Raw genomic sequence first — 72,089 nt, forward strand, 5'->3', positions numbered from 1 at the left:
TCACTGAAAACAAGAAATGAAGAGCTCAAAGTGTCTGAAATAAAAACAAGTTCTTAAAAGAAAGTGTGATAGTCTATAACTAGGGTCATGGGTCACACCATTTAAAGATAGTAGAAGCACTACTGCAAAGAGTGCAAGACAAGGTCCAGAAGAATGATCCATTTCTTTCGGAAGATCAGAGCACTCTTGTAGGCTGAAAAAAACAGACAGAATGCCCTTGTTTTATATCACATTAGGAAACGTTCTTGTAACTCTGGAAAACCACGACTAAACCCAAAAAATGGCTGTAAACAGAATGCAATATCTTGTCTTCCTTATTTACCAAAAGTGTCATAGTCACTGTATTCTGAGCTATACATAGGCAAAAAGTAAGACTGCAAGGTTCTAAAATCTGAGCTTGATGAGAGGCTTCTCTAACTAAAAGGGATAAAGAATAGAACATAACAACTGCACAAATGAACTACGATTATATATAATGTTATATATATATAATATAGCACTAAAATCCCTGCTGTTGCCTCTGAGGGACATGAGCTTTGCTACGAAGCTACAAACTACTTGGGATCAATGCAAGTGAAAAGAAGAAAGAGGCCTCCCAGCTCTGGTGGTCCTTGCAGTCCACCTGGGCTTTGAAACAGCCAGGCACACATCCTTCACCCGAAAGAGGAACAGTAGCCCCCTCACAATGGAATGCAGTAGAACCATTAATTTTTAGAGTCCCTGCAGAAGCTATGTGTACGCATCCTCACACCTACAAATGAGTGATGGTTCACTCTGTGAGAATTTCTCCCCACACAGCGAAAAGATTACAGTAAAACTATAATCCCAAATCCCTTATGCTAAGTTCTTCTACTTGCAAGAAGCACCTCCTGTAAGTGTTCCCTTTCTCGGCTATTGCCAGAACAAAGCACATCTCCGTTAAATAAATTTATCTTTAGAAATTCAACCAGTCTACATTCTTCTTCTCTCCCAAAAAACACTGGAAAGAGACTTCTGGAACTGTTTCAAGCACAAAATGCGGGACAGTTGTTATAGAATTAAAAGTGAAAAAAAATCCCTGTGCAATTATATGGCTAAACTAATACTTGTTCAACATGAATTATGAGATCAAACGAGTCAGTGGAGACCAGCAGAAATCAAGCAGAAGTCATCCAACATCTTAATGATCAGACAGACCCTGCAGGAATTCAGCACAATGCAAACATAAGTGCTACTGGACAAACACCTTAGTAGACTATCCTGTAGAGATGCTCTCTAAATGTGTGCTGGTTGGCATTGTAAAAAACATAAAGCTGCTTTGAGTAAGCAGCTGGAATTCCTCCTGTAGCACACCATAACCAACTGGAGTCAGTCTGCTCTATAATATCTTCAATTTTCTGGATATAGAAGAAGAAAGTAAGGTGCAGTGGGGAAATAAGAAAAGGTAAGCGTACAGAACCCAACAGGGATGTGTTTTAATAGCCTTTGCATTTTTATGTCAACTTATCTAGGTTGTACAGGCCTCTCATATTGCCTCCCTGAAGCTCTAGCTACTTAAATATCAGAACACAATCTCCCTTTTTTCTGGCTTTCAAGGATATTTGGCCTATGATTTTCCTTCCAATCTTAAAAGCAAAATAGAGACACCTAACTTAGAGTGTGTATGAATAAAGGAAGTTCCATTCTCAAGATATTTTTAAACTATACCTTAGCCAATGCTAAATGATTTTCCAGAGTGACAAAATAAGTTGTTATATTTTCCATATGTGGAAAAATAAAAAGCAAAAGTAAAAATCTGCACATGCATGCAGAAGTTATCACTGTTTAAGTCAGAATTATCTCTTTATCATCACAGTTTTTCATTTATTTAAATAAAACCCTAATATAATTCCAATTAAGCCTGAGTAGAAAGCATCAAACAGTTAGTAATATTTACAAATATGTCTTCCCTGAAGAAAAAACTTAGTGAATTACTATTAAATAAGCAAGCTAATCAAATGATCCAAGTTATAAATACTAAGTTTAAATGACAAGCTCTGCATTCAACATTGAGAAAATGTAGAAAATTAATAGAGCAATTGAGTGCTATTAAGAAAAAATTTGTCCATTATTTATCTATTGGTCCTAAGTATCATTGTTCAATCAGCTATTCAAAAGTCATACCAAAATTTTAAGTGCCCACCACCATTAGGGAAATATAGAAAAAAATGGGTAATAGACCCCAGGGTACAATATGTTTCTGACAATGGATTTTAAAACGTGAGTCAAAAATTAATGAGGCAGAAATGAAAGCAGATTGAGTAAAGTTTAAAATAGCTTGAAGTGAAAAGATTTTCATTGTGAATTATTTTCACGGTTTACTGAAATAAAAATTCAAGAAAATAAAGACTGAGGTAATGATTGCTTGGAACCAATTATTAAAAGAGGTGCCTCTGCCTGAATTAGGGTGCAAGCAAGACCATAGGCCAAAGTCAATAGTATAGATCTTATTTAACTTATTTATTTAACTCTTATATATGCATATACACTCCTGAATTGCACCATTTACTGTCTAATGCTGTGGCTTTACATTGTTTCTTCCACAGCTTTGGGTTATGCCCCAGGGTCCTGTCGTGGTCGCCGCTGGCTGTGGCGGTGCCAGAGCATGAGGTGCCATGACCGTCCTAAAAGCGTCTCCTTAGCGAAGCAGCTCGGCAGGACCAGCACACACTCACACACGTGTACACGCGCACACACACGGATAGCTCCAGTAAATGGGTCGATGGCAAAGAACCAGGAAGGGCCTCCGTGTGGGGTTCCACGGGAGTGGTTTATTGCAGCCACACCATTAGGGGTTCCAGGGATGAAAACCAAGAACAATGGACAATTTAAGTTAAACTCCAGCTTTAAGTACAGGAGTGGATTGAGCATCAGGGACCAATGATCTGAGGGCATGGGGGCGGTACACAGGCAGGACTAGGGAATGGGAGCCAATGGAGAAGCTCTGAGGGAGTGGCGAGGGCAAGGGCCAATGGGGGGAACCTGGAGTGGAGAACCTTCTAGGGCATGGGACACATAAGGTAAGAAAGGGGCGGGGAGGCCAGCAGGGCCAACCAGGGAAGCAGAACTGGGGTACATTAACATAGCAGAAGAGAGCATCCTGGGGGAAGTCTTTTCACCCTAACCTGGAGAGGAGCTCTGATTTTAGCTACTGTCCCACCAGCGGACTCTCTTTGTCCCTTGTTCTGTAGGTTCACTGGCCTCCACAGGGTCCACCCAAATTGAAGATTGAACTAAGCATCTGCATCCTGACTAATGGCTAAATCTTCTTCTGTAGATGCATTCCTTGCTTCTTTGGAAAAAAAAAAAAAAATTCTCTGTATAAATGATTACCTTTTTTGTCCATGTTGTAATACTTTTCTGATGAGTTAGGCCTCTTTTTGTGTCTTATTAAGATGCCCTGTAAGATTATGGGTATGCAAACTGTCAGATTGGATTGGGTGATACTATGGTAAAGTCAGTTTTCACTCAAATATTGTTCAGTGACTATTTTATTAGTCTGGGTATATTGTCCTAGATGTCAGTGAGTCTTTGGTTTCCTACTGGGAGCTAATTCTCCCCAGCTTGAAAGCCTTCCCTTAAACCTGAAACACTGATTTCACATTTCTGCATGTTTTCTACCTTACCAAAATGTTACTGATGTACAATAGGGCAGAAGTCACTATCTCTGTGGTGGATCTTAAACTCCCTAAGAATATTGAATAGAGTCAGGAGTACATGGAGAAAGAGAGCCGTGAAGATTTAGTCTAAAGGTAAGTCTTACTTTCGTGTCTGACACTGTATGGAAGAGTGGCATAGATATTCCAGATGGAGTAGAATAAAATTAAATAGCTCAGCTCTGAAGAGTGGAGATATGGGGGAATAAATGGAAAGAAGGGAATGGTGAGGAGCAGGGAGAAAATTACCCATTTTGCATATAAATGATGTAATTACCCCCTCAGCTTCTCAGGCAGAAGTTGACATCCCTAATTAGAATAATTTTATGATCTTCTGGGGACAGATATACAAAAACATAAAGAGAAAGAAAAAATAACAAATACAACTAACATCATCGGCTGCTTTTACAACATAATTTTGCAAGAGAACTGATGATGTACATCCAGTCTCAGCTTTATAACAAATTACCATGTTTGTATTTTATTTCAGATGATTCACAGGGCTTGATATAAAAGGCAGAGGCTGAATGAAACCTTTTCAGAGAAGAAAATGATGAAACCACAATACAAAGGCAGGGAATTGAAAGCCTACTGTAATGTGTTTCATTGTTTTCTTCTGATTAATACTGTAAAATGAAAGCCACTGTGTTTAACCTGTGCTGATGGTACAGTTGCTGTAATTAAGCATGAGAACTTACAAGTTGTGCATGCTGATTGTTTCATACAAAGCACCTGGCAGATCTGCCAGTACATGCACTATTAAATCTACAACAGACATGTCCAGCCACCGAAGTCTGCCATTGTTACTTGTTTAATTGATCTACAGTATTCTACCACATCTTCACTTCCTAATTGCTGGGCAAAAAAAGCAGGTATTTAGCCTTTTCCAGATGGTGAGGTAGTGAGGGGACGTGTTGTTTTAGTCATGTGGGAAGGAAGGGGTTGTGCTACAAAGGAAGATGAATCCCAGTGAGTGTAGCAAATCTGGAAAATTCCATTATCATATGGCTCATCTTATCACTCTTATCATCTGACTGACTGATTTAATGTTGCCAAGAGACTTGACAGACCAACTTGTTAGCATTAGATACTGCACACAGTCGTTATTGGTAAATCAATCCACTAATTTTACTCCAACAGGTTAATATTCCAGTAGTCAGGATTTGGCTAAAGGATATATTTGTGTACAGGCACTTCTTTTTTTTTCCTCACTTAGCTGATTCTCTTTTGCATTTCCTAAGTGTGATTTCATGGTAAGGAGACAAGCTAGAAGCCAAGAGAATAAAATTATCCTTGGGCATAAATGCAGAAAATCAGGCTTGAAATCTCAGAGGAACTGATGTTCTTGTCCTATAACCATTACTTACAGGAGTGACTAAGTTTTGAATAATTTAGAAAAATTAAAATCTTTCTAGAGTTATTTTCATGTCCAGTTCTGACTGATTAATTAATAAAAGCTAACAAAGATTTTAAGCCCCAGAAAAGCTTTGGGTTTTGTTCTGCTCCGAGGATGGTCACAGTGTCAAGTCCATTAGTTCTGAGCTGATTCATCCTGCCCAAATTAATATGATTCACTCATAGATCACAGAATCTGGAATAACCAATGTGGTTGTTGAACTAATTAAATATTATCTATTGCACCACTTGCTTAGTTCTTCAGATCCATTTACATAGGTGGAAAGGGGAAATATATTCCAGTTATTTCATCTGACAAATAACTCTCAAGTGTCATAAAGATGAGTCCTTTCCTTCCCAAATCCTGTGTTTGTTCTACACAACAAAGAAGGACCAGATAAAATGACAGCAGTAGTTCAGAGCATCTCTCAAGGGGTGGCTTTGTGCAGAGCTCCACAGCAGGCACTGGTGGGGCAGTCAGTAGGCTGTAAGGGTCTTCTGTGTTATCCCCGCGTGAGTCATGGCTGCTCTGCACAGTGCACCTCCCAAATTCATGGTTATTGAGGCTGGGAATAAAAATGATTTCACAGAAAACCGGAGTGATCAGTGAATGTTTCTGAGTGAGAAGGTCTTTTGCAGAATACCCTTCTGTGCAGGACTGTGAGGGAGCTCAGCAAAGGTGTCAGGCAGCTGAAACAAAATAGCATGTGTACAGGCAAATAATGGCCTTTGGCTGTTGTGATGTGAATGAGAGAACAACACAGGTCTACTGTTTTCTCTGTGAGAAAAAAAAAGAAAATCAAAGGCAGAAGAGTGTAATACATTGCACAGATTATCCATAGCACCAGTACAGTGTGTAAAAAAGCTGGCAGAGAGGAACTTTGGGGGATATCATGGATGTGATGATCCTGAAAACATATATGCATAAGGGATTGATTCTTGAAAATAGACTGAGACACTGAAAACCATGTGGAATGATCCATCCTTCAATTTCTCCTGTCTGTGAGGGAAGGGTGCTCAGTGTTTACCTTCTTGCTAGAGCTCCTTTCAGTCAGAGAATCTAGATTTATTTGCAGAAGGTTTAACTCAAAAACAAATATATGGCTGTCTAGCTTCTCCTTTTGTAAAAATGTGCATGCACCCTGCCAGAAGTAGTATGCAGTCTGTATCAGATAGAAATTTTGTTTATTTCTGGACTGTAGGGTGCATATAAATGAATCTGTCTCTATTGCTATTTCACAAGAGGTGTGCATTGCTGTCCACAGACCAGCATTTATCTTTCTGGTTCGTGCCAGTGTGTGGATAATACATCACTAGAGCAGTGGTGCTACTTATAATGTATGACACCAACAAATCATAAAACTGTTGCCACTTCTGTAATGTATTATTAAAAACACGGAACTAAACAGAAAGATCAATATGGTACAGGTCCTTAATTTTTTTAAGTGGGTTAGAAGGTTTTAGATTAAAGGAAATGGGCTCCAGAGAGTTTACTTAAGAGTCTCAGTACATAACAGAAATGAATGAGAATAACTGTGATTTCATATATGACCCAGTTTTTAATAAAATAGATTCAGTCTTTCTAAGTTTCCTGTCCTATCTGTACTCAGTTGTGATGCAGCCAGCTTCCTACCACATTCCTACAGGGTATCTTCCACAAAATACCATCTTCTAACATGTTCAATAATCATAGAATTTGAATGAGAAATTATTTTGATTTTGTGTTTCTAATTTTATTTCGGTTTTGCATCTCCTTCTAAAGTGCTTGGACAGTTTTTTCACCTTTTGCTCAGAAAGGTGAAACAGCAAAAGAGGCTGCCAGGTATTCGCATACATGAACTTTAAGATCTTGCAAAACATTATTAAAACTAACAGTTGTCACTTCTGGCTTCTGCATATCTCACATAAAGAAAAGCAATCCCTCAGCAAGCCAGAAAACCTTTCTAATGTTCAGATGGTCCTGACCCTAAATATCTTAATAGAATGAAAAGTCAGTATTAATATCAATTTTATTTTTATTGAGGAGTTGCAAGTGGTCTTTTTACATTCTTCTCTTTTGTTATGGTTTTGGTGCAGACACCGGTCTTGTCTTCTCTACTTGAGTATTGCATTCATCTATCTCATTTAGACATTGTTTTCTGCTATTTATTAACCTTTCTTGGGTAACGTACCCATTTTTTCCCTGCCTTGATATTATTTCCTTGGCTTCTCGAATATATTTTATATAGTTTTATATCCCCTTAATCTCTTTTTACCTAATATATGTAAATTGAGTTCCCTTCCTTGTTCTTCCTCTGTAATATCTTCTAATCCTTGAATCATTTTGGTTGCCCAAATTACCAGCATAGGTATTTTCTGGGCCCTTGGAGCATAAAAATAATTTGAGAGGCCCCTGTCTAACACATTGTGCTGCTGTGAACGTACCTGTTATGCCTGGCCTTAAGCAAAGGAATTGCAATTCTTCTTGCACAGAGTGGGCCATTCTATTTATTGTTTATTTTTATCAGGTTTTGTACTATTCACAGTCCGGGACACTGAGCATTAGATACTGTATTTCCCAGCCCAAAGAGATTCAAGTGGAAGATTTCAATTGCATGTGAGAACCTCCTAACAGAGTCCCACAGAGAGGGCTTCACATTAAAACCTCCACAGTATTTCAGTTCCTTTAGAATACATAATTAAGACACATAATTTTAAGTGATAAATGTGTTCATATTTATAATGTATTTTGTCCTAGAAATAAAGTTTCAATTGGTGCAGTTCTGGGATGGTGAGAGAGGAAGCAAATAGTCTGGACTGTGCAACATCCAAAACCACTGCATTTTATGAAGGTCATGGCAATTCACATCTCTTAGCCCCAGATAATACAGAGGTGTTCATCCAGATCATCCTGATGCAAATATAGCTAATTTTTTCTAAGCCAGAACAAGTTTATAACATGGGTTCTCTAGCCAGTGATATATAATAACTGCCTTCTCTCTATAGAGAGACACCAAATCTACCAAAAATGTTTTCCTCTGTCTTCAGGTCTGAGTCTAAACAAATCTCTACATGTGATCAAAGTACTACTGATGCCAAAGAGAAATATGGTTGCGCTGATAGGCAACTGAAGATGCACATCTGTCTTCCAACTTCCTCTTCTCTCTCAATGTTGTCATTGTAAATGAATTAGCACAAATGATATGCTTGATGTAGAATTTCTCCAAAAATTGCCTATGGGTTTTTGGGCAGAGAACAGAATTCTATATTGCTGTAGTATGGAAGAGAGTTACTTAATAGAGTGAAAAATAATGTGTTAGGGTTGATTATGCTGTTGAATATGTAAAAATGTGAATATAAATATGAATATAAATATAAATGAGCAGTGTGATTGACACTTTCATTTCCAAGTTTCCTGTGTATATACAGAAGTACATATACTCTAGTATTTTTTATGTTTGTGTACTTGAGAGTACCAACAGCTCTAGGAAAACATACCCTTTGGAAGGGTATGTTCCTTTTGGAACTGTGAAAACACACAACAGAATGCTGTCCCTACTTAGAAAACCTGTAATTTACCTGGCATCAAACTCTGACTTTATGTTCACTGTTGGCAAGGAGTCAAGAGCAGAGGGACAGTCTTCTATGATAGTAAAGAAATGTTAACATTTCAGTGTTGTTTAATGCAAAGTTTCTCTGTAACATCATGTATCTGTCTCTCTACACTATCTTAGTCCTCATCATCCCCTTTTTCTACACTTATAAAGAGCCTTTCTCATGGCTGTGAAGCAATGACCCACAGTTGCTACAAGTAAAACTCGCATTCTGAGAATTCTCAGGTTTGAGATATATAATGAGTACAGTGTAGAAGTTAACTTTGGTAATATAATGAGCATTCAAAATCATAGCTTCCTAAGATAAATACAAATACGTATGTATTGTATCTGGAAATACTGAATGTAGTGAAAGCTGGATGTTGCAATTATTGGACAAGGTACGAAGACAGACAAATGCATCTCAACAGACAATCATAAGTCGAAAGTGTAATATAATTTCTTTTTTTTGGAGCTGTGTTAGAGGTAAAAAGCTAGATGGGAGCCATTAGCTTTTAATGATTTATAATGCTTTTAAAAGCTTCCATACAATGAGGAGAGAAAAGACGAATTGTACTGGTCCTAGTTCAGAGAGAAAACATATCCTCTGATGTGTATATGTGTAAACTTTTTACAACACAAATAGAGATTTAAGGAGAAGAATCATGCAGCAATTATGTAAGGTGCACAGTTAAATCCTGAGCTTTTCTTTCAGAAAAATATCAGTAAATACCAATATGTTGATTTGCAGAAACACATATTTAGAAAGACTCATGGGTTTCTTTTGAGAACTTTTTCTTTAGCATCTAGTGCTAGCAAATTAAAGCTAAAGTAAATTAACTTAGTACATATATTGCTAAATTTCAAAAGTTCAGCAATGTCCCTTAATACATAAAGAGAACTCTAGAACTGAAATATATCTCACTTCAGCCTAGCTCAGAACAAAACATGGTGTATAATATTCCTTTATAAAGGCAACATGACTGCTAGGAATTGCTGCTAGGCTTTTAAAGTACTATTATTTTCCTTAAACTGTGTCCTTGTATCCAAATAATGTTATTATCTAAGGTAACAAGATAAAGGGATGATGAGTGTACATTTGGTTGAAGATTGAAGATAATTTATAGTTATTTCCTTTTTGTTGTGGAAAGAGAAAAAAAAAAACAACCAAGGTGGTTAGCCCTTGAAAGAGACTGGGAAAGTTCTTGCTTCAAGCAGACACTGTGCATTATTTGGCCAGCAGCCTGCACAAAATAAACACAGGCCCTTTTCCATCCCTCATAAATATATCCTAGTACCTATGGCCACGACAGCAAGCCCTAGATTGCCATGTAAAAGGTGAACTGCATTTCCACAGAGGCCACTATCTCATATTTTGTCCCATTAACTGTGCTTGGTCTGTCCATATTTAAAAGCTGAAGCTCCTTCAGGTGTCTTTGGCCAGTGTTTAGGTGCCTGCTGGTGTGTCCTAAATGTACTTGATACTTGGGAGCAAGTAGGTCAGGTTAGAATGCTTCTGAGAATGCAAAGACATTTTTGCTCCATTGGGCTGGTGATTTGCTCAGACATGGTTGTCCAGTTTTGGATATCAGGCACCCTGCTTGGATGTGGATTACTGCTTCTTAAGGAAATTATTTGTGTTCTGTAACACTAATTTAGTTATTACCTTTTGAAAGGCAATTTCCCTTGCTCTGGCTGGCTTTGGTGTCCCAGCAGGCTGGCTTTGGTGTGAACACCCTTTTAATAATTCTCAATATTTAATGTGGACAATTTAAGGACCTTATTCTGCGTTGTCATTTCCTTCAGCACTGAAGCACTGGTCTGGCTCTCATTGATTCCTGAGATTAGGTAATTACTAGCCTGAGATGTAGGAGAAATGTAATTCAGCCATGGAAAACAGCATAATGCAATGCCATACACCTTGAAGAAACCTATTACATGACTTTGGGTGGCATTCTGGAATTTGACAACTATATGGCCTTGTTCCAAACAAATAAATGAATCTCTCTTCAGAGCATATGGTGTAAAGAACATGTCGTGTTTGAGAAATATGGTTGGCTGGTAATCTTGATTTTTAATTTTGCAAAAGAACAATTATTTGGCACAGTATAAGCCCTTTTTTTTTTCTCCCTGTTAAGTAAAAACGTGTTTTCTTCAAAGACAGAAAAAAAATCTTTTCAGGAAAATCCAGTTTTGCCTTGCATATCTGATAGATATTTATTTTTGTCTCAGTTATTTCAAACAACAGTGTGGCTGTTTTTATATCCTATTGATACTAAGGTTTGTGAGGAAAACCAAAATCCAAAGAGTCAGCTATTGGAGATTTATAGGTTGGTCAGTGTGAAGGATCTGGCTGGTATAATTGTTACTAAAAAGCTGGTGCTTAAGAGAAAAGATTCATTGTTTGATACCCCAGAAATTTATCAACCTATCCTTCTTCCCTGCCTGAGATGCATAATTATGTTTAATAATTGCACTAGGGTCCAGGCTGGGTGGTGGAGAGGAACTGTTTGTGCTGCACAAAGAAGCAGCAATCTCACCCTGCCCAGGCTTCTGGAAACATCTCAGGTGAGATCTAGATGCCACTACACCAGGAGGGATCTGCCTTTGGTTTCAGTGGGGTGCTGAGCAGAGAGGAGTGATTTTATATGGAAACCAGCCACAGGAGGACATCTGTCTGCCCCTTTCTGCTGTTCCTGAATTATGAACCACCTTCAAATTCCCTGAGCTGGGTGAGGGAGGATCAGAAGGTTCCTGCTCACCTGGCACAGAGTCTGTCCAGGCATCTCCGGTCTGCTGGGCACTGCACCATGAGCTCTCCTGGACAGCATTTTTCCTCTAAGGAACTAAGGGGATTAGGCTTTTAAGGGGAAGTCTAAGAGGATTGCAGATTTAAGAGATGGTCAAAGGGGCACATTTATAGTTTTTTAATTAAAAGATATTTTGACTGGAAGACCAGAGGGATTAAGGAATTGCTAAAACCAAGTTAATGTCAAGTGCAGGGTTGAATCACAAATTAGATGTATTTCTATCTGATCTTTGGCTTCTAACTTATTTTTTTCCTGAGATGAAACAATCTGTAGATCTTAGCTAATTTCCCATCAGTCTTCCTCTTTGACTACTCCACCCCTTCTATTCATGACTATGACATTACAAATATATTTAAATCCAACACAAGAATTTAAGTGGCTGGTAGTATAAAAAGGGAGACATTTAACAGACTATGGCATGCTTAAAGAAAAATCTCATATTTCATAAGACTAATAACTGAGTCCTAATATTCTATGCACAGATGTGTTTGCACATTTAAATGGACCAGTCTTTACATTGCTACTTCTATGTCTACTTATTTTAAATAATCTCCTGTATATGAAAGTCAAAGGGAGAGGCACATTATTGATCAGGTTATAAAGAGAAATTATCACAGTTCTAATTCTGATTCAAAATAACCCCTGTTCCTGATTTTATATATAAATCTCCTTGTTTTATACTACTGTGTCATGTAACATTATTTTAAAGATAAAGTGAAGGTATTAAGTCAAAGGAAGTAATTTTAAGTTTTTAATTATTCTACAAGTTTTGCCCTACAGCACTTTTTTTAAAACTGTACCTTTTGTTCAGCACTAAACTGCATGAATTACTTATAAGGCAGACAGATCAATATCTCAGAATGTCTTACAAATAATAGTTTACTTCAGCTGGCAGTTTTTCTGTTTTTGCTGTTCATTCACCAACATTTTATTCTCACAGCATTAATAGCAAAAATCAGCTAGTGAAATGAAAGAGTTCTTATCAAATGAATCTGTAAGTTCAAGGACATGGTTTATATTAAAAATAATATCTAACAGCTGCTAGCATCCTGACACTTTCAAAATATGAAGGGGAATAGGTGAATATTTCTGAAAATCAATATTTCAGGTATAGTATTGGCAAAATGTTGCAGGCAAATTGTCCTGTGTATGACAGATGTCCGTATCTGCTTGTGGCTTCAGTAAACCATATTATTTGTTGGACTATGCTCTGTCAGGAGCATCTGTAAAATCATCTGCTTTGAATATCTTTGGAAAGTATTAGCACAAGGTTAAAAGGAAAAAAAAAAGCCAGGATCAGAAGATGTAAAGCACACAAACCAGTCCTAAAATCCCCTGTTTCTCTGAAGTCCAAGGAGAAGATACAATGGTATGGCATGCTTCCTTAAATTTCCACCAAGGGATTTCTTTGAGGACACTGCTGTACCTTTAGTGCTTTACTGTCTGCTGACGTTATTTCATTCAGCACTTTTATCAACTTATATCATGTCCCTGGAACAGACTTTAATCTATGCAGGGCCACAGCTTGCTGCATAGGATAAGTCACTCAGACCTGAGCAGGGTGATGCTCTCTCATTTATGACATTGTCCACATATCCAAAACAATGTTAGGATTTGTTTGTAAAAAATCTCATCTCAATCCTAAAACTAAAATATTGTGGAACCCCTTAACTTGTGAAGTTCTTTTATCTTATGGAATGAGGACATCTAAAAATACATCCATTCACTATTTGCCCTCTGATATTTTGAATGGATGGTGCAGTCAAGCTCACTGTGTTTTGCTTTTTGTTTTAAAACAGAGTTAGTTCATATTTCTTTTTTCTGCTTGTAGTCAAAGGTTCTGGAATTTCAAACGTGTGTGTTTTCAGGGTTTTAGTATCAGCACTTCTGTGTGCAGCTGAAGGATAGAGGTGGACTGAAAGAGCTGGATTCAAGTGGCACTGAAGTGTTGAAAATCTTGTTACCCATCACAGTCTTTGTTAAAGGGACCCCCGTGAGATTCCTGCCCAGGCTCCGGGACCTTAGAAATACATTGTCCCAGAAGGATGGGCTGCCTGGGCTGAGTGCTCAATCTCTTCACACACCTCTTCTAGCTCTACCTTTTCTCAACATGGATTTTGTATACTTACACTCTCTTGTCTGGCCTATGAAGTGGCACTTTCTTCTGGTCCAAAAGCTTCCCACTATCAACCACCTCAATCAGTTCAGTCCAAAGTATTTTTTTCAAGAGAAATGAGGGCAAAAAAGCATTGCTTGTGTATCAAGTAACTTCTCTTGGTCTCAAGTCCAGTGGGAATTTGGGGCACCTGAATCTTGCCCTGACTTGTGTTTGCAGGTCCTCAAGTTTAAGTCACTATTTAATTTGGATTCCTTTAGATATTTGTTGGTACAGCTGGGCTGTACAAAACTGCGCATTTTCCCCTCTATCTGTTGTTTGTGCAGTTTATGATGATGCTTTGTTCTTTCAGGATGTTCCTCTCCATGAACTCCTAACACTTTTTGAAGAATGAGTTCTGGCTATATGTGGAGTTGCATTGATTCCTGATTACAATTTTTCCCTTTATTTTCTTCCCTGTTAAGTCTATATTTATAATATGCTATATAAAAGTGAAACTCCCAGTACCCTCCTACTTCCTTTAATAATTTCCCCCTGTATTGACAACTATTACTTTCGTATTGATCTTTATCAGGCTGACTTTATTTACAGTGTAACAAGTTCCTACTAATAACATCAGTCTATAAAACAGTCAATAGAACAACCTAAACTGCATAAAACCACCTGATTAACAGTTTTTCCAACACTCTTCTGAAATAAAAACATTGTGCTAGATTTGAACATCTGGCCCCCAATTCTTAGAGGGGTGATAATGTTTTTTTCTCTCTCCTTGTAGATGCTGGCCATTTTTTCATCCACTTTTTCATGGGGGTATAGCTGCTGCTGCAAAACACAACTTATTCACACCTGAAACTTGGCTGATGCTCACTTCTGTTTACTTCTACCCGACATCTTCTATTAGGAGAGTTTTCAACAATGTATCTGTAAATGTTCTGGGCAAAGTCAAGGGAACACTGACATCAATCAATATTTCAGAGTTGTATTTCATAGGGTGTATGGTATTTATCTGTTTATGTTTTGCTTTTCTAGTTAATTGCTCATCTGCACTATTTTTCTGGCAATTCAAATTAATTATTCTTCACAGATTCTCAAGATGCATTACACTCCATTTATTTGTTTTACTGACCATGATTAATGACCAAACACAATTTGAATATCTCATTTTTAACAGTCATGATAAATTGTAGCCTATCATGGCAACTTAATATGCTTCCCGTGCAAGATCTAAGTGAAAAAAATTATATCATAATTAGGAAGCACGAGAATCCTTTGTCAAAATAAAACTTGTACTTCCGTGCTTTTGCTGGAAGGGTTTTTTAGCACATCAACCTAGATGTTCTGTTCTGTTCTTATGGGAATATAAGTCATGAACTTTACCACAGTGCATCTCATACTGAAGGAGGGTCTTTTTGCTAAATTTTTGATTGCAGCCTCAAGAACTCATGAAACAGGTCAGATCCAACAGCCTGCCATATGGCAAGGTGAAACTGAATGACTGCTCATGTGGTCTCTAGTTTACATGGGATGCATCCCAGTCCCACTGCCCTTTGGCTATGGCTGTATACCATGGGGTGGTACACTGCCCAGCACCCAGCATGTCCCAACTAAAGACATGTATCATTCTGGAAGCTGGTGACAAACATCATTCCATTTCTTCCTCCTTCCTTTTACGCACTGGAACGCTGTGGGCATACAGGCTACTGTGGAGCTGTGGCAGCTCCTAACAGTCTCTGATATGGGTGACTTGAGATATCAAGTATCACCCCATCAGTTTGTATAAACTTGGCCTCTCCAAGTGTCACATTTAGTATGACACTTTTTCATGCTTAGTTTCTCCCTTCCCCGGTGTCTTCCCTGGCCCTGCTGTCTTTCATCACTGTCTGAGTGACAGTGGAAGGTGAGAGCACAGAAGCATCAATCCCAGTCCCGTGTCACCTGTAGCTACACTTGTGGTAGACTGAATGTTTAGCAGATCCCTTGCAGTTTACCACTTGACTTTAGTTTTTAAACAACAAGAAAAAAACATAGTAATGAAAATGGTAATTCATATTTTTTTTTTTTTTCACTACAACTTTTATGGTTTTTCTACTTTTGTTTGTCAAATCATTCCTGAGTTAGCATCTTGCACTTGGAAAAATGTTATTTCAGAATAATCAGTGTGTTTGTAGTTAATATCAAATAACATTGTGCACTGTAATGAGAACCATGATCAGCAATCAGTAAAATTGAAATTAGGTAATTCTTTGGCTATAAACATAACCAATCAATTAACAGGATTTTTTAAATTCAGTATTAATTTTGTCAGTAGAAATCATTGGACTGCAGATCTTTAAGACTGGAGTCTTGCTGTCCCTGCTCTTAATAGAGCTAAGGTAAGAAAAATCATAATATTCTTTCATCACTGAAGAGAGAAACTGTGAAGTGTTGGTGGGAAGAAGCTGGAGAGACAGAAGAGTTGCAACTCTGTTCTGTCACTGCCTAAACAGAGTTCTATCATTGTAAGCTTCTCTTGATTTATCAAAGTCAGTATGCTTGTTTCTAAGGAGATGTCAGAAATTGCATAAGCCCTCTAAAAAGCCACTTAATAAAATTTGAGGTTATTTGTTAGGGGTTATGTTTAGGGTTAGGGGTTAGGATTAGCATTAGGTCCATACTGCACAGAGCTTTCTCAACTGATGCTTTAATTTATAGTTCTAATTTTAATTTTACTGACTGAATTTTATTTTGTTTCCTAGTCTTTTAGAGACTCTCCTAGGTCTAGAAATCTCCACAGATTTTTGGACCTTGAAATATAGTCTGATTTTCCTCAGAATTTAATTGCTGTTCAGATGAACCTTAAAATACCCAAGCAGAACTTCTACATGCAATATCTGGAGGAAAAAGTGATTTCAGCTTTGAACGAGGCGCAAGAATGGATTACCTTTCAGGATTTTAAATGAAGCAACATGCAGCAGAAACACCTAATCTATGAGTTGTTAAATCAGCTGGATAAGTAATTATGACTACCAGGGTTTCTGTTACAAACTTACATCATTATTAGTATTATTTTTTTTTTTTTTACTTTTTACTAATAATGGAGGATTTTTGTGATTTTTTTGTTGAAAAGCACATCTCTCCAGACAACAAACTGCTGCTTAGTTGGATAGGGAAATCAGAAGCAATAGTGTGTTTATGATAAATAACTGAAGGAGAAGAATACTGTTTATTAAATTCTGAAAAATTTTTCCTCCTGCTACTTAAAATGCTCTCTCCATTTCCCTGTTTAACACCAGCCATAATTTGAAAAAATAATTTAGTTATTTTATTTTCACCTCTTTTTCACTTTTATTCATCTCTTTTTTAAAAGAGAACTAATTATTTTTTACTCCTACTGGTAAAAAGTTTTACAGCTTTTCCTTTTTAGTGAAGATCAGCTGGGAAAACCCATGATTTACCTAGCATATGAAATCAAAATCACTGGCCACAGAGATGGCAAAAGCATTTGTTCAGCAACATAAAAGCTTATGCAAAGGCAAAATTATTATAATAATGGCAGATTTAATAACTGTAATGCCATAAATGGGAAAATCATAGGCCTATTGAAAATAAGAGGATCTAAAATATTATCTACTATTACTTATTATTAAAATATTATTTATTATTACATATTGATGATTTAGCCACAATCCATAAAAACTGTCATGCATCTGGGATACACTTCAAACACACACAATTTTTTTTGCTTCTATCTGCATCAGAACTGCTTTTTCAGAGTTATTACTGATACTTTAATGTAAATGCAGTTTGAAATTCTCAGTCAAGGTTCCATGTCCATATTAAATGCAAATGGGAAAATAATAAAAGTAAATTTGATATGATTAATGAACAAAACACTCTAATCTCTTTTCCCCTTTTCCTTTGGTGGTTACTGTATCTAATAGCATAAGACCATTAAATTGAGCCTTCATGCTTTCTGGCATTTTTTCAGAAGTATTTTATACTTTAAATACTATGAACATGTTAATGTAAATGAAAATTGTGTATCTTTATTAGAAGCACAGGGCTAGAACCAGAGGTATTTAAGCTTAGCAGGCACTTATGACAGAATACCTGGTTCAGCTCTATATCTGTCTCCTAATCACTGGCCTTTTCACCTCTTGACCTAAGTTGACTCTGAGAAATAAGGCTGTTTAGGAAAGTCTGTGTTGAGGGCATTCTGATAGATCTCTTGTGTCTTTGGTAAATAACACCAGAATGCTATAAACCTGTTGACTCCAATAGGGAGAAAACAGTGGAAAATCAAACAAACTGTTTATCCACTATTCCTCTGTATGCCTGGTTAGAATCAGCTCTATCTTTGCAGTGTAAAGTTATTTTGCAGAATTATTGTGTTGCATTTTCAAAATTGTGACCATCCTCCATTAAGCATTCATTGTACCAAGTGGTGCTCAAAGAGTCAAATCAACTCTTTCAACCATTTTCGAGTTTGAAACTCCCTAATTTGGATCATTTTCTAGATAACCTATTATCACCAGAGAGTGAAAGAGAGAAGGAACTGTGTGGGATGAACAGCAGTACTGTCAGATTTACCTGCACAACTTACTATGCAGATGTTTTGTGTTTCTGTTATTGGGTATATGAGGACCAACAGCAGGAGTCTCAGGCCAATGCTTTCCTGCAAGCAAAGGAAGATGTTCTTGCTGGAAAATATTGCAGATTTCATTGGAGACAGGGAGACAAACTGGGAGGGAGAATGGCAAGTAATTGCATAATAATTGCATGCTGTTGAATGACCCAGCTGAGCTGTCTCCAGCCAAAACAGACAGCAGATGGGTAGAAAGGGTGAAATTCCTAGAGACAGAGGAAAAGTCATGTAGAGTTTTCTTCTTTTCGCATGCCTCTGAAAATAATTGCTAAAGCAGAAAACAATCCCACTTTAAAAAATGACTGAGAGATTTGTTTTCTTTAGTTGTCTTCTGTCTATCAGCTTTTGAATAGTCTGTGTTTAAAAAGCCTGCGTCAATCAATTTCCTTATTTCTTTCTGTAATTTGAAAAACCAACAAATTATAGAATTTTGAAGCCCTTTTGTTATGTCTCTTTCAAAAAGATGTTCTACCACAAAACTTTTTCTAGATTAGGATCCCACTGGAGTAAACTTTGAAGAATTTACAAGCTAATAGTAACACTACAAATGACAGTTTGTAAAACTTCCCTTTTCTGAAATCTTCCTTATAAAAAGACATTGCAAAAAGTGCTGTTTTTCCTGTAATCCTGCCATTAGCAAATTGCTGGAAACTGATTTTTTTTTAATGCTTATGTGAAGTACCTTATAGATTTTGTGAACATTAGATAAAAAAGGTTTTTTTCTCTTGGGACTTGTTACTCAGTGCTAAAGAACTAATGATGATCTTGGGTATATGATAACCCAATGCAGTCAACATTTAGCTAGGATGGCTAGGTGCTAAAAAATTGCCCACATTGTTTTAATTCAAATGATTGGAACAAAGCATTCATAGGATGCCTTGTATCTCTCAAACACCAGATGACAGAGGGAATTGAAACAAAACTTTTTATGTACAAGGGAGTGGATGGATCACATTCAAATATTCATGAATGAACAATGCTTGGCTAATTCCAGAGGAACAAAAATAAGTAAGTGTGGTGGCCGGTGAACATCCATTACAAGGGAGAGAGAGTTTTCAGTAAGACAAGTCCCTAGTACCACAAGAATCACTTTGTGTTGGGGTGCTTCTCCCAGGATGCTTGTTCTGTTCTGTTAATCTGTCCCAGTTTGGATTTCCCGGTTCTCTACCCCTCCTCACTCCCCCAGAGCTTCCCCACTGGTCCCCGTTCCCTAGCCCTGCCTTTTCCCTGCCCCCAGACAAAACTCTGAGCTTTGGGATCATACTCGTATTTGCTTCTGCAACTTTCAACAGTGTAGAAGCAGTAAATGTTCTTGCTGGAATGCACACAAACGCCCTTCTCTACTCTTTGCTACTGACTATAATACTGAACCCACCCGTGCATCTGTAGGGGCATGTGGGACCCCACGGAGCTGGGCAGGGACAGTATTAAGTGAATTTATTCATCTTTTCACATTATAATCTCATTATGTGGAAGTGCTTTTAAGTCTTTTTAATTTTTTTTTCTGTTTGTTTATTGCAGGAGGGCTTCTAAGGTGTCTGCAAGTGGCTGTGTTGCTGTTAAATTTAATGGGCTCCAGCTGTGCAACAGTATTATCAGTGAGAAAGAAAAAAATTGCTGGTAGAAAAAAAAAAGGAAAACAGGATACTTTTTAAGGGTTATTTGCTTATTGGGAGGATGTCTTGTTGATAGGTATGTGTGGGGATTTTTAAACAGCACCGAAGGCGTACTGAGTTGCATAGGCATGCAGTGTAATTTCGGTAACCTGAGACACTACAGTGACGCAATTAAAGATTGGCGGTGGAGTGACTGCTCACAGCTGAATGTCTTTTCACACGTTGTCTGAAAGGGAATTCAGAATAATGTTTTTCTGCACGTTAGATAACTTGTTTATAAGAAGTTTTTGAGACAGAAAGCCCTTCAGCCCCTATTTGTGGAGCTACAAGCATTTTCCTCTGCCACCCTTGCTACCACAGCCACCTCTTATTTGCTTCACTGTATTCACAGAGTGCATACATCCCTTGCTGTGCTGCATCAACACTGCCGGCTACCTAGGGGTCAAATCCCATCTCATGTTGCTTCCTGTGCTGTCCTATCCCTCCATCTCTGAGCTATTTTAGGAACAATGAAAAATTATTCGGTTGCTGTCATTACTATGTTCCCCTTTCCTGCTCCCTTCCCCTTGTCTCTCATTCTCCAACAGTGTTTTGGTGAGCCAGCTGTTTGAGGTAACTGTGCCAAAAAATCTGTTTCAGTGGCAGGTGATCACCATGTCTCACTCTGGGCACAGTTTTCTTGCTGTCAGGCTGTTGTTTGATGGTGATATCTGCCATGGAAAAGGTATTTGTGAGATTCAAGTGTATCTGTCATGCTCAAGTCCCTGTCTGAATCATACCTGTGTCTTCATTCTTGCATGAACCACAAGGAAGAGTTGCTTTGACCCAGTAGAGCAGGAAAGTGCAGTTAAAATAGAGTGTGTATAGGAAGGGGCAAATAAGATTTGAAATTTGTTTTGCGTACACAACTCCAGATACTGAAAATCTGATGGTTTAGGAAAGGTACTGATTGCCAATCTTCTGAAAAAATCAGAGCCTTCCTAGACTTTTTGATAATGATCCAAAATGCAAGCTACTTTCCTATTGCCTTCGCTCTAAACATGATTCATTTCTTCTACCTTACTGATTGATCTTGCTCAAGCTGAATATGACCAAGAGAATGAGGCTTGTTTACAACTTTACTTGAAAATACCATGAAATATGTATTTTTGATTATTTTTCTTTATATTTTTGTTTTCAGATAACCACTACTGAACTCAAAGTGAGTGGTTTAAAAATTTGAAGTGACATATGGAAGGCAAAGATCCCCTGGAGGGCGCTGCCTCCAGAAGCAGTTCCAACACTGGACAGAAAGTGACGTTGCAAAATGGAATTGGGCTATTTGGTAGATCAGCAATTTCTCCTTGTCCTGGTTTTGAGACAAATTGGGAGGAATGTCCAAATCTGAACATCCTCTGATAGAAGGCAGGTTACAGCCATCCCTCCCCCATCAGGTTCAGGAAAAATTTTCCTCGGAGGAAAGGAAAAAAAACCTATTTATTTAACAGGCACAATGCACAATGGGAAAAGAATAATGCTAAATAATAAAACCTCTTGCTGTGGAGAGAACCTGGTAAATTCTCAGAGTCCTTACTTTGGCTGTGGTCTCTCTCTCTCCCCTCTTTGGGGCTGGGTCGGCCTGGGCCCCTTCAGGGCCTCAGTGGAAAACTCTCCCTGTGAGTTCTGGTGTTCTGAACAGTTCCAGAAGAGAAGAAGCCGAAGTCCCAGGTAAAAAAGTTTAACTCTCCGTCTCTCTCTGGAGAAAGCAGAGCCGAAAGCTGGCTGAAAAGCAGCAAAGGGTGCTTCCTTCGCTCCTGCCACTGCAGAAGCACTCAGAGGAGTAGTGTGACCTTGGAGCACAAACTGCTTTGAAAAGTTCATCGGTCTTTTCTTTCTTTCTCTCACACCCAGTTTTAAAGACACAGAAAGGCACAGGAATCACGCCTGGGCACAGAGCGGCGATAGGGGATACACATCATAAAGTCACCCCAAGACACCCTTGTAGGTGGGCCAGGCCAAATAGATACCTCTGCCCCTCTGCTTGACTGCTGACTTCAGGAATGGAGTTAGAGCCATACGTGATATCCCCACGTGACTGGTGTCTGGTGTTTTGCACTGGCTGACGTGTTTGTATCCAGTGCATTTTTTCCCACCCTCTTTGTTCAGTCTATGTCTGTTCTGGTTTAAAACTACTGCATTAATGAGACTAACATTAGTAATCACATTAAACTTATATTTAAAAATTGAATTTGCCTGGAATTATAAATACCTAGTTCTTTAGCCAAAGTACCAAAAATGTCATTTAAATGTTCTCTTTCATATGTAATTATGTGACTTTGAATTTACTTTTTAAGAAATACTCATCAGGAATATAAAATGTTCATCTTCAAAATCAACACAAAAAAAGATCTATTATTTCAATATTTCTTCTGTCTTTCAGCTATGCTTTCTGGTTATTTTTAAGGCTTAATCCATCATTTTGTGACCTTCAGCATGGGAAAGGTAAATGTAAATCTTTCCAATAGCAGAGAAACAATTGGAATGAAAATGAAGACTGTTTTGTTTTGATAAAAATGCTAAAAATTAAAACACAGAATTCAAGGTAAAGCTCTGCTCTTCAGAGGGATGTCTGCTGACTTTGTAGGAATTATTCATTTTATGTACTTATATATGAGGATAGGTAAACAAGATCACCTTAATTTTTTTAAACTGTGTCAAGGAAAAAGTTGTAAATCCATACAAAATTTTTGATTTATTGGTTTTATCTATATCCTTAACACAATGTTTGGGTTTTTTTCCAGTGCAAGCAGAAGCAGATTGCAGGGTGTGAGGAGGGAGAAGGAAAGACCCTCATTCATCTCAACAATCCACCCGATGTGTCTCAGCAAGATGAGACTCAATTTTGCTCTCTTCATCTTGTGCCTCCATAGTGCTTTTGGCAACTGTGTCACTTGCTGCATTTCTATCTCTCTCCACTTTGCAAGGTAAGAAAGGGCAGGTCACTTATGCTGTCTGTGACTCTGACTGGTGAAGCCAGTTTCATTAGCCCTGTCCTGTTGGGGATTAGGGGCGTGAAATTGAGGGCAGGAGACTGGGACGGCATGAGAGGTTTTAAGGGCTGATAATTTGTCATTGGGATCTCTCAAGCAACACAGGCTCTGTATTTCATTCCCACACATACTCTAATTGTTGTTGACATTTGAGATAGAAAACTTTGGAACATAAATAAGATGTTGCCTTTATAGCAAAGATGGTAAACAGATTTTCCCTTTCCGCCTGGCATTCAGAAAATGTGACATGGTTTTTTTAGCTATGATTTTTGGCAGGTTTTGTCTGGTTCTGAATCACTGAATGGCACAGTGAGGAGGCGCGCCTCTATGACTTCCATTGCGGTAAAACATGCACGTGGTTTTCAGACTAAAGCTCCTCTCATCTTTGGCGTGAGTGTGGTGCTGGTTTTTCTGCACTGACCTTGAGCAATCATCTTTGGGAAGGATGAGGTCTTCCCACACTCATGGTTTAGCCATTTGTGATGGTGAGTGCTATTTGAAAGCGATGAGGCACCAACATTGCCCCAGTTAGAAATAATTGGAGATAATTTACTTTCTCTACATATGCAAAAGGAGAGATTAAATGATTCTTCAGATAAAATCTACGACAGCATATTTTGGTTTTGACCCATCAGAAATGTTCCCTTCTGGCTTGGCTTTAGTGCTTGTAACTCTGGTTCCTTTGCCAGTCAGTACCTATGCTGGTCTCTAATGAAGGTGCAGAAAGAGTGTGATTATCATCTGTTTAGTCACAGCAGACTTATTTCACTGAAATACCTTCAGTTACAACCTTTCTACCGTTGTGCTCAGCTTTGTGTAGCACTCAGGGAATCAAACTGGGCCCTAATCATAAATTAGGAATTACTTTTTAATCCTATTATGCTTTCTTTTGTTCTTATCTCCACTTAATCCAATTAGCAGCAGTTAGTCCAAATAAGAAAACTGATAGGAAACTGGTGAAAGTGAGAAGCCTGTTCATGTTTGAGTGACATTAATATATAACAAGGGACGTGTTTCTCAGCAAGTTTGATCTATAAAATAAGTTCTCTTTGACTAACAGGAATAACTTAGTTTAGTTTCAGATGTGTGAAGATGCCCATGTCTCAGATGAAATTCCCTCAGAATAGTGTACTCGGCTAACACTGGATTCAGGCTGAGACTACATAATATACACTTTGTCTAACATAAGACCAAAGAAATTGCATCATAAAACTCTAAACATTGTTTTCACTGAGGTTTAAAGGTCTTTACTGCTTTTGTAACTAGGGAAAACAAGAAAATAGTTCATTCTGATATTCATTCACCCTTTTTTCCACAGAGGATACAATATGACCTTTGTGGAAATCCATGTCACAAGTAGTATTACAGAAGGCTTTCTAATACCTGTTCCCCAATTCTTAAGCTTTCTCATTTAACATATTAGTGTAACTGGGTAGAGAAAATTCAATATTTATATATTTCCCAAAGTAACTGATTAATGTAATAAGTCTACTTTGTTTCCTATAACTTATTTTTTACATAGCCCTAAAATGCCAATTGCCATAACAGCAAATGACACTTGAATTATCTATTTCTTTAATGATTTTCCTTTCTCTCTCTGGATATACACTACCTGTCTTCCTCTGAAGACTGTTTAGGTGGAAATGAGATGACATGGTGGTTTGTCTCAGGTGAAAATTAGATGATATCATGGTTCTCACTACTTATTTAAGAGCAAGAGTTAATCACTCTTATAGCATCTCTGAAAAAACAGTAGGAAATTTGTAAGTCCAAATTAGTTCTGTAGTAATAAAATTAACAGAGAAAAAGCAGTGAGAAGAGAGCTAGGCTCTTCACTGAGTAACTAGTAATCTGAAAGAGAAGGAAAACAAGAAATCAGCTAAGGGCCAAATAGAGATCTCAGAAAATGAAAATATACACAACTGTTGTAGCCTGATGGGGAAAAACCCCACCAACCCAAAATATTTAAAAACTTAAAAACCAAATCCATTTCCTCCTACACAGGTAGGTAAAGTTCTGCTTCTTCATATACTCCATATTATCCCCATTTATTGAAGCTAAATATCTTGTAATAGCAAAAGTTCTAGCTAAAATTTGTTTGAATAAAGCTGGTTTAGCTCTCATGGCATTATATTGGGTGTGCTCACAGAGGTATTGCTATTAGCTATTGGAGAAATAACTTTTCAAATTTTAAAATTTTCAAAAAATCTTCATTTTCCATACTGCTCTCCAGTATCAGCTCCTATATTCAAAAATTTTCAAACCATAAATAGAATTGGGATACCTTAACTAGACTTTTCTATATCTGAGATTTTTCAGAGGATGATCCATTTGATATTTTTAAACTTCCTAGTGTAGCAAAAACACTGACTGGCACAAGAGTTTTTGTATAGAACCGTTGCTTAGAATGGTTTTTAGATTTTTAGACTTTAGATAACAATTCAGTGATATTTAGAGATCACTCATGGGGCAGCAGGACTCCTCAGCTGCAAGTGGAAGGTACCAAACTTTGATAAATGCTTTCCATGGTTAGCCAGATGTATACAAATTTGTGCAGGTGGTTTTATTCAGGTTGAATACAAATTTTACTGAATAAAGGTGAGATTTACTTCACCCACATAAATCATAAGAATAAAGCTATGGATGAATGAAGGCTGGATGTCATGAAGTGCATGCCCTTGCCTCTACATCTGGTCCACCTCATAATAATGTCACAGACACTCCACATTGCAGGAAAAATAAGTGCAAAGCAGGAATCTTGAATGTTCTGGTGGGGGCTGTATGAGGCTTCAGCAACCCTCAGCAAGCATTGTCCTGTCTTCTCACACTTGACAAATCATCTGAAAAATACCTTTCATAATGACCAAGAGATGCAAGACTAACATCCTAATTCCCAACAACCTATTGAAGTATTATAGTTAGTGTGAAATGCTGCTTTGTACTTTCAGTTATCCTTACTACCAACATCATAAGACAACAGAAATCACAGAAAGAAAACCATTTGCTATCTCTCATGTATGTCCTGAAGAGGACATGGTTCCATTACTGACTGCTAATTCATTCTTTTGGATTCACCATTGTCTAAAGAGCTGACCCTTTTCTTTTTTTTTTTTTTTAATACATACTTATTTGGCACTAAAGAAGAATTTACTAAAATCTGATCCTTCTCTTGACTTTTTTACAGTGATGGTCTCAAATGAGGTATCAGAATCTTTTCTCTTTACTGTGTTTCCTATTACATAAACTACCATTATATGTTTTTTCTCCAGCAGCAGAATGTTTGGCGATCTTGTATGTTATTCTAAATCACTTTTAGCTGAGGTAATTCTCTGTGATTTTGATGAATTAAAGTACTTGTCAAATCTTATTTGCAAATCAAGAGCCTCTGACTTCTGAAGGGCCAAATGTTAGAGAAAGAAGCGGTAGAGCAATTCATGGGCAGGAGTGTTTGCATTACAGTTTGTAGTCACCTTGCCAAGGGAGTAGATAGAGATGAGTTTGGGTATCTTGTTTGGGTAACTTGTTAAAAGCAAGTTCATTTATGAATTCACCAATGGCAAACTGAGTTATTTAGCAAGATATTGCAATGCCAAAAATTTTTGATGCTTTACCATGGAATATTGGGCATATTTCATTTGACCTTAATGCTTCAGTAGTTGTTTTACTGCATGAGATAGTATATCAGTAAATAACACTGTCAAATAGTATGGCATAATAGTATGGCATTTTAAAAATTGAGTTTCTATGTGTTTCTGTATAAATATATATTTTCAAGAGGACCTTCTATGGTTCACCTTCATTATTTTCTCTTTGGCTCATGTCTTTTGAAGTAATAGCTCAGTTCCTGCAGGGCTACTTGTAAAAGACTGTCATTATTTAGAATGGATCATTTAATTAACCTACCACAGAGTCTGTAAGGAAAATTAATCAGTGTAGTTATAGTGCTTGTATGAGTCACAATTACTAGGCAAATAGGTTACTGCCCAATAGAGTTGCTGTAATCCAAATGTACCTAGGCTCAAAGAATTTAGGGACAAGCTTTGTTTACTCATAATTACACCTAATGCCATTTACTCTAGATAGGCTATAGCTTTTGTTGCTGTTAATTAATTTATGTAGTGGGTAAAATATTTTAATACCAGTATGTGACACTATCTGAGGGTAAACCTCCTGTCCTATGACTGGAAGGAATAATTAAAGAGAAAATATATCAATTAAAATGAGCTTTATTAAACTATGTTTATATGGCGAACACAGTAATGAAAACCTCCAAAGATCCGATCTGTATGCTTGACCTTGGGGCACTTACCTAATAGAACATCTTCTGTGACTCATACATTATGTTTCAATTGAATCATCAGGAAAACAAAGAATATTGATCCTTCATCTCATGATCTAAAACCAGATACCTCGAGGACAGATTCTAAAAAATATTTCATCTCATTTGATATGATAAAATCAGATTTCTTATCCTTCCATAAAGAAAAACTGATGTATAGTTGGACAAATAGAGAGGATGCTCCAGCAGCTAAAATGAATTGAGCTATAGCAGAGCAGACCTCAGTGTAGTTTCTGTATCAAGTGTAGTTAGAGAGATTTTGTAAAACAATTAAACTTTAGAGTGCTAATTTTGAATCAGCAAATAACAAAACCTCAAGGTGCAAAGCCCTCATAGAGGTCTACCAATGCATTCTTTTTCCAAAATACGTGAAATACTACTTTAATCTATCAGAATTTTTTCCAAATTAATTTGTTTTCCTGCACCAGCTCACAAGCCCTTGCTTCTGTTTCACCCCATGCCCTGTGTGCAGAGGTCCATGGGGGGAACTCCAGGGGTGCTTTCTCAGCAGGGCACAACCAGCAGACTTCAGGAACTGCACAAGTACACCTAGAGCTGGAGTGCCCACACTTCCAGCACACGGTGTGTGCAGATGGAAGGCTCCCAGAAAAGCTGGTAAAGGGTACTTGCAAGAGCCAAGGTTGGTCACATCACTATGTGAAGGTGTGTAACTGGAATAGTGTGGTATTATAGAAGTGGGTTTAAACATTTTTAGCAGTTTATTGATTTCAATAATGTTTTTGCATCTGCTATAGTGGTGTATCCTTTTCATACGTGATACTGATCCTTGGTGTGTAGTTCAGTGATTGCCAGTTAATTACCCCTCCTTAGAAAACTGATCCAATCCTCCTGAGTTTTACTGTTTTCCCCCACAGCAGACCTCTGCACTGGATTTATTTTCCATCAGCACATGGCTCCCATCACTGCCTCAACTATGTTCACTGGAACGGCAGCACACCATCCTTGCTTAGCCTTTTCCAGGACTGGAGACAAATTACCATCCAACTTGGAATAGGAGCAATATGTACAGACTAGTATGGGATACTACACATCTTACACTGCTGACAATTCCAGTGCAGGTAATTGGGGAATTAAAATTTCAAGCCTGAAGGGTTTAATGCGCTGGATTTATGAAGCTGTGTTTGACAACTGCTTTGTGTATTTGAATACCAGGGGGAAAAAAAGCCTAAATTAACAAGTTACTGTTCAATCTTCAGTACAAATTTCCTTCAGTTTGAATTCTGACATCAGCCTCTGGATATAGTGCATGTACTTATCCCATAACTGATAATGTTTGGTTTTGTATTTCACATATTTTCTTGTGAGAGTGTGAAGCCCCCAGGCTTTTAGTTAATAAAGGCTTGTATGCTGGAGTAAAAAATTACTTAACATGTTAAGTAACCTTCAGTCATCTAAATTTTGCATGCTCAGCAAAGAAAATTTGTCCCCATCCCTTGGATTCACATAACTCTGAACTGTGGTGAAAACAAATACATTTTTTGACAGTTCAAAATAGATTTTACAGAATTTAGGGCTAAGAAGCATCTTCAGAATGTTTCAATAATATCTGGTCTTTGCTTTTTGCAATTTTAATGATTTCTTATTTGCTGCTGTTTTTGGAATTTTGACTTGAGCCAAAGAAAAATCTTTGTGAGTTAGAATTTATTAGTGTCAGCACTAGCAAAATATTGGTAATTACAACTAGAGGTTAAAAATGAATAGAGCTGATTTCTCACTGAATGTTTCAGATCAGTCCAGTGGGCTCACCCTGATGTGTAAAATTCTGTGTAGCTTTTCTGACAGGCCTGCATAAACTTTAACTGATACCTTAGAAACACACACTAAATAGTCTTTCCTTTTCATTGCAGCATGTACATCATATAAATTGATAACATTCAAAACGGGTATCTAAAATACAGTGTTTTCAGGAAGCAATTCATTTTTATGCATAGACTGAAAGTCAAGAGATTTTGTGGTGATGTTTTCTAAAAGTACAGTTTTGTTAGCATTATATGAGGTATGCAATCTGAAAACTGAAGATTTATCAAAAAATAACAGTATACATAGGGGCAAAGTGATATATGGAACAGGAAGGGAAAAGCATGTACTTACAGAAAGTGAATAAATTGTACATTTTTTAGAATTTCATTGTTTTTTAGTTGTAATTGACTGAAAATGCTGTATATGACTAAGAGAAAATATCCGTTTTAATTTTAGCCCCTACATTATTTGTGGAGAAAACTGTTGCTTTCAGAATTTTACTATATTTGAGGACATCAAACCATTCACGTCCATAATATTTTTGGTTTCCTATATTGCTTTACATCTCACGGAATCCAAAAGTCCCTTATGTTTATTTATAATATTTACCCAATCAAAGGAATAGTTTACTATGGATTTAAAAAAAAAATTGTATTTCAAAAAGATTACCAGCTGATTTTACCTAAAGCAGCTGGACACCAAAAGGCATTACTAAATTTAAACAATAACTTTCAAGATTAATATTTTTAGTTTTTAATAATACATAATATACAATTTATTTTCCCTCACTCTGCTCTGCTATTTTGCTGTAATTGCAGTAATTTTTAAGTCTATCAATATGCTCTTTTCATTTTAGGGAGGCAAATCTTAATACATGACTTTTTTCCCATTGGAAGAGTATCCTGTTGGTGACAAACCCAATGTGCAACTGAGGCAAAACAAACCTCAAAAGCCTGTGGTAAAATATTCTCTGTTTAAGAGATTCAGTTATGAAATAGATTTAAAGAGAATAATATAAATTTCCATTTCTGCTAGAAAGAGATCAAAAGTGCAAGTAGCTCCTATTCAGAACCTACTTCTAATACATTGTTCATATATATTCCTGTTCCTTATAACAAATTCCGAAAACCAAGCAAAGTTTTAAACTTGGAAAATAAGAAATTCCTAGAAAAGCCTTAAATTTAAGGATTGAGGATTTTACAACAAAAGATGGTTTTAAATCTTGCCCTTTTTGTCCTGCTTTATAAACAGGCTTAAGAATTTCCTGGCTCATTTTCCCAACTTGTGAATCTCAGTTCTGTGCTTATTTGCAAGTACTTAACTGAATGGACTGAATGGGGAACTTTGTATTCAAAAAATATACTGTTGTTGATTCCCATATCAGAACTTGTTATTGAGCATAAACACCCCACAATATTTTTTGGTCTTATGATTTTTTTTATGTGGTGCACTGCTGGATGCCTAAAAGTAATTTTGATACGTGTTAAAATAGCTTTGTTTTATAAAACAAGATCTAAAGGAACAAACAGGCTGAACAAAATACCCTGACTGTTAAACTTCAGGTTTTCTGATGAAGTATTCCATACAATGGAATTTTGAACTTATCTTAGAATTCTCTGAATTCAAGTTAGAATTATCTAAACTAGAACTCTTATACCAGTTTTATATTGCATTTTCTTAGATTCCATATCTTACTGTTAGCTCATGTTGTACTTTGCTAGACTGAAAGATCTTCCTAAATAGGGATTTACAGAAGAGGTGTCCTTTTAACTTGAGGACAAACATGATTTTCAGAGTTCAGCTCATTGTTGAAGCATGCTTCTGAAAGCTCTTTAGTTTTCTTTTGCTCTTTCTAAAGTGCAGGCAGAGGAAATGGACACAGCAGTTGTCTCATCAGTACTGCACAGAGATGTCTCCTCACAGCATACTGTTTTGCTTGTATATCTGGAAAATGTTAGGGTCACAGGGTCATATCCAAAATTGATAGCAATTCTTTACAAGGCTATTCTTTTCTAAAATACCCTCTTTTTACATGACAAGACTTAGATGACTTTTCTGTCTTGCTTAAAGTTAACTGTGCACTCATTTCCCTACAGCATGGAATAGATGTAGCCGCACAATAAACCCCACCTTGTTATCCCACCTTAGCATCTTGGGCAGGCTTACTGCAATGACTGAGAGACCTGTGCCTTCAGAGCCATCAGAGAGAAATAGACTAATAAAAGTTTGGGGAAGGAATACCTCTAAGATGTGTTTTCTTGTTGTTTTCCTCTTCTATCTCATTGCTTTTTTTTTTTTTTTTTTATTTTTCATTAGATCCAATAGCTGAAAATAGATGGAATGGCATTGTGTTCTTAACATCACTATGGAAATAAAATAAATCTAGAAAATATTTTCTTCTGAAACAAAGCTAAGGGTATTAATTTTCCACTTAAATCACAAACCAGATTTTGTTTTGTATCTTCAACCAATTGCTTCAGGACTGAAATAGTCTTTCAGGCATAATCTACTTAAGGTTATAGTAGAAGATGTTGCAGTCTATAGCAAGAACTTAAAAAGCTTTTTGTATAGAAAAGCATAGGTAGTTTAGTGTTGAAAAAGAATGTGTATTCCTGAGTCAAGTATCAGGAAGAACCAGAAGTGGTTGAAGGAAAGACAAGCTTCATGGAAAGAAATGTATATATGATAACACAGGCTTTTGGTGTTCTGGAAAGACCATTCCTAAGGTGTCCCTGCTGAAATCAACCCTTGCAGGAGCAGAAAACCTAAAATTCCTCATGCAAGGTTAAACTGCATACAATTCACAAATAATTCAAATGCAGTTGCTAAGTTAGGATTTTTTATTACATGACCAGCTCTGAGGATGTGCTTCGAACCACAGTTCACAATGTTGAAAGTTTCCTGTGCTGTCAAATAGTATGGACAGACTAGCTGGATGTTACACTATCCCTGTAATTTTAACATTTTCCAACCAATTCAGAATCTGAAAAATTCACAGAGTAACTGACTGCTGTTATTTCACTTATATGTACATACTGATAGAGAGATAGGTAGGTACACTATTCTTTCCAAAAAGTTTTCTGGCAAAAAAATTTGCTCATGGTCTTCCCTCTTTTCCTTGGTCCTGTTCCTTCCTGGAAATCTGTAATTTTGCAACCAAAAATTTATACATTTTAAGATGCATAAACTGCAGCAGAGTGGTTAGATTGTACTGTCTCCTGTTTAACAAATTAAGTATTCATTCAGTCTGGTTATAGTCGTCTAGTTCATCCACTTAGTAAATAAAATTGCAGGGTCACAGAATGCCCATAAGAAAGAATACAAAATTAAAGTAGCAAATCTTTTATAAGATTTAGAATGCTTTATTTACTTGGAGAAAAACTGCTTAAATTTTCCACTTATGTATGGAATACTCACTATGGCTCATATTTGCTTAATTTGCTTACAGATTATGTTCTATTCCCAGGGAATTCAAAAGAAAGTCAACACAGAATTCTCTGGGCATCAGTCTCCAAATTATCTTTCACCTTAACTGTGGGTTAGCTGGAAGAAAATAATCTTCAGTAACATTTTCTCACTCAGGAATTAATTCAAGTTCAAGTACTCTGCATATCCCCAGTTATGAAAGCACCATTCTGATAATCTAATGTGACCCCTTAGCCTAGTCCAACACTTTCCTCATCTCACCAGTAGCAGGTGCCTGACCTGTGCATTATTTCAAGCACTTACCTAATGTGTGGCATAAGAGAAACTATTGGAATCTTCTGAATAAACCAAAATATACAGTTGCAAATTTGGTCTTTTCCATGAAAACTTAGTCCAAGGTCCAAAGAGTTTGGAGCATTCCACAAGCATAGGTTGTGTAGCATCGAGCTAGCTTAACATTGCAGGACTTAGCCATGAAAGATTTGTTGATCTAAATAATTTCCTGATCCAGTAGTTTGTATAGTGGAAATAAAAGTGTTCGAAAGATACTACTTGGGCTTTTGTTAGGGTGTTTTGTCAGTTTGGTGAGAAATGGCTAATTTTTGATGGCCTGCCAGAACATCATCCAAGATTCCACAATGTGGCTGTAAGGTCAAACGTGAAGGTAGAGTAAAAGAAGAAGGAAAAAAAAAAAAAAAATCCCTCAGCAGTGAGAATTGTCCAAATAAAACAAGATGATAGACGTCATAAATCAGACATCACTGTTGCCCTGAAGTCAGCAGCTGTCAAAAAAATTCTTCCTTAACCAGAAAAATGCTCTGCATTTATCAGCGCCCTCCATGTGTGGACCAAATGCATCTCAGAGAAAGGAACAACCAGAAGCCCAAGAGACTCCAAGCAGAAGCTGTGAGAAACAAGGCACAATTTTGCCCATGGGTTTTACCAAGAATAGTATTTTCATAGGCTCATATAATGACTTGGATTGGAAAAAACCTTAAGAAAATCTATTTTAAAGTTCTCCACTTAGAACTGGCTGCAATTTTCCTAATAAAAAAGGTTTTCTTTTTTTAAATACTAATTTGATCTGTTAATTTGTTACAAATGTCCTGAATCATCCTGTTAAATGGATTTTTTTGTGAATTTAGGAGCAGCAGAACTTTGTCAATATTTCAATAGCTATGTTAAATTTGTACTTTTCCTGCTGCCTGTAGCTAAGAATTAGCTGAACAAAATGACATTGAGAAGAATGAAACGTTTGATCTGAAATATAATGAAAGTGATTTAGCAAAATCAAGTCGATGTTTTTTGGCCAGCTGGGAATCACAAAGTGGTGCATAGGAACAGGAACTTTGTGGTGAAAAGTTTGGAGACATTATGTTAACTCTGCAAATCTCACCTTCCTTCTCTTGCAACTGCTCTATTGCAGTATACAGCCCATTTCTGCTCTCAAAAAGTGCTGCTTCCAGTCCCATGCTTCTTTTAATCTTTTCCTTCAGAGGTTTTAATGCATATGAGAGGGTGGCAAATTTAGTCTACTGCTTGCTGGCTGTCATCTGAATGAGCTTCACAGATCACTCCTTTTTTTTTTTTTTGCACCCGAAGAATGTGAGAAGATTCAAGTGACTACTGACATCCTTTCAATTCCCTCAGTCTCAACAGGGTTTTCTTTTGTTGCTTCTTAAGTTCAGCAAAGCAAGCAGAGAATGGGAAGCACACTGTGCACTTGAAGTCACAAGACATGGAAAAGAGGAGGGGAAAATTGTAGGAAGTACACTTCAGATACATCGGTACGATGCATGAGAGAGACATCCAAACATTAAAATTGTGTGTAACTGCTGAGCTACTGCTGCTCTGTTGTCTCTTTCTCCTCGTAGCAGTTATGTTCCTTTAATCCACGATGCCTTTGAAGCACTGACTGTCCTCCAGCTGACCACTCTACTATGTTATCTTCATTGAAGTCCTGAATAGAACTACAGCTCAAGTTTTTCAAGAGTACTGTGGAAGTGTAAGGAAGCTGCTAGTCCTAATTTAAATGCTAGGAGCAGGGCAGCTTGTAGTTCATGAATACAATCGGTTTTTCTACAAGAATACATCACAGTGAAAAGTGCGTTTTCCCCCTAGTTGCTTATGTTCTTTTGCTTATAATCTTGCTTTTTTTCAAATAGAAATTTTACTATTGGAAGTCAAAGCTAATATCCAGAATTTATAATTTGTTAAATTAAGGAGGATTGCTAAGATCACCTTTCTAATGTTATTGAAAGACAAGGACTCATATTTGCTGTAATCCCGCTGAGTTCTTTCTATTCATGTACATTTTCCTCTTAATGTTGAGTTCACTTTGAAAGCATATCTTTCCCAAATATAAAATAAGGCAACATCACTGAAATGTGCCATCAAGAAATTATGAGTAAATCTACACTAAAATATAATGTATCTCTGAATTCAAAGCCCTTGAGATATTTGGAAAGACTATTATTACCACCTTCAGTGTGTTTGGGCCAGGTTGTTTTTCAGTAACTGAAGGTAAACCTCTTTCTGACTTTTCCTTCTGCTTCATTGCAGTAACAAACAAAATCCTCTCCCTTACCACTTAGGAGCCTTCTATTATAGCAGGACGGAGCAGTCAGGCAGGATATGGTAACATCAATTACGAGTCTTTGAGTTCAGCAATCATGTATTTATTGTGCTCTAAGTATTTACAGAAGCTGTATCTGATTTATATAAACCTCCAAATGTACACTTTTTTATGACATTTTTCTGGTTGTAAATTCCATATTCCTCTGAGTGTGTTTTCATTTTTAATTTACTACATCCCCCAAAGGCTTTCCTTTAACTAGTTTGCTTGTCATAAATTCAGCAGTGATATTCTTTAAATAAACAGAAGCACAGAACATAATTTCCTGGTAACACTGTTTAGAAAATGGATCAGAATAAGGCCCCAAAGCTATTCTGATAATGAATTAATTATAAGATTCCAAGAAAAACATGGCATTGACATTTTACAAGTTTTGGCATGCAGCCTTGTATAATGCTGTGCACTTAATAAAGTTGTTTTGATGCTTATAGTACGAACAAAGACTTAAGTCTCTAAGAATCAAAAAGTATTTCAGCATAATGTAAATTTACAGCGTAATCTGCTGTAGCTAGTTTTCCATTTAACTTGTGGAAATCTATATTATGCAAACAGAACAAAAGAATGGCTGTTAAAATGCTGGGCCTATATTTCAGTATCTTGACTGGCCTTTCCTCTTGTGTATAAACTTTCAACAGCTTTTTCTTTAACAGTGAACATTTTTTGGTCTTTCATCATAGGAATGATCAGGAGAAAAACATAGAGTAGTAAATGTTTTTCCATCATACTATTTCAGTAACAGTTTGGGGTTTTTCTCCTTTACATTTATGCATTTTCAAGTAAACTATCTATAAATACCCATATACTTCTGTGTCTCCAGCTGAAAAATTTGCCGATACTTAAAACTCAAAATTCCTGTAAAACTGAGGTAGGATATACCTGTTTTACAGTTTGGGAATGAAACAAATATGCCCAAACCTGGTATGCTCATAGGAATGAAATTCACATTCCCATTAATAGAAATTAGATCTCTAATAAACCGTTCAATATTTCTCCTAAAGATATAAAGCTGCTGACAGGAAGAACAGAAAATGCAAATGAATTGCTGTGGGGTTTTGTATGCTTGCTTTCTCCTTTCTCTGAAGAAAGCAAGCTGGAGCAGTCATAGCTATTTTTGCCACTTTTGTTAGCATAGGAAGAATTTCTCAGTCTTTCTCAAATTGAAGGAACTGCACAAGTTCGTAAACATTACATTTTGCCTAATTTATTTAGCTCCTCTAAGAGCAGGAACAGGATCTACCAGGAAGGTGTCTGTGATATGCTGCAGTCAGTTATGTTAATTTGTTTAATCCTGGCTTTATTTTCTGTGCTGGATTTGGTGCTCCACAGCCTAAAAATCTTGACCATACGTGGACTGTCAGAGAAATCCTAGCCTTGCTGAAGTCTTTGTGACATTAATTGCTCGAGTGTGACTGTGTAACACCTGTCTAATCCTTACTCATATTCAGCATCATAAGAAAAGGGGCTTTATAGTAGCTCAGTATTCTGGTGTTTCTGCATTTAGCCCTGGCCAAGGAAGTGCCATAGACTGTGAATAATAAAAATTAACTTTCTAAATTGTTTAATAATTTCATAAAATGCAAATGGTGTTATGACAAGGGTTTTAATTAGTTCTTGTTTTAATTTGGCTGCTTTATCCAGCTCTGTTATTACTTAGCCTTGGAAATCACCTTAATTCTGGTGAAACTATTTTTTATTCATAATGCTTCCCATAGAAAAGGCTACATTATGTATGCAGTTGGTATACAAACTATCTGGATGGATAAAGGAATAGATTACAGAATCACAGAATGAGAAAATCAGCTAGGTTGGAAAAGACCTCAGAGATCATCAAGGCCAACGTATGGCCTAACACCACCTTGTTCAGCTAAACCATGGCACTGAGTGCCACATCCAGTCTTAAACACTTCCAGGGGTGGCAACTTCACCACCTCCCTGGGCAACACATTTCAATGCCCCATCACTGTTTCTGTGAAGAAATTCTTGCTAATGGCCAGCCTAAACTTCCCCTGGTGCAGCTTAAGGCTGTGTCCTCTTGTCCTCTTGCTGTTTGCCTGGGAGGAGACACCGACCTCCACCTGGCTACACCCTCTTTTCCGGGATTTATAGAGAGTGATAAGGTCTCCCCTGAGCCTTTTTTCCAGGCTAAACACCCCCAGCTCCCTCAACCTCTCCTCACAGGATTTCTGTTCCAGACCCCTCACCAGCCTTGCTGCCCTTCTCTGGACACCCTCCAGCATCCCAACATTCTTCCTAAACTGGGAGGCCCAGAACTGGACACAGCACCCAAGGTGCAGCCTCACCAGTGCCAAGTACATGGAAAGAATGACTTCCCTGGTCCTGCTGGCCACACTATTCCTAATGCCTGATTATGGTACACTGCACAGAAATTAATAATTGTATTTTCTTTTCCCTCTTGGATGCTGGATAACTCGGGCTTAAGTCAGAGCAGGAGAATCTCACATAGACCAAGGATGCAGACATTTTTGCCTTCTTGGAAATGCCCTGTTTGTAGAGATATCTCAGAGCTCGCTGTGAATTTCTAGAGTCCTTTTAACCTATGGTATCTGTAGTGTAGCTTGGCAGGAATTGAGTATTTGTCTTCAAAATCTAAATCAGTAATACTGTGCTAATTGCAGGTTTTTCTGATGAACTGTTAGGCACAATGTTTCATTAGCATGCTATTGCTTTTCTGATGATGCTGTAAATAAGAACTAAACAGAGCATGCACTCTGAGAAAATTCTCTGAGCAGCAGTCCATCCTCCAGTAAGTAAATACAAAAGAATGAGACTTTTTTCACTTATGGTAGGATTGAATTAGTCTCAAATATCAGTGTGAACAATTCATTATTACAACTCGACCCCTGTCAAGCTCTCCTTACTTAACAACTTCTGATTTCTTCCTATTATTTTCAAAATCTTCTTATACATTTCCATACTTTTCAGTATTTAATGTTGCCCACTCCTGTTTATCGTTAAGAATCTCAGAAGGAATGCTGTTTCCTAATGGCCTCAAGGAACAGACAAGTTTTGTTCTCCCATTTATTTTATCAGTCTCAATATTTACTTTTTCAGCATGGTTAAAAACACATACATGCACACATACATTCTACCTCTTTGTATGTCTTGGGTTTTCTGATGGCCTTCCTTTTCCATTCCACATGGTTATTTGATGCATATTGGCTTTGTCCTAGAAAAAAATGGGAGTTCTTTTGGTTAAAAGACCAGATTGGTATAACTCTGAGCAAGCCACTGCAAAAACAGCTTTGGTTTGCTGAGATACTTGTAAGCAAATAGCACTTTATACTTCACTTTTGCTGGATGTAAACTAGAGTAATGCTGTTACTAGAATTAAAAAAAATATATAGCTAAACATTTTCTTTTTAAGAAAATTAGTATTATTAAGAAGGTATCAATATGTTTCTATTCATTAAAAACAATGTTCTCTTGCACTCCTGCCACAGAGGTATTCATTCCAGCAAAAGAATAAAAAAGAAAAACCTCTAGGTGTTTGGGCAATACATCTATTTCTCAGTCAAGGCTCTCAGTGTATTCCATTTACACAAGAGAAAACCCTTCAATTATATGATCCTTAATTTACCCAGGAAATTTCATAAGGAAAATGATTAATTACTTTAAGCAATCAGTTTTACAGTTAATCACAGTTCTTTATTTAAACTGAGAAAGCAAAAGGGGGTCTTATTAATAAAATATAAAGAAAAAAACGAAGAACAGCTTTTAGTTTAGTAAATATGAAGTTGGCATTGAAATATTTCTTCAAATAGACAAATCTTGTTAAGATTATATCTCTTCATATTAACTATTAATGTATGGAATACATGAACTTGGAATATAGGCTTTAGCACAAAGTACAAGCAAAGTTTCTGTTAAAGTGGCCCACTGCTACAAATTTCTGCATATTTTTATTCCATCAAATCGACCCTAACAACCAGAAACACACTGCACGTGAAAATAGAAAACCAGAACTGAGATGTGGTTAGGCATCCTTGACTTGTATTCAGTGACCCACTGGTCTTTTTATACTGCCCAAAACAGAAGCGGGAAAGACTTAAGCTTCCTAGGAGAACCATGACCTTCAAGTGGGAGATGTGATCTGCATCCACTGAAGCACGGAGCATTTTCTGTAGCTCTCAAACCAGTACCTTTGTCAGAGTTTGTATACTGGAGCAGGCTAACACAAGGAGGCAGAGGAAAGCCATAATTTTGCTGCCTTTTGCTCAGGTCACTCAAGAACTTGGTGTTACAAACACAACCATAGTAATTTCATTGTGAAAACCCAAAGGCATTCATGGTGTTGGGTAGCAAACAGGTATTCTGTTTCAGAAGTCTTATACAGTACTTAAGTGCCTAATTCTCCTTGAGGCCTAGCCTGAATAAAGTTTGAGTGAAGTATTTGAGTGAAGAAAATGAGAAAGAAATTTTGAAGGCCTCACATTCTGACCATCAAATTCTCATTCTGGCCATGATTTTATCTGAAGTGCCTGAGTAGTTCATGCCATACAGGCTATGTTTGCCATTATTACTACTGATGGGCCAGAGACCTGTGTGGCTGGACACAGAACAAAACAGTGTACCCCTCAGCACCAAAATTAAAATTTTATAATTATTAGTTCTTACTGGAAGAGAGGTATCAGGAGCACTGGCTCTTTTCTGAAAGCTTGATAGCTGTTTACGTTGAGTAATATGCAGGATAAAACATAGTTTCAGTTGTATGTAGAAGTGCTGCACAGGGGAAAATTTGAAGAAATGTTCTTTAAATGTAGATTAGGGAAAATAGCATTCTTGGTTACCCAGATTGTGTTTATGCATCTTGGATTGAACACACAGGGCACTTGTTTTAGGAGATAACAGAAAGGAATGTTCCTATTTACAGTGGTAGATACTGTTGCGTCTCTGCTGCAGTGGTGTCCTGCTTGTTAAGCATTCTGAATGTCTTGTTAAAGAAGTTAAGTGTCAGCTGAGAGGCTTCTCATCTGTGGCATGGGCATTTGTCCTCCTGTAGCTCTGACAGACATATAATGTTTTGCCATTAATTAAAATTTTCATCTACAGTTCAGTTGTGTCAACTGATGGGATTTCTTTCAGGCACTGTGGACTCCAAGGATTTTTTCTTTCAGTAAGAATTGATTATCCCTCTAGCTTTTCCTAGGAGATATTCACATCTAAAACCTTTCTTACCAGAATGGATATCTCCTCTAAGGAATACTTTTCTGGTTTTATATTGACTCAGCCCCTGAGGCTAACACATCTATTTGGAACTACAGCTTGAGTAGGTTTGCAGGCTCAATTTAAACATCAGATATAAGCGATGGATTATGATAATGAAGAGTGGCAAAAGAATAAAAAACCAAAAATCTGAAAGCTATTAAACTTCTTGCACTAATGATTGCCTTAGTACCTAAAAGAAAAGGAAAACTTCCTTAGCAGCAAAACCTCAGCTGTAGCTGACATATAATAGTTTCTGAAAGTTTTATTCTGTTTTGCAGTTGTAGTTTGCAAAGGTAACAGGGACAGTAACAGACAGACTAGTAGGGGGACAGTAGGTGATCACATTGATCATGTTCTGCTGTGAAAACAGAGACATGAGAAGATCACATATCTGAAAAGGGAATAATCAATAAAGGTTTTTCTTAGGATGTTGTGGCAGCTGGCTAAGTGTTGTGAAATGTGGGCAAGCACAGAAGAATGAACTAGGGATGCATTGGTAATTGGAACTGTTGATAAGGAACTGTCATTAAGGTCCAGAGTACAATCTGATATCAGAGGAAATTATTACTATAACTTGTCACACTTCATTAACAAGAAGATGCTGAGCCAGAGTGGACATGAGGGTGGACATGTTTGCTTGCAGTCTAAAACGAAAGAAGAAAAAAAGTAGTGTTACATAAAGAAAATGGAGGTAACAGGGTGGTGTTGCTGCATAAGAAACAAACATGTTTTTATCTACACAGAAGAAAGGGGGAAAATTCCAATGTACAAAAAAGCATAAATCAACAAAGTTGTTCTTTGTCAGTCAAAATACAGGGGAAAAGGCACTTTAAAGTGTTAAATTATATATGAGGAATTGTATGAGACTACAGCAGCATGCCAGACTACAAAATGCCAAGATTGAAATCATGATGCTTTAACCTCCATTTGACTTCGTCGGACCTATGATAGTTTACACAGTCTGAAGTCTGACATTTTACATGGTGTTCTGAAATCTACCCAGAATTTCAAGCAGTCTTACAGGAACACAACATTCACCACTCTTATTCCCATACCCCACACGCGTTTCACAGACCTGTAAAACTTCATGCTAACTGAAGATTTGCCACTACCCCACACATCTCTGATGCCTTTTGCATCACCTCTGCACCATATATATTTTACAGAATTGTGACTAGAGGGATCCAAGAATAGGAATAATTAAAAATTTTCTCATAGGAGAAGACAAAAGTACAGAACATATTTAAAAACATTGATTTCTATGAAAAATGAGAAGATTATACAGTACATTGCTAGGTAAATAAAAACACAAATAAAAAGTCATGATTCTTTGTTAGCAAGGAATTAATTAGCAAATTTTAAGATTATAGTAATCAAAGCACATAGCTCTCAGATTCATCAAATCTATGTGAAGTTATTTTATGTCATAAGAACAGAATAGTAACTGTCCATAAAAATTTCTAATAAAACAAGTAATTGTGATCTAGTTAATAAGACACCTCCTCTTATTTAATGTTTCTTGGCAATTAAATCCGTAAGTTCCAGAAAGATTCTTATTATTTATGCTACAAAATAAGGGGTTTCAGGTTTTATTTTGCCTTCTCGTGAACATATTTTTAATCTAGTTGTAACTGGGTTAAACATTATTTATACGAGTGTGTGCAATCTAAATACCAAATACAGATGTAATTGAATGTATAGTATGAAGGTGTGCACTTAATTTATATATTTTTTCCTTCCAAGCAATAATTGTATCAAGAAACAATCATGATTTTGAAAATTAACTTTGCACAAAGGTGTGATTTTGTGAAGAATGTGATCTTAATTGGACAAATTTAAATCCTTTGATCTGGTAAAATGCCTGTAAGCAGTATGTTACTTCATCAAAACCTAAGTTCAGTTAAGCATCTCTTTTGCTTCAGTAGCTTTGATGAGACTTGAGATTCATGTGGTAATGGGAATCAGCTTGTCCATGCTATGCTTTTCAAACTTGCAGGAAACAGACTCTCTGAAGTGATGGAAGCATATTTGGGTTCCTAACAGGTCCACAATTGCAATCAAGTACGAAACCCCAAACTGACAGAATCATAATGGTTTTCTCCTTGGCTTTGGCTGAACAGATGTGAAGTCTACCTTATTGTTTGTTGAAGAGGTATTTCTGAATTATTTAATATTTTTGAGTGTTTTTACACTGGGAAGGCAGAGTTTAGTCATTGTTAATTCTGTTCAGTGTCTGTAAGTTATCTACACCCATGTCATGGGTCAGGTATGTTATAAAACTTGTCCAATCAGCAGGGGTGGAATTCTTAGCATTAACATTACATTCTAAGAAAATGCTACATCAATTTCAGACTACAAAGGTATAAAGAATATGATGCAATCCTATTTCTTCTATCTAAGTAAATTTTGTCAAGTGGTTGAAATCACAGGCAGTACTGTTTGATAGAAATATCTTAAAAGACATTTTATGTAGTGTTTTATGCCTTAAAATGGATGATAAGGGATTTTAATTAGTCACACCAACTTGGATTAAGGCAGGAATCTACAAGGGTGCTCTAGGTATGTGCATCCAAAGGAAAAGTAGTGAAAATTTAATTATAGCTTTTCTAGAGGACAGGTTGCTGATTTTATTTATTTATTAATTTATTTAGGTTTAAGAACTCCACACCAAGGAGCACCCATCCAGTACTCTGAGGCCCCACGACAGATACTTGAAACAGAATATAGGTGATTAACATGATTAACTAATATTACATCAGCAGCACTAGAGATTTAGGAATTACCTTGTTTGACTTTTAAAGTTTCTTAATAAAAATATCTGTTGTAACAAAATTTCTATCACTGGTCATTGACCTTATTCACCTTTCTACTGCTTATACTTAAATTGCTATTTTCAAGTAAGGAAAACAACATTTCAAGCGTGGAAACTATTGCCATTGTTCTCCATTAGGCTGTGGATGCTATTCACTGTGTGAGATGTAAAGGGCATAATTATACAATTTATATTCTTTCTGGGCCCATATTAGCAGGTGATTTGAGGTAAAACATGGATGAGTCTCCCATAACCAGATGGGATGTCGCAAACAAGATAGCTAAAAAGTGCCTGTGGTTATCTTGAAATGAATTTATATTAGACTTGTGTCCAATATACTACATTACATGGTGAAGACACTCAGGGCAAATAGAAAATGATGGGTTTTTTATTCTCCATAGCCTTTGTTCAAGTGTTCTTAGTAATGTTATTTGTCGCAGTGACCGCTGCTGTCCACTGCCCAGGCTAGCTCCAGCGGTGTGCAGCAGGAGTGGGGAACAGCCGGAGGCGCAGAGCTTAAAAGCTGCTCCTCTGAAGCTTCAGCTCTACCCAGGGGAGTGAGGGCTCCAGACACTGTAGCAGCCAGCAGCCCCCAACGAAGGGAGAAAGAAAAAGCAGCGAGGGGCTTGCCACTGGATACAACCCAAGACTTACTGAAGGGAATCCGTGATGAACAAGCAATAGTTGCAGGGTGACCATACCTTATAAAGGGTGGTTGAATAGGGGGAGTAACTCGACCAGGGACTAATCGGAGGATTAGGAGGGAGGGACGCTGGAGGGAAGGACTCACATCTGGTCCAATGGTCTTGGTGGGTGGAGGGAGAGTGGTCACATGCCCCAATGGGGCGTCCAGGTTTAGGGGATTTCCAAGAGGGGAGGTATCCGAGGGTACAGGGTCTCGGGGGATTGATGGGGACCATATAAGGGTAACTAGGGAGGGCTTGGGTGACAGACACAGAACAATCCAGAAGTCCGGAAGGGGTTTGGGCGATTGGCAGGCAAGGAGCCAGGACAAAGGGAGGGGATAACCATATTGGGAGCACTGGGGGAGCGGCTTGAATCTGGGGCAAACCAACTGGGAATGGAAGTGGGGGAGATAGGGATGAACCATTGGGGTACAAAGAACATACAAAAATACAATAAAACATTGCAGCACTACAGTTATTTATATTTATTTTTTTGATTTATAAAAATGAACTTTTGAGAGTGATATTTCAAACTGCTTATAACCTGTTCTTTCCTAACAGAGTTAGTTCACATTTTAAAAGTACAGGACCATGTCTGATGGGGTCTTTTAGCTCTGAGTCCTTTTCGTTGTCCCTATGTTCAGTCAGACTCTATTGTTCATAATTCATGTCGTATTGGCTACAGCTATAATTACCTAGTTGATCATATTTACAATTTCCCAAGATCCAAGTCAGCTGCTCATACTTCTGTTCTCAATTTCCTTTCCGTAGTGCTAATGGGGCTGTTTATTGTCTTAGGATCTTTTTTCTTGTGTGACTGAACCATGATCAAGCCAAACAGTTGGTTTAAAGCCATGGAGATCAGGGAATTATTTTGACCACTGTTTATCTATAGCAACTGTTTGTAATTTTAAACTTCCTTGCTTTAAAAACTTTACTATGTAAACCATGTTTTTACATGATGAAAAGACATGGATAATTTTTCCATGTATGCCTGAGTTTAATTTTACACATCAGACTTGATGTTTATTCAAAGTTGTCATGGTTTAGCAAAGTTTGGGTTTTTAGTTAAAGAGGGCTCCATCAGCCACGGAAGTGATTCTTTGCAAAGAGGTGCTTACAGCTTCCTCTAGACCCAATAGAACTAATCAACTGGCTAGTTTGAATATTGGCAACTTTTTTAAGCCACTTAAGAAGCTTGACATGCCTCTGTGATTCACATCACATTTCAGAACGGAAGCCTGGGAAAGCTCTCTTGCTTCCAGCTTTTGGACAGGTAACTGGGGGGGCCTGCGGTGCAGCCCAGCGGGGCCAGGCCGGGCCCTGCTCAGTGCAGCCCGGCTGGGTCGGCCGTGGCATGGCTTGGCTGAGATCTCAGCCTCTTCTGCTCGCTGGACACCCAGTGCAGCCCCCTCAGTGTGGGCCGGGCCGGCCAGGAGACAGCCACCCCCAGAGCCATGCGGCCCTGTTCCACTCATGGCCCTGCTCCATGCAGGCGGCCCCACGGCTCGTTCAACCCCTCCCAGTGTGGCTGCTGAAATAAAATGCTACACCAAAACGAGCTCCAGCCACCACCCAGCAGAAATTACATGACCAACAGCAAAAGGCGAATTGAAGCTGCAAGGCCCAGATGAGATTAACTCTCTTAGTGCTGTAAGAGTCTCCAGAACAGATGAAGCCTGAAGACACCAATACTCTCCCAAGTCAGAGGAAAAGGAAAGGTAAAGGCACGTGAAAAACACACCATAAAGACACCAAAGTCAGTGAAGAAGGAAGAGCTGAAACCCCGAGAGGAGAAAGAGGAGATGCTTCAAGCCTGGGAGCTGAAATTCTGTTGTAAAGCTATGGTGATGGACTATGATACATCAGAGTACCCATTGTAATTTCATGAAAGCATGGGGAGTGGAGCGTTCAAACTGCAATTGTGAGCAAAAGTACTTGTGCTGAAATAAGCAAATGTTGAAGTAGCTGTGATTTGATGAGAAGCTTGAACAGAGAGAGATGAAAGTGATGAGGACCCTTACTCCCAGGGAAGGAGGAGGGCCTCTGTTCCTAGAGATGAAGATGCTCCCAGAGATAGGTGAAGAGAACTTTTGTTTCTGAACAGCTCAACCTTAAAATGGTACCCCAGTAGCTCAAGACTGGACCCTCAAAAGCAGTTGTGGGGAAAGCTGTAAGTCGGGGGAAGGGACTCCCACATGTGAGCAGAGAACCAACCCGGGCGGCTGTCTTGCTGTGACACTGAAGCCATGAGAGAACTGTTTCTTGTGGAGATGTCTCCATAGCGTGAGCAAGAGAGACTCCTCTCCCTAAGTGAATTGAAAAAGAGATTATTATAGAGGTGGTAAACTGACTGAAAATCTCAAGGGTTGTCTTTTTTACATTGTCAGTGGGAGAAGGGAGAAAAGTGGCGGGAAGAGACGTGTTCTGAAGGTGTGGTCTGATTTTTTTCTTTTAGGTCTGCTAATAAACTTCTTTATATTCTTCTAAATTTTGTGCCTGCTTTGCTTTCTCCTAATTCTTATCTCATAGAAGGAAAATAAGTGAATAATGGATATTTTGAACCAATTTTATTTTATCCCTTCCTTTTTACTTAATTACAGATGTTCTAACTGCACATGGGACAAAGTGTGATTGTTTAGCTTCACAAAGCTACTCCAAAGGAGTAAATTAGATGCTTACCAAATACAGTATTGAAGTAAACTGAACATGAAATATATTAAAAATGTCAACATTTTCTACCTGAAATTGAAAGATGTGAATTAAAATCAGGTTAGATGTATGTGTATTAAACTACTATACTAAGTAAATTTATTTTTAAAAAGCTTTGAAATTATTTTGTATGCCTACATTATCCTGGTAAAATTAAAATAATTTAGACAGCTCTCCCTTAACAGTTCCAACAATATCAGAGCATAAGAGCTTCTTTCTGAAGGTGATAATATTTTTTATCACAAAAGAGCTACACTCTCTCCATTTGGTGGCTTATATGAGAGATCTAAGTGTCTTCATGCTGTCCACACTATTTCATCTTACTGTGAAAGTAAAAGTGGCTTGGCTTCATAAAGGGCAGGGAACTAAAATAAGAAGTATTTTAGTAGATCTTGAACGATTTCTGTATGACCTAACCTGGACCAGAGGCAGTTTGTCACAGTCTCTTACAGCATCTGCTGCTTTTCTTCATCTTGCTACTGACAGTGCTTCACTGTACTTTGGACCACTGATTTTTTTTACTTCTCTTTGGATTTCTAAGCATTTCTGCCTTTGAATAAAATCATGGCAGTTTTTTAAATGAATCTGATTAGTCAGTATTTGTCATAGAGCATTCACCAGATGACCACCAATTCTTTGTACAGCTTTCTGCCTGATTCACTCAAATTTACATTTGTCTAGGACAAATCAGGACATCGTGCTGCTTTTGAAAATTTTTGATTAATCTTTTTAACAATGTAGAAAATTCAATATCAGTATTTTTGCCAGGTTTTATAGAGGATTTTTCTTTTTAGAAAAATGATAAAAGAAGAAATTTCACTTTTCTTTAGTCATATGCAATCCTATGACCAATCTGCAATCTCAGTTCTGCCTAATATTCTTACTTCCTGTGCTCATTTCATGGCCTTATTCATGTTTGAGGAGGATGAGGAATAGCAGAGGAAAGAGGAGGAAAATAATTGCTTGTATAAACAAGCATCGGTATAATTAAAAGAAAAGTGGTGGAGTTCTATGTGATTCCCATATTGAATTACACAGAACTTAAATGTGTATTAGGTAAATGCATAACCTAAAAAGAAAAATATAAACATCTAATTTCATTGCTTGATTCAATAATTTTTATATTTTTTCAGAAATAACAATTGTATTAGTGAAATCACATCAGAAATATGATAAAATACATTACATGCCTTTAATAGACAGAAGTAAGACTAAGAATAAAGCTCACAAAGGTAGAAATAATATATTGCAATGAAAAAATCTCATTCTTCAAGGGAAGAAAATGAAGCTCAAAATCAGAACGAATCTTTTATCGTACTGATGTCTGTTCTTTTCCCTTGCTACTGCTAAGCCACGAAGTAAGTGTGCAGAAAATGAAATTAACTCTGACATACCCATCTCGTATCATCTAAATACAGGCTGACATGAAATGGCCAATAGAATCAATTGAATCAATAGTCTCTTTAGGAAAGCAGCGAAATAAAACTGAGAAGCTGAATTATGAAAAATAGCAGTAGTGAAGGATAAGGCCTATTTTTCACTGAAATCTAAAAAGGCTTCATTATGTGTTTCATCTGCTTGTTTTGCATATGTTTATATTTATGCTCACTATGAGGGAAAACTCCCAGTTAGTTAGAATTTCTATATCAGCTTCAGGAAAGAGAATTTATAGTAAAAGAAGCAGCAGTGCACACTGAGATGCTGCAGTGATTGGCATCAGCACAAACCAGAAATAGGTGTAAGATTCTACAAGGAGATTCTCTCTATTCCTTCTCCTCTCCTGTCCTCTAATAGTCCTCCAAACTACTTGGTCATCTCATATCATTCTGCTGTTTCACAAGCATGGTGTGTGAAGCACAGAATGAAAGCAAATATGTAGGTTGTAAAAACTGTATATAACATTATGGTAATTTTCCTAGTTAGTTCATCAGCAGGAGAAAAACACCCTTGAACTGTCTAGCCAAAAAGGAATAGAAATACGTAGAAAGAAACATCATGTTAGAATTCAAAAGCCTTACACTTTACTACCTAAAAAATAATTTTTCAATTTTTTTTTCTAGACAAAGACTTGAGTATGTTTTCACACTTTCATATATTAGGGTGAATACATTCTTTCTAAATTCTAATTGCTTCACTATACACACATTCTGTCAAGTTGCTCCTTAATCTTACTCTTTTTCTTACCTCATTTGAGCCATTTTTCTACAGTTACTTTCTTTTAGGTAAGATCTGTTTCAACAAAGAGTAAAACTACTGCTAAAGACAGTCTAACAATCAGAATTCTTACTATGCTTACTATGATTTTCTATATTTTAGCAGTAAGGCTGTTTATAGTATTTTAAAACCTGATCTGTTTTGAAAAGTTTACATATTTCAGGAAAGCGGAAATGAACAGAAATCTTTTTTAAAGTCTGATCTCCTCGTTAATTTTTGTGTAAAGTCTAGCTGAAAATATCATGCCATTTTGACCATGAAACAAAGGACATTTCATAGCTGTCTGAAGTGCTTAATAATTCCTGCCTCCCCTGTGAAGTTAAGCTGATATGACTCGGGCTGAGGAAGAGATCGAGTGTTTCGTTATTCTGAGTGACGGTACAGTCGTCCCTCGCAGAGAGCCAGGAAAGAGTGGCCAAAGAAGGAAGCAAACTTAGGAGCTGCTCTGCTCACCACTGTTACAAGACTGCTCACAGTGGATGTGGGGTTTTTTCCCACTTTTATACAGTTCACCTTGTTTTCTTTTAGAGCTTTTATGTGTGTAATGTCCAGAACAAAACAAAATGTATATTAAAGTTGAGTTAGATGTGTAGGAAGCTTTACCATTTTATTACCATTTTATTACCATTTTATTACCATCTTATTGTGAAAAACAAGCAAAACAGCCCAAACATCCAGTAATACTCATGGTTCCTGTTTCACATATGCTAAAGAAACATTTAATTGTAACAGAAGATCCAGAGACAATGACAACAAGCACTTTTATTTTTCCCAAAGGCTGTGGCACAGATGATGTCTGCTGTTATTAAGATCTAGCTGTAACTCATCCATCTGTTATCTTCTTGTGTGTGCCATACCAGGTTATTCATAACTGAAAGCTGAATTAAAAAAAAAAAAAAGAAAAAAAAAGACTTTTTGCTTCTTTAAAATAACCTTCCATGACCACAGGACACTCTATTTATTACTGTCCTCTATTTTTTGAAAATGAGAAGTTTTGTACACTTCTGTGCCCTTTCATTTAGAGAAGCAGCCTTGTACTTCCAATGGATTTTTGCACTTACTGAATCCTAAGAGATTTGAGTCAAAATGAAGCAGCTTGCTCAATGTCTGTAAGATGCATCCTTTAAAATTCATTTTAGTAATTTCAAATTAAATGTATCTCAGGCACCTGAAGAAGGGGGGAAAAAAAACAAAACAAAAAACCCCAAGTCATGAGATACAATCCACAATCTTCCAACATATTTTGCATCCTATTCAGGCAGATGTTTGACCTTAAGACATGTAAAACAGATGGATTTGATCCACTCTTGATCTCCCTGTAATTTTATCTTGGGAGATGAGAGATGCTCATCAGGAATTTAGCTAAGTATGGGAACTAGGTAGCCAAAAGAAAAATGCTGGAGAATATTGCAATATACATATCTAAAACTAAATATACATTTTCACCAATTGTATAAATTCTACTGAAACATAGACATGATAACAGCTTGTGTTTAACTGGATGTGATAAGCCTGTCAGGATATAATAAGAGTACTTCTAATGATGGATGTGATTTTCTTTAATTTCTTTACAAATCTAAGACTAGAGTCTGGTTTTAGACTGGAATGAAGAAGAACTAAAGTCCTTTTTTTCCACTTTGTAGTGCATTGGATATGTTATTTAATTGCAACATGTGCTTTATTACCTAATGAAGAGCAACTGTAATAAACAGTCAGTTGAACCTGGCAGCCAGTTTCATATGCAGGGCAAAATCTGAACCATCTTAATTAATTCTCCCAGCTCAGCTGTTTCAGTGTCTTAAAGCTGCACTGTCTACTTTAGGCACCCTCTTCGCCACTATTTGGGGTGTAAGGATGAAGATTTTTCCCTCCTTCTCTACTCCAAATTTTGGTGATCCAACACAAAGGATGAAAAGAAGTATTTTTTCCCTTTGATACTTATGTTTGAAAACTTATTGTTATTTTAGACCATCAAAATACTTTTAATACAACTTTTAGGTTGTATTTTATTTATGTAATAGCAACAATAGAGAAATTTGGAAGACAAATTAAAAGCACTATACAAGGTGAGAAGAGAATTGCCTTTTTTTTTTGGCGCAAGAGACAAGAATGGCACACAGACCATGAAAGTTGCCAGCAGAGCCCATCTGTTAAGCAGCAGAGTAAATCAGATGCTGCAAGGTTCCAGTGATTGCAGGAAAAGCAAACACTGAGAAGGGGCGAATAAAGGCAGGAAGGTCATTTTCACCTCAAAGGTTTAACAGAGCTTCTTTTCTTTAGAAACTGCTCTTAAGCTGGTTCTTTCCTGCACAGGACTGTGATTGATCAGTCTACCTAAAATGGACCCAGCCTTTGCATTGCTGGCTGTGTCTGGTCAGACTCCTTAAACTTCAAGGCCGATATCCTCATGGGTGCAATCCTTTGTTGGAGCATGGTTCTTGACAGATTTCACTGTTGGTTCTTTTCAATAATTGTTCACATGCACAGATGATACCTTGGGACTCTGAGGAGCTAGAGACTTCAGGTCTTTCGTTCACTTCTTTGGATAGAAATTGTTTTTAAGAAGAGTAGAAATTCAGTCTTGAGCACAGATACTTTACTTCATACACACGAGAGATCTTTGAAATACACAGATCCTGAGGAAACATTGTTTTTCTAGCAAACCCATTTTTCTTATTAATCCAGTCTCTATCATTTTCAGATCTTGCATTTACAGTAAGTGTTAATGTGAATGTCACGGTTTTCATCCAGGAAAGAGTAAATTTTTTTCTGTAGCCATGAGAGGGAGGAGCCTGAAGCCGTGGGGTGTGTCTAGGTTGTTATTCCATACCACCTCAGGTCACCAGATAGAGAGTGGAAGTGAGGAATTCTTGCTTCGACAAGAAGGCGATCATGGCTTGCTGTCAGGGAAACACATGGGTCCATTTTAAGACAATAAATGTTCTTTCTAATGTAAAAAGCACACTGGAGTCTGGAATCAGGCCCACAATGGCAGGATCTTGAGGAGTTTTAGACCTTTAATTCCAAGACTTTCTAGTTCTTCTATTCTGACACCTCTTATCCACTAGACACACTTCCAATGTCAAAAGTGCACAAGATTTTGCATTGTCAAGACTTTACTATTGGCCTTTGTAAGCATTTCTTGGCATGGACTTTAGGCTGTGAATTATCATGAAGAATTGTAATCCAAAATAGTTTTTTTAATTAAAAAAAAATACAAATCATGGAAAGAAAAATCAGCTCTGCTTGATCACGTCACAGTGAAGAACCAATCAAAAAATTTCGGTGCAGAAGAGAATGAACTGAAATTAAGTGTATAATTACAGTGCCGTGTGTATCTGAGGCTCAAGAAATCTTATCGTTACTTTTAGAATTAGATTCCCTATCTTAATACCTACCAAATTTTAAAGAACCTATTATTGCTTTTTGTACGAAAAATAGTAGCAAGGAAAAAATCTGTGTATGTGGTTTCCCCAGTGGAGAAAAAAGTAATAGTACAGCCCTTTTCTATTGAACTGTCTGAAGCAGTAAATACTTCTAAAACCATGGAAATATTTATTTAACTTTTTTCTGCCTTTCAACAGAAAGGAAATTCCTATTGAAGATTGGGAGTAGTAATTCCAGAAATTCCACTCTACAGCACATACCATTCTACGTGTTCATGACCTTCTAATTCTCTTTGTAAATGACTATAATTCACAAGTGCTTCAAGCAAAACATAAAAGTAAAAATGGGTGTATATGTATATAGATATGCATATAAATATATATATAATATATATTATCTGTACAATGAAGCATGCAACTGCAGTTTTCACTGCAAATGTATGGAACTTTTTTCTTCTATCGCCTGCCTTTTTCTTTCCATCATAAGCTATGCTGGCATGGACTTATCCTGGTCCAGGCTCTCAGAAAATGGTGACCAGAAAAAGAGCAGTGAAGCTGGAAGTGGAAATGTCTGTAAGTTACTCTGGTTTTACTAAGCCATAGTTGAGGTAAACTATTCTGCAGAGTAATTTAGAATGAAACTAGTCTGACTACCAGTCATTTTGTTCAGATCTTGAAAACATGACCATCCTTTTAAAGAAATAACAAAACAAGTTGCTTCATTCATCCAGTTAAATGAGATTCTGGCTCTTATGGTTTAATACTGAGCTTATTTTTAGATGTTTGCAAGACAATCAGAAGTTGTCTAAACCTAGATGATCTGGAGCAGCTACTTGCAAGTGTATGACAGTAATAAAATTGGCAGCTTTCCCATAAGTTTATGGGAAAAAGGCTTGAGTAAATGAAAGGTGAAATTAAATGAGTATTGTTTAGATTGTATCCAGCATATTGAAGTGTGTAAAGATGGATTAGCACTGTTTGTTACTAGTCTCTGTTCATATTATTTGACATTTTGATAGAGAATGCTTTTTCAGAGTCTTAAATCGCTAAGGTAATCATTTAATGATGAGATATTGAAGGACATTTTAGAAAAAAAGATAAATATTTGAAATCTTGTCAATAAGAACGTGGATTTCAAAATTTTTCATAGAGCTGAAAAAGTTTCTGTCCAACAATAATTTTAATTAAAATGCACTACAATAAAATGAGAAAGGCCGTATACATATGCATGCTTTTAAAATATAAATGAAAATGTGTATACTTTAAAATGAACCTAAAAAAGACAAATATTCTCTCACCTAAAACATTTAGAAGAATAAATATTAATATCTGAAAAGATTTTTTAGGCAGTCTTTCCTTCATAGGTAATTTTTAGGCATTTGCTGAATTAGTAAAGGCAGGAGGAAATACTGAACAGATCAGCTCCATTGAAAGTGCAGCTTTCCTCTCTCTTTTGTAGGTACATCTTTTTTCCCTCTATAGCAATATCCAGCTCTTATATGAGGTTTCAGTGGCTTCTATGACAGAGACTTCTCCAGAAGTAAAGGTGTAGCCCTCCTGTCTATCTGTGTGGAAAATCCAAATAAATTTCCTGATTGGCTGTCACTCTGCATCTCTCATTGCCAAACAATGAGAATCCTTTGAGAAGATGGAGCACAACGTGTGTGGTCTTGGGGAATACACTTTGTGAAGTCTGTGACAGCAAATTGAGGTAGTTAAGTACAGTCATGAGTGATGCTGGATTGTAAATAAACTTAGAATTGTCTGAAGTACCTAAGGCATGCATGGGGGTGGTTGCATGGTGAGAGACATGGCTCAGGGCTATTACACATGGTTACCAGTTCTTCCTCATGCTAAGAGGCGTCCAGAGAGAATCCATCTGAATGCTGGTAGTTCTATGCCACTGCTGTTAGTCGTGGTTGGAAACAGGACCTGTGTGCACTCCCAATCTCACACCTCTGAACAGCACCCATGTCAGTTCTGCTCTGCCTCATGAACTCAGACTGAACTGCAGAGCTAAAGTGTGCAGAATGATGTGCTCACTGCCTTGGCTTGGGTTCATGCTGCTGATGACACCAGTAACAGCAGTCCCATCGGTGTGTCTGCCCTCACTGGCTTCTGAGGAACCCCCAATATCGTAGGGATTTGCTCCTTTTCATGGCTGATTTCATGGCAAAAAAAGTTCCTTTCCCTGGAGTCAGATTTACGTAGACTGATGCCTTCACCACCTAGTAATTTTTGCATGTGTAAAAGTCCAGTCTTGAAGACAAGACTGCAAGACAATGTATCACACATAATGATAACACCATTAAACATAAATATCCAGATAAAAAAAAAAAAAAAGCTAATCATTAAATCCCAAAAATACTTTGTCACTTTACAATACACCTAACAGATATGTGTGCCTGTGCTTGATTGTCTGACTATGGGTTTTATTTCCCAATTGAAATTAAAAGCAGGATAGCTTTCAGTAGTAGCTGAGATTTTATAATACACTAAATTTTACATCAGCATGTTTCTGTATTCTGAATCACATCCTCAAGCTCCCTCAGTCCAAGCAGTTCTATTTGAGGAATAGAGGTGATCAGCTTGTGTCTTACTAGTGCATAAGATTAAGCAAGGTAAACCATTAATCAAATAGATATGCAAATTAGAAATAATAATATGAGGTGTTAGATAACACATTCTGCATGCAATAGCAGCTGGATCTCTCAGGAAATTAATTTAGCACAAAGTCCATATTTAACAGACTGCATGGTGGCATTAAGAATGAAAATCTAGCCTATTAATCATGCAAGAAATTGTAATTAAATTGTATTTGTTAATTTCATAGTGAAGAGTTTTTAAATTAAAGCATTAACCATTTTCTTGAACCTTTATTTCTAGGCAATTGTAATTCAGAGGCAACTGAAATACAGTTTTTATGGGTTAAAAACTATTTTCTATACAATATATTTAATTTCCTATGAATACTTTCTCTGAAAAAAAAAGGCACAGACCTCAAATTATGTATCAGATTGTTTCTCACAATATTTTTCTCTTGGTTCCTTTGTTTATTTGTATCTCATCTACCCCAAGCAACATGGTGCTTTTGTCTTCTATTTCAAATACTGAAAAACTAGGCTTCGTCCAGATTTTTATTCATTTGTGATGTAAGCATTTGATTTTTCTATGTCTGTTTTTATCATATGATTGGAAAACCATGAAGGATACTTTATTTGCAAATGTAAGAGGACATCTGGAGCTAGTCTTACCTATTCCTCTGCATTTTTTAAGGCATAAGGATTACTTTTAAACTTTCCCACTGCAACATGAACATTGCAAGTGTGAACTGAAAACTACCTTAAACTAAATTTCAGCTTTGAATAAAATGTGAAAGAAAAGTTGGAGAATAAGCATCTATTCTCAGCATTTCTTTTGAAATATTCACTGTTATCACTGCTATGAAGAAATTTGCCTTCAGTCTTCAGGGAGACCTCTGAAAGTCCATCCCTACTAACTGGAGATAAGACTACACAGATAGGACTTGAGAGATCAACATTTCTTATGAGGGATTAATTTAGTGGATGGTCTTCAAGGAACTTTTCTATATTTTAAATTTTATTGATTAGATAATACACTCATTATGAGTCAGTGAATTTAGACTTTACAAATTGTAGTTGCCTTGAAATTATGAGTCTAGTCTAAGCAACAGCGGATATACTTTATTTAGATAGTACCTCAAGAGACAGATTCTTTCCTAGACAGTGCTTTAACCCTCTACACCTTTATTTTTGGGTGGGAGAAATTGTTTCTGTGAGGTGCTCTGTTCTCTAAGAAGAGGAATGAAAATAAGGTGCTTAAGTTTCTAGATAGAAGAAATTAAATGAGCTTTTTCCATTAAGAAAAATATAAAAAATATCATTCTCAAGGCCAGAGTCTGGCCCTCTACATTAATTTCGGGTTTACTTTGGATAGTTTTACCTTAACCAATTTCAGTGGTACCTTGGAAACCCATGCATATACTACATACTAATGGGATCTGATGGGGGGAAAAGAAAATCTCATCAAATTGTGATTTGTAAGTAAGGTGATGCTTCACTAAAAAATTGAATTTTAATATAGTGTATGAAGTTCTAGTCTTACATAAATGTAATGAGGGTAACTTTATGTCCATCTTGTGAGGGTTTGCTATACTTGCCTTCCAAAACAGTTGCTGAACCTTTACAATTTTTATCAGCTATAATATTAAGAAGTCCAGCCTTATTTGTGTAATAAAATATATTTGTTCCCTCCTACCCATCGTGTTATTTGAAAACATGTTATTTTTTTTAATTTGATTTTTTGTAATGACAAATATTAATACTGTAGAGTTTCCAGAGCTCTAATTTCATACTTAAAAATCAGAACTAAGTTACAACATGTATTTTTAAAGCAGGCAATTTTGAAAGTTACACCTTATTTTCCTTCTTACAATAATCTTTAATGAGATTTAATTCAGAGCAACTGTTTATGAGTTAATGATTTCTTGTTCTTGCTAACAGAATGTGAAGATTAGGTTTCATAACACTCTCAGATATCTTCTGGATGCCGTTTAAGGATTATTCCCAATTTTCTCAGCACTAACATAATTTACACATTTTTGTTATGCTAATAGGAATGTAGCATTATGCATCGTGTCCTTTATCCTGGTGCGTTTTGTTCCACGCATTGTGCTTGTTTTTCCAATTTGATAACACAGTATATTAAAATATCTGTCCTTGTGTTACAAGTATTTGTAGGAGACAGGAAATAGAAATATGAAATTAATTTTCATTATGAATTGTACTTGCCCTTAAAAGAGGTTGCTAGATATTGCATGTTTTTCTGTTTCAGACTCAGAAGTGAGATTATATCATATTACATTGATTAGAAATTCACTGTTAAAATGAAACTTGTGCTTGGAAAGAATCACCCAGCATTTGTTTTTCTGCATTGAAAGAGTTAGGATTTCTCTGTCTCTCTGAAGGCAAGTACAGTCAGGATTTCAATCAATTTTAGCATACGGGACAATTGAAGTGTGTCACGAGTTATATGAAACAGCTCAGATAATGGTTTGCTTTATAGGATTCAATTTATGCATCAATTATATTTGTATGTGTCTGGAATCTTTTAACATCAAAGAAGTTAAAACAAGTTTAGGTAAGCCACCATCAAGATTGTTTTGGTCAAAATGAAGAGTGTCTTCTTCTTCGTGATGCTTGTTTGCAAAGATTAATATCCAATGAGTTTCTGTTGTTATAATAGTTATGAAACTTATTCAAGGCACAAATAAGCCTAATAATACCTATGATAAAGGCTTTTATACTAACAAAACTTTGCTCCCCTCCTCAAAAAACTGACTCAGAGTGTTTCTGAGTTGTGGGGGTTTTTGACTCTAAAGAAATTATTTAAGATCAAATAGTCAGTGGATTGATGGGGAGATTTAGAAGACTGTTGCAATTTTCAAGTTCTCCTTCAATTTTTGTTTGTTTTATTGGTTTTGATATCCTATGCCTTATTTTCTTGAGATTGTAATGGTAAACTGGCTGTACTTATCCTATGGGCTTTTTCCCCCTGATTTCTTTGTTTTGGTTTGGGTTTTTTTGCCTGCAGAAGGAAATATGTAAAACTGATTAGCTCACACATGGCGCCCTTTAAATCATTACAGCCTTCTTGAAAGGAAGTTATGGACTGTGGGAAAAAAAACCTGAACTCTATCTCTTCTGTGGAGAATATGAGAACTTTTTTTTCTAGCAAAAAGAATTCATTATCTCTCTCCCTCTTGAGACTTTAACTTCCATTTAGAATTTATATATGGCAGCAGAGCCATGTGAATACTTGCCTAACTGAAGTAATCATGAAAGTTAAGTTGGTATTTCCCCCAAGAAGTTAATCATCAGATGAATGGATATCCAAGTCTTTTTCTAAGTTAAGCCTTTTTGTCTAAGAGTTAAAATTTTAACTGTTAGCTGTCTCCAAGAGATAGTTCAGAGTGTATCAAACCCAAAAAAATGGAAGTAGTAACAATGACATCTATCCTGCCTGATTGACAGTGCAAATTCTAGCACTAAAATGTTTTTAAATCCTCTAAAATTCCAAATTATCTAGACCTCTTTATTGCATGATTTAATAGTTTATTGCTTGTAATTTTGCTATAAATCTTAATCCCTTCATGCACACCATGATAGAATAGGAATGGTATCTTAGAAATCCTGTCATACTAATTTTTAATTCATTAGTGATCATATTAGTGGTCATACTGCTGTGCTGTCCTGGGAAATGGCTTTGATCAGGTATAGCTAAGGTTTCCCAAGTTTCTATAACAAGCACTGTAGTGGGTTGACACTGACCAGATTCTGGCACCCACCAAAGCCCCTCTCTCACTCCCCTCTGCAGCTGGACAGGAGAGAGAAAATTTAACAAAGGGTTCATGGGTTGAGGTAAGGACTGGGAAAGATCACTCTTCAAATAGCATCAAGGGCAACACAGGCTCTAATTAGAGATACAAAGTGAATTTATTGCCAACAAAATCAGAGCAGGAAAATGACAAGTAAAATAAACTCTTAAAAAAACACCTTTCCCCCACCCCTCCCTCCTTCTCAGCTCTACCTCCTCCTCCCCCAGTGGGTCAGGGAGACAGGGTATGGGGGTTATGGTCAGTTCATCATCTGTGGCTTCTCCTGCTCCTTGGGGAGAGGAGTCATTCCCCTGCTGCACTGTGGGGTCCCTTCCACAGGAGACAGCTCTCCATGAACTTCTCCAATGTGAGTCCCTCCCATGAGCACACAGTCCTGCCAAAACTGCTGCGACATGGGTCACTCTTCCACGGGGTGCAGTCTTCCCAGGACAGGCTGCAGGGACCCCCTCTCTCCACTGGGTCTCCCACTGGATCACAGCCTCCTCCAGGCGTCCACCCACTCCAGCATGGGGCTCTTCCAGAGGCTGCAGGTGGATCTCTGCATGCCCGTGGATCTCTGTATCTCCATGGATCCCCATAGGCTGCAGAGGCGCAGCTGCTTCACCATGGTCTGCACCACGGGCTGCAGGGGAATCTCATCTCTTGCACCTGGAGCACCTCCTGTGCCTCCTTCTCCACTGACCTTGGTGTCTGCAGAGTTGTTTCTCTCACATGTTCTCACCCTGCTCTTCTCTGGCCGCAATTATAACTGCAAAAACTTTTTTTTGTATTTCCTCTCTTCTTCAATATGTTATCACAGAGGTGTTACTACCATTTCTAATTGGCCCAGACTTGGCCAGCAGCACATTTGTCTTTGGAGCCACCAGGGATTGGCTCTGCCACACACTGAGGGAGCTTCTCACAGAAGTCATCTCTGTAGCAACCCCTGTTTCCTAAATGAGGCCATGCAAACCCAATACAACCACCATCACTAAAAATTCTTTGTCCGATAATATGGAAATAATCATATTCTGTCTAATATCAGTCTTGACTGTAAACTTTCTGTGAAATCTAAGACAGAAGTGGCAAGGGGAGACTAGAAAATAATACAGATTCTTGATTACAGTAAGTAATTCTTTTTGTTCTGTTTGAGCAGCTTTTACACTAAAGTCTTCTCATTGTACAGGCTTGTCAAACAGGGAGTGTTTACTCCGTGTTATTCAGTTGCAAGCCAGAACCTGAACTTACTCTAACACACCACCTAACTAAATGTGGCCAGAGGACCTTGGTGTCCATTTTATTCTGCATATCAGTGTACTTCTTGTGCACTGCTGTGGGATAAAAAACTACACCAGTCAATCTAATTTTCATTTGAAGTCAATGATTTATGAAGTCAAACTGAAAATTTGAGGTCAATCTGCAAAAAGCTTCCTCCCAGGTACTGCTTAGGTCAAGGAGCTCTTCTCTCCTGGGAGCTCATGAATTGAGCCTCAAGGCAGGAGTCAGGAAAGGCAGTAACAAAAGTTACCTATGATTAATCCTCTTTGGTTTGCAGTCCCACCAGTGCCACTGGCTGGTTTTCGTGTTCATATGCTAATGTGAGCAGGGACAAAGGAGGAGGAAACACTTCCCAGCTCTACAGAGGTACCTGTCATGGTGTGTTCAGATAATATGAAAAAGTTAGAGTATTGGTACTCTGCTGCCATGTGGAGATATGGATGGGAAGAAAAATCCTTTAGATCCAGCTCCCTCTTCATACATCTGTGAGATAGTTTGGCAAAAAATGTGCTTGCAATGAGTTATCGGGGGAGTGGCTGGAGAGGAGCAGAGCTGAAATGCAGGTGATTGCCTAAAGAGGGAGTTGGGGAGTTTACTGTGGATGTATGGGCACATTTACTTAAACTGTGTGTGATGACTTAGAGAAGCACAGTAAATTGTCTCAAACACTGACAAAGAAGGAAGTTCCTACAAGATAAGCAACCACAATGGGCACAGATGGCAAACAGGAAGGTGTTAATTTCACATGAAGGTGAAAGGTTTGGAATTAGCACACCGGGCAAGATTACAGTGCAGACTGTGGGAAAAGCACAGATGCAACACCAGGAAGATGCCAGGCCTGGTGAGGCAAATCTGGGTAACATCCAGACAAAAATTCCCATAATGGAAAACTGTGATAAAGGAAGCAGCTGCTTACACACATGCCCTCCCAGACTGTGGGAACAGCACATATGCCCTGTGGATACCTGTGCCTTGGACTGTATAAAAGTGGTACCTCCAGGAGGGCCGGTGGGATGCCGCAGGAACCCATATGTTGGTGGACACCTCTCTACTAAATCTGTCTCTCTGTCTCTCCCTACTCCTCTGTCTCTCTACCTCACATTTACTGTTAAATAAAATCTGTACAGTTACTTTGGTATATAGTCTTGTTTGCACCCCTTAATTCAGGCAGAGGCATCTTATAAGAATTGGACCCTAGTATTATTTCAGAAGTGGGATCCTAATATTATTCCAGTGTATCTTAACACTGTTACCTGGTGTTCTGAATGAAACTGCTGTAACTAAAAGTATTTATGGCTAACATTTATTCACAGATTTAATTGGAAAAAAAATCTGATTTTAAGTAAGAAAAACTGCATAAATAAGTGACATTTCAAATAAAAGAAATTGTTTCCTTACTCTGACATTTCCAGTTTATCTAATACTTTATAACAATATTTCCATAATATACTGTAGCACAATCTTATTGTCTCAGCTTTAAAGGTCAGATGTTTAACATGACTTGAGTTTTTTGTAGTCTTGATAGCATGAGAAAACATTTAGTATATCATTAACACGATATCTTGATTTAAATGCAAATAAATGCAGGAAGAAAGGAAGATAAAGATACTACCAAGACTGCAAATGATGAATCTTCACTCAGCAAATGGTTAGCAGATACAGGTTTCAGACATGGAGTTTTAAGATAATAACAATCTAGTACTATTAGTGATTGAAATATCAGAGAAAAATGTCACAATGCGTGATCATCATTTAGCAATTAACTGATGCAAATTGAAAATATCTAAGGATTATTTTATCCTTCAAATAAAAAGTAATTTGATAAAAATGTTGGGAGGAAAGGGTTAAAACCAGAAGATGTGGCAAGGAGGGAACAGCTCTTGCTCACAGTGACCTTGCAGCTCAGAATGATAAGAATGTAGGTGTGGGAAAACTCCATTTTTTACATCTAGTGTTGTTCATACTTTGCCTCTTTCGAGAATTAGAAATCCTGTGTGGCATGCTTGAAACCTCCTCCTGGGAGAGAGAGATCCTAAAAGCACAGCCTTGTTATAAACTGCAGGGGCACAAAGCCTGTTGGATCCTCTGTCCACACGTGTCTGTGCCTGCTGGGATGAACTGAGCCTGATGGAGCCTGCATCCCTGTATGTTTCTGCTGCCTGGGGTTATTAGTGAGGTAATGAAATAAATCAGCTCTTTGCATTTCAGCTGGGTTTTGCTGGTCACCCTGGTAAACTGCATGTGTCAATTCATACAAAAAATGCAACATTTATTAATAAATGTAGCAATCTATCAACATTTAGTTAAGAATACAGAAATTTTCTGGGAAATTATGGATTTGTATGCCTGCAATGTCAATGCATCGTGCACATTGTGCAGCGTGCTTCACTCCATGACAGAAAGTGGGGGACCCAAGAGGCAGCTCCCTCCCAACTGTGGCTGTGTGATCGACCATTAACATTTGGGATATGAGGTTTCACTCACGGCAGGAAAACGCAGCTGCCAGGGAAACTAAGAACTGCCCTGAGGGTGGGCATAAAGCAGGAGGCTGACAGAAAAATGGCTGAGGCCTGAGACTGTCAAGAACAGAAGGATGGAAAAAAAGTTGCTTTCCTTTGCTTTGTACATCTCTCCAAAATGTATCTTATTTGATACACAAAAAGGACTTGGTAGCCCTACTGAAGCTCTTACTCTTAGGTGTTTGTCTTGTTCCAAAGGCAGCTGGCTATGGGATACGGGCAAAACATGCTCACAAGGAACAGCATCAGGAATAGCAGATGTGAACCCTGATGTTGGATACTTGGTCAACCAAGTCCGACAGACACAAACAATGCAATGTGGAACTTCTGTCACATTACAGGAACACAACTGCAGAGAGTGATGTGATGACAGGGTAACACTGAGCACTCAAACAATGGAACAATCTTGAACTTGATAGCAGAGTGCCTGTGCTCAGACAGGCCTGGAAGTTATGTTTTAAGGGATTTATATTAGCCCTGCTGTACTCCTGCGCTTTTTTTGGAGGTTTGCCTGGAAGCTTTTTTCATCACCAGTTCTATCCTGAATTACGGACTCTTCATTCAGTTGAAGAAATAGAGACAAAGGTGTGACAGAACAGGCAGATGTGGCTGATGTTTAGCAAAAAAAAAAAAAGGTTTGCAGATAAAGCTGGAATAAATAGGGAAATGTACAAATGCTATATTATATTCAAACTAACAACACAGACAACCCATAATGGGTTTACTACTTCTGTGTTTCACAGGCTTTTAGACCTCACTTAATGTAGGTGAAGCTAAATGTGGTCCTGTTCAAGAATAGAACTGTTTTCCTAGGCTGGTCTTGAAATTAAGAATTCACAATTAAATTCATTTTAGACACCAAATAATCCTAGTTTCAGCTATATTGTTTCATTGAATTTCTGTATTGTTTCTTGTTTACAGTAATCTTACACTATCATTGAAAGCTTCAGTAAGTCACTGCCTCAGTTCCGGTGTTTGGTCTGTTTCAGTGTTCTTTCGTTCTGAATTTTACAGGCAGTTCAAAGTAGTGGAATGAATTTTAAGCTGTTCTGCTTTGAAAAAGTTAAGGTGTAGATCCCCTAAGAGAAAGCTACACTGACAACTAGTACACCCTTGTTAAAATCTTTCTTTTTGTCACCTTTGACTACATCACAGGAATGAAATTGGTAATGAACTTTCTGAGGCATAAGAGGGAGGAAGAGTGGACCCTAAGTCTCTCATTTAATGCATTATTTGGGTTTCATGTAAAACTGGGAGGAAAAAAAGCTGGCTTTTAAAGGAAAATACTTCACGTGGATAAACTGTTAATGCTGTCAGAAGAACTTGGGAGATGATGTGAAATAGCCCAGAAATAGACTCAGGCCAACAAGAAGAGTAGAGCTGTCAGTCCAGACTACCCTGTGTCTGAATACTTTGATCCACAGTCAAGAAGTAGTTATTGTCACCTATACATATATCTTAAAGCATAAGTTTGGCTGAGACAGGAGGAAGGGCAAGTTATTTACTATTTCCTTACAGAGAAGTTTGATGTGTCTTTGCTAAATCATCTCGAGTTTGTAACTCTTAGAAATATGGTCCCCAGAATGAGGATAGCAGATCCATTTTTGTGTAATATATTCTTGCATGAGTGGGATTCATCTCATTATCCCTTACTAATAATACATAAATCATTACTAAAGACCTGAAACTATTTATTTTCAACCTTTAAGCAAAGGGTATTTCTTGTGAAAATACAAAAAGTGGAAAAAATCAGCCTTTCCTTCAGCTGTATGTTCATTTCACAGAACACCAAATGCAAAACAGTCCTGATTTTAACCAGCAGCGAAACCTAGCTTAAGCTTAGAGTTCCTGAGAAACAAAATTTTTTCTCTAGAATGAGTGGCTGTTCATTATTTATATTTCTGTATACTTTTTAACTGCTGTGGAGAGGATTGTGAATGATAAAAGAGCTAAAATAGAATAATTTATATCAATGTTCCCTAATATCTTACAGCACAGAAACTGGTTTCAGAATTACTGTGAGCACACAATAAGCACAAACACATATTTATAAAACGTAAATTTTAGTGTCAAAATAGTGACATTATCAGGTTAATGCAGTCTGTGTGTGAATGACCAAAAAATGTCAGTATTTAGTAATGGCTGCACATGGCCTTCTCGGACAGAAATTGGATTCCCTTTAATATGGTTTGGTTTATGTAGCTCCAGGGAATGCACAAATCTGAAGCCGTAGGCTGCAATCTTAATAGATCTCCTAAGCCAGAATAAGTTTAGAAGGTACCTCATGTGGAAAACTTAACACTAATGGGATTGTGCACTGTTGGTACAGCCTTCTGAATGGCTGTAAGCTGTTCAGTAAAAGCAATGTTTTTAATGGTCCTTCATATATTTTGATATTTTTTAAAGGAAGACCTTAATCAATTCAGTTCTGTGGTGCAGTTTCCCCTCTCAAAAAATGTAGTGCTTGATCAGGTTGATAGAAGATTTTTGGGTCACAATATCCAGATAAAATAGAATGGGAATGCCCAGTGTAGACGCATCTGGTTGAGAGAGATGACTCAATTGTTCTGACCTTCCCTGTTCATTCATGACAGTCCCTCACTGGGAGCCCTCACACTTTTTCATGTTCCTCTGTGCCCTGAACTTTGGAAAATATTTGAAGTCCAGTGTTCAAATGTATTACCCATTTTTGAAAACAGAACATCTTTTTGAGACAAATTTATCAGGGGCTGCCTGATGTGGCATCTGAGAGACGGGATGTAAAGCGTAAGGAAGCATCTTAACAAGATTTTAATTTAGCAAGGGAAGCCTGCAATACTGAAGTAACTCAAAAGAGATATTCAGTGCAGATCAATGCTGGAAAAAAAATGGCTCAGCATAAATGTAAGTGGTAGTGCTGAGAGAGGACCATGTGTGTCTTCAATATCAGAAAAATATCTGCTTACAGTCCTTCCTGTCCATGTGGCTGTAATATCTGGAAGTAATCCAGATGTCAAATAACTCCTAGATGTTTGTCTGAAGGAAACCCAGTATCATTAGTACAACATCACACTTTGGAATACTCTGTTATACCCAAGAATCACTAAGGTGCTGGAAAGGCTTTTGAGGGCGAATGTAATAATTCCTATCACTAATTGATGGATTGCTATATGACATTTGCTAATTAATTGCTATTTCAATTAAAAAATCTCTGGCATTAAGGGCAAGACAATTTGTCTAGGGGTCAGACAAGGTGAGATTTAGTGTGGTCTCAAAGCAAGGATTTGAGAGGATTGGAAAAGAGTCTTTTAATTGACTTAAAACGTGAATGGACATGAGAGGTGAAGGAGCACAGACTTGGAAAAACTCTTGAAGAACAATTAGGTTTCTCAGTGTGGTGAGCTGAGGGAAAAAAAAAGGAAAAAGTCCTCTGTCCTGTCTTTGGCAGCTGAACTTGAAGTGAGTTAATCGTGTAATAGCAACGTGGTGTTGCACAAAGCCCAAATGGAATAACAGCAGGTGTAATGAGAAGATATAAGAAGGGATGGTCTCAAGGCAATTTTGCATCCCTTGCATTTCTAAATTCTTCCACAGCAGAATGACTTTTGGATGTGGAATTTCTGGTTGTGACCATTTTTTTTCTGTAGGGAGTAGGAGTTTTACAGTTCAATGTACTCTAAGAAAAGAAAATCAGAGCCAGCAGCGCATAATGGTGATTCTCCACAAGGAGGAAGCTGATGAAGTCATCAGTTTAAGTTCTTTGGATATACTTAATGTATTCATTACTGAAAAGTGAAATTTTATTATTTGCCTAGATCTATTGCACTAGATTTAAGCATGCTTGTATTTTGCACAGGTAGGTTTGGTTTCTAAGCTGAGAGAAGGAATGAGGTTTTAGACATACTTTTGTAAGTGTGGGCTTAAAAGAATTGATCATTCAGTTGTTTAGTCTTTTACATTGAATGGTTTTTCTCTTTCATTTGTAATTTTTTTTTTACTTCTGTCATATTATGTGAGGTGTTTATTATTGTTGTGATTCATTGGCTACCTCATTTTGACATTTAAATGGAAATTCAGAATGACAAAATAATTTCTCTGTTTTTCATTTTTGTAGCAGTTTTGAGAACAGTTTGGTTTTTTTTCAGAGTGAGAATGTGTTTGTACTGGAAGATCATGAATCTGAACCTGAGAAAGTTCTTACTCCTTTTGATAGCTAATTGATACTCTGTTCTTAATAAACGGTTTTATAATAATTATTGAATGATGAGCAGTAGATTTTTATGCCTGTGATTGTGACACAACAAACTCATTTCAGGCGGAAAGCTCTTGAGTAACTGAAATTAAGAATTACAGTTCAGGAGTCTGTGGAAAGATCTTCCATCTGAATCCTCCCATTTCTTATATTTTACTATATGAATTGGTATTCAGGTTTTTAAGCATATATTACAGATGTAGACAAAAGCCTTGGGTTTTGTTATGGATTTCATCATGTATTTTGCTTTTTTATTTTTTTTTTTGAAACCTCATTTTAACATAGTGGTAAAACAGTGATTCCAATTAAAGAATAATTGCTTTTTAACGAGAGATAACAAAAACATCCTAAACTACTCATGGTCTGTTGACAGAAGAGAGAGATACCAGGTGAAAAGGTAATAACTGTAATTTTGCACTTTGCTTGATGCCATTGTAGCCCATGCACATTTTTGAGAAGAATAAAGGCTCAGTTCTCTGCTGCAGCTGGAGAAAAAACATGTTTTTTCTGTCTGTCTTTATTTCCCAAATGTCATAGTGTGCATAATGTCCCTCTGAACAAATTCATTGCATGGGAAATAAGGGCTGTAACTTGTAATGCGTGCTCCCAATGAGGCTGTGTTTAAGCACACAGGACTAAAATAGCCATATAGTCCTCATCAAACGTGGATATTCCCGTTCTTATTTCAGTAGCTAACATTTCACTGTCAAGTGCTAACATGTTAAGTGTGACAGGAAAGATGCATTCTTCTATCTTGTTAAATAAACAGATATTATTCCTTCAGAAAAATACATAACAATGGAAGAGAGAAGAAAACACCGTATTTACGAAGACATCAAAATCACTGAAATGGGTTTCTCTTTAAATGCTGCAGAATGTATAAATCTGTTGATTTTTACCTTGTGGAAACTGAGGAGGAACAAAGCAATAGATCTGAATTCTTTAACACAGCAAATGCATATATAAGTATATGGCTGAGTTAACTGACACTTCGTAACTCTATACCATTTCCATTTCAAAGACAATGGAATCAAAAGCATTTGTCAAGACTGCATTTGATAAGAAAACCATCCCTGCCTTGGTTTCTCTCTTGATAAATGAAATCCTAATAGTGTTTAAGCATACCAAAATTATTAAGACCTGATCCATGGTCAGTAAAGTAACTTCATAACAATCAGAAAGATTTGTTTCTAATTCCATATCGGAGTTTTTAGAATTAGTTTTAGCACAGCTTTGTACTATTGAATAATTTGCCTATTTTTATTTTCCAAGGTTGAATGTAGGTAGGATCACAATTAATCTGGGGGCTTTATTTAGTGTGTGGCTAACCAGTAAGGCTAGGCTTTTGTCAATTTATTAAGAAAGAGCAGATTTAATAAGTCCAAATACAGATTTCCATTCATCTCTTACTAGGAAAAGCCAAAACCACTGCCTCCCTACTATTTTTTTAGGTTAAGATTTTTAAGCCTTTGATAAATCCCCTAGATTAATAAGTGGAAGAAAGAATATAAAAACTTTCATTGCACTCTCTGCAATGTGATTTTGCTGCTGTGGTCAATTGCACCATCCGAAAAGGAACGACATACTAAAAGGTGATTTGGAGAATGGTTTTGTAATTTCATTTCATTTCCTCAATTGACACTTTCATAAACAGCCTGAGTACTGGATGCTTGCAGGAGTTAAGCAAATGTATCACTGGGGGGGGTTTCAGTTTTTTGTTTTGTTTTGATTTTTTTTTAGCTATGAAAATATGACGCAGTAGAAGACATGACACTTCTCACATTTTAAAACAGGGAAATCTGCTGTGGTAACTGATGCTGTACAATGTTGCACAGTTACAGAGAGCCCACCTCAGCCTGGTGTCCTTGGTTATACAGCAGATCATACACAGCAGAAAAACTGGGGAAACTGGGGCATTGGGAACAGTCATGTGATATTTCAATGTTTCTGTTAGCACAGGAGAGACAATCTGTTCCCACAGGATAGACAGACAAGGCAAGATGAAAAGCCTTAACTTGCTCACTGTTCTTTCAGACACGTTGATGTTGGTTTTGCTGACTTGAATCAGACAGTTGTCTTGAAGTTGATTTCTTGTTACTTCCTTTGTACTTCAAGCATTTTGCTAATTAATTACTAGACAGTTTCCTATCTGCAATGCCTTATCAAGAGTGAATGGCTCTGCTCTGTGTTGTTTATATTTCGTGTTAATAAGTTAAAGATGTTAAAACTTTCACTGTTGAATAATAAGGCAATCTGTGACAGAGTGGCTGTACTAAATTGAAAAGCTTTTTCTAATTTTGTCTTACCTCACTTACCTGCTGTCTGATATTGAATCAAGTAAGTGAAACTGGTAATGTCCTTGTGATAAGAAGGCATGGGGAGCTTGCTTAAACACCTTGTTGTCTGAAGAGATATATGTTATGTTATATTATATGATCTGTTATTTTATTTTACGTTATGTTGAACTGATAATTTTCCAGCTTTACAGAAAATAGATGAAATATCGGCAGGATGCTTTTTTCACCATTGTTTCTTCACTGCTACACCACTTTCTATCCAGTTAAAATGGATCATACACCCTGTGAATAAGTATGGATTATGCCTTTATGGTGAAGGCTAAAAGCGAACATGCGTTATTGATCTTTTCAGTACTCCACAGCTAGGTGAAGTCAAAAAGACTCATTTTGATCGAATTGCAAAATAATGTAATGATTGCTATAGAAAACCTTTATTTCCTACTACCCTCTGTCTGACAATAAAATATATTTTTACTGTCAAGTTGTCCACCTATACCACAGAGTCCCTACAAGGAAGTTTTGGGATGTTCTTTTGAAACCTTTGCTGAACTAGAGCTACTGCCATCCCCTCATCCACAGACTTCATCATTTCATTACAGAAGACAGGCTGGTCTAGGCTGATTGATTTTCTCCAAAGGAGTGATGTTGGTATTGAAGCTCAAGGACAGAATTGTGGTAAAACACTTCCGTTCTCAGTGTTAAAATCTCACAGCCATGTAAAATTATGAATTATTAAGTAGCTTCTAGAAAATTGGAAAAGCTTCAACTCTTTCCCTTCTCCAGTAGTGTGTAGATTTTTGTTACAATACTCCTACAGAAGAGGAAAAGTTAACTATTACTGTCCTTATTCTGATGACTGCTAAGTGCAGTGAATGGGAGAGGGGCCTTCATCTTTTAAGCGCATTACCTTGTGAATAGCAAGAGCAGATATTTCCAGTAGCTTTTTAAGTCTAAAAAAACAGGTGGAATTTAAGTTTTCAAAGTTCTCCTACAGCTTGCCTTTCATGTTTTCCCAGCAGAGAATTCACACTGTGTGTAGGTGCCTGTCTGTTTGCTTGAAAGGTTGTGATTCAGGTATGACCCAGTGTCTGGGATTCTGTTTTCCAGTCTGGGTCTGGATGCTTGAAATCTATACAGATCCATATATGGATATATATTTATATATCCTATAAATAAATAAATAAATAGGATATGTATCTTTATATATAGGATATTTATTGCCAGAAATAGGCCTATATTCCTAATATACATAACAGCTGAAATGATTTTTTTAAACATTTCCTTTTTTTATAGCTCAGATAAAAACCCAAAGGCATTTAAAGGAAAATAATCAATTCTAAGATTTTTATGATGACCCTGTGAAACTATTAGTGCAAGGATTTGTTAAACTTTGGGCTTAAAAACATAACTTGGAAAATACAGCCCAGCATTAGATAAACGACGTTTTATAGTGAATACAAGAAACTGTATGTCTTCAGTGAATTTGCTTATATGGGCTTAAGAATTGCTAATACTCATTCAGAGCTTCGGAGTTGGGAATCTTGAGGTGGCATAAAAGATGAGACCCTCTGGACAATGCAAAAGAGAACAGCTGAATTACATCAGCACGTGACAGACACCTCACAGATGGAGTAGCAAATGAAATGTGATGGCATTTATCAAACACTAGAGATAATGTACAATATATTTATATACTGAAAATAGATCTTTTTAGTTAGTGCTTTGGAAATCCCTGATAAAATTTTTTTAGGCACCTATTTTATTCTTAAAGGAGTCTTACTGTTTTTCTCAAGTAGATTCTCAACCTTCTGGCTAAAACACATAGGAAAAAACATGAGAATGTGATACATGTGGAAGGAAGCACAATTTAGCTTAAATTTTTTATATGTATTAAATGACTTTATTATTCTTAAAGGACACAAATACCTGAGAACGTAAAAAAAAGAGGAAATAGCATGAAAAAAACAATTCTTTTGTGCTCTTGGGATTTCAAATGTACAGATAACTAATACTGGCCAATTTTTAGAGGAGGAATTATAAGTGGACTTTTCATCCTGAAAAAACTTAGACGGATGAGTCATAAGCCTCTGTAAATTAGATTTCTAATGGAAACACCAAATCAACTTTTACTAACTAGTGTGTCAGGAATATGACAATTATAATAAAGTACACTGATGTATCTGTATTTACCTTTTGCAAACATAATGAAACTGGCTTCAGAGGAGAAGGTGCCAGGTTGTTCCATCCACATCTGCTGTTTTGCAGGATAATAAAACAATATTCAGACACGTACTGCTGGGTGTTATGTATTTGCATTGGAAAGGAAGACAACCAACAGAATTTTTTTAATCATGACTAGAACAACTCCGTGAGTTGCTCTATGGATTATGGCATCTACCCTCATCCCTGTGGGGACAAGTTTGAAGTCATCAATACTTTTATAGCAAGTATTGATGACAACACCAGTAATGCACACTGGGACAGGGCTTGGCTTTTCTCCTGTCTGACGCGGCAAAGGCTCAGTGTGAACCCATTCATCCTGTACTGTTTTATTGCTGACATTTAGTTTTGAGTGTCTGCCAATGTACTTGGCAGAACTTGGGCTTTTTGTTGTCCCATGCTTCCAACTAAGGAATGCAGTTCAGGAACCTGAGTCCAGGATGTGGCTGATTGCGCACAAACAGTAGTGTTGGCTCCCTCTAATCCAGAACAGGAACTGAAGACAAGTGTTCTCTTCTCATCCTCCGCTGACCTCTGCCTCAAGAATTTCCAGTGACACCTTTTGTTTAATAGCTTTGGATAATTTTTTTCTGCTGTCACATCATATTTTATGTGATGACAGGAGAACTTGGAGCTGTGCCCATAAAGCATGGTGAGGGTCAGTGCCCAGTGAGGGGGAGGACTGGAGAGGTTGAATGGCTCCAGATTGGCAGCTTGGAGAGGTCAGGGCTCTTTGCCACCATCTGCAGAAAGAGCAGCCATCCTCCCAGTGCCCTGAACAGCAAACTGGTCAGATCCCAAACCAAGTTAATGCTCTATAGGTCAAACAAGCTGAGGGAGACTTAATGGAGGGAATAATTTTTATCTAGAATACTAAATACAGTACAAACAAAATTTGATAACAAAAGATGTTGGGATATTGGTTGCATTTATTTTATTTATGAGACATATCTGTTAACAGAATTCAATTACTGATTCTTAGACTCAGTAATTTTTTCCTGCTGCTATCTTCATACTTATTTGCTATTTCTTCTTTTGAAACTTAAACTATTAATTAATTGTCATTCTGTACTTTTATTTTCTGTAATGTATTTTGAGTTTGCTTTACAGAGAA

General features: G+C 37.2%; 1 long non-coding RNA gene across 1 annotated transcript; it reads left to right on the forward strand.

Annotated features, from left to right (window-relative positions):
* Nucleotides 1-22,594: 22,594 nt before the first annotated feature.
* On the forward strand, nucleotides 22,595-43,141 carry LOC109145607. Its single transcript, XR_002047080.3, has 4 exons — nucleotides 22,595-22,770; nucleotides 28,051-28,254; nucleotides 42,220-42,375; nucleotides 42,875-43,141. It is a non-coding gene; the product is annotated as an uncharacterized LOC109145607 (long non-coding RNA).
* The last annotated feature ends 28,948 nt before the right edge of the window (nucleotides 43,142-72,089 follow it).

This window comes from Corvus cornix, chromosome 4 (genome assembly GCF_000738735.6).
Source record: "Corvus cornix cornix isolate S_Up_H32 chromosome 4, ASM73873v5, whole genome shotgun sequence".
Taxonomy (NCBI): Eukaryota; Metazoa; Chordata; class Aves; order Passeriformes; family Corvidae; genus Corvus; species Corvus cornix.